Source organism: Dendropsophus ebraccatus, chromosome 13 (genome assembly GCF_027789765.1).
Source record: "Dendropsophus ebraccatus isolate aDenEbr1 chromosome 13, aDenEbr1.pat, whole genome shotgun sequence".
Taxonomy (NCBI): domain Eukaryota; kingdom Metazoa; phylum Chordata; class Amphibia; order Anura; family Hylidae; genus Dendropsophus; species Dendropsophus ebraccatus.
In genome coordinates this window covers 55,106,369-55,178,457 of record NC_091466.1, presented here as the reverse complement: position 1 = coordinate 55,178,457, position 72,089 = coordinate 55,106,369, and the positions used below count along the sequence as shown (strand labels likewise).

The window sequence follows — 72,089 nt, the reverse complement described above, 5'->3', positions numbered from 1 at the left end:
ACTATCCTCTTAGTACCCCCTCAGTATGCCCTTTAGTTCCCCCCTTTTTACCTTCTTAGTAACCCCTTAGTACCCCTTTTGTCAGGAACTTACCTTGTCCGGCTCCAGCGGCGTCTTCTTCCAGCTCGGCTCCGGCTGACGGCTCAGGAGTGCGCCGCTGCTCCGCCCGCCGGAGCCGAGTGACGTCACGGAGACCCGACGGCGTCCCTAGCAACCGGGGACGCCGTGGTGTCACGTGATCGTCAGCCGGCCGGCCGGTACGCAGCTGAGGTGTCTTGCACTCAGGCTGAGTGACAGGTCGCCCGGCCACTCAGCCTGCAGTGCACCAGCTGCAGTGAAACTGGACTCAGGAGGCTGGACCAATCAGCCTTTGGTCCGGGCTCCTGGTCCAGTATAAAGTGTCAGTATTGCCAGCAGGTTATCGCTGGCTATTAGTTCTTCTAGTCCCAGCTCCCCTGCTCCGTCCCAGCGTTCCCTGCCCTATATCCCATTCTGCTTGTCTTCTCGTGTTCTTGACCCTCCGCCTGACCTGTGACTATTCTTTGCTTGCCGATTCTGTACTGCGTTGCCCGTGTGGTTTGACCTGACTTGTTGACTACTCTTTATTGTGTTTTGTCCGTCTGTCGTGTTTTGTGTTCCACGTATTCAGTACAGGGAACGTCTTCGTGGTTGTCCGCGACCGCCTAGGGTCGACTGAGGCAATTAGGCAGGGACAGTGGGTGGGATTAGATCAGGGCCCACTGTCTGGTTGTGTTTGCCGTTGCTGACAGAATAGCCAGCCCTATACTGCCCATTGCCCCATGGACGACAGGACCGCCATGTCCAATATCGTGGACCAAATGCAGCAACTTAATACCATGGTCCAAGAACTTGCTATGAGAGTCCAGGATCAGGAGACGACATCACGACAGCTCACTGTAACCTCCCCATTACCTCCCGAACCACCCGTCCAGCTCCCTGATAAGTTTTCGGGGGACCGTAGTAAATTCCGTACTTTTCGGGAGGGGTGCAAATTGTTTTTTAGGTTACGGCCACGCTCCTCAGGAGATGAGACCCAGAGAGTGGGTATTATCATGTCCCTCCTCCAAGGACCCCCGCAAGAATGGGCTTTTTCTCTACCCCCTGACTCTCCTAACCTAAGGACCACCGACCAGTTCTTTTGTTCACTGGGATTGCTGTATGATGACCCGGACTGTGCAGCCAATGCCGAACGTCAGCTAACTGGGTTAAGACAGGGTCGCCGTCCAGTGGAAGAGTACTGCTCTGAGTTCAGGCAGTGGAGCTGTCTCTCCACGTGGAACGACCCAGCCCTCCGGTTTCAGTTTCGGGAGGGTCTTAGTGACCGACTGAAGGACATGCTAGTAGCATACCCCACTCCCGACTCGCTCGAAGAGAGCATGACACTAGCGATCAGAGTTGACCGTAGATTAAGGGATCGACAAAGGGAGAAGGGTACTCCTGACCATCACAAAACCCCTATCTCTCCTGTTCCGTTCTCCAAACCTCCCCTTCCTGTCTCACCCCCTTTCGAGGAGCCGATGCAGGTAGACTCCACCGATGCCAAGGCCCGACGAGCCCATCGCCTGCAGAATAAGCTGTGCTTTTACTGTGGAAAGACAGGACACCAGGTTCGGCAGTGTCCCAACAAGCCGAGATCTTCGACGGAAAACTTCAACGCCTGAGAGATTATCGAGGGGGTCTCTCAGGCGCTCAGGTATCCTTCAAAAAGAAACTGTTGTTGCCCATTTCCTTGGTGTTGGGAGGTAAATGTATTAGTGGGTATGCCCAGATCGATTCTGGATCCTCAGCAAATTTCATTAACAATGAGGGAAGTGCGAGATCAACTGCAAAATAGTGTCTGACGAGGTGAACCTGAGAAAACTCCTATACCCTAGGAGAAGAAAAGATAATTGACAAAATGTGGGAGATCAGGTCCTCAAGAGAGACAGGAGTAGAAAATAAAAAGTATATAATATAATAAAATAATAAAAAAATATAATAATAAAGGTAATAGTCCAGAATATGGAAGGGTCTCAGGATGGCTAAATAAATATGGGTGAAGACATGCGATAGAAAATCAGGGTTATTAGAAACTAGATGGGAAATCACTGGTAGTGATGTAACTAGATGATGAATAATAAATGTGGATATAACAGATCACCTAGATCTAATCAAGATTAAATAAAACAGAAAATGTGCATAGGTATAAAAACAACAATAAAATGGTATAAAGCACAAATAAAATATTGCAAAGTAGATAAATTTATTTTACAGATATAAAAAGTAGATCTGGTACCAAATCTCAAAAATGTGTTAGAATGCTAAAAATAACAATGAAACATGAGAAATAAAAAATAAATAATAAAAATGAAAAAATGAAGTAAAATATGAGTCCTATGTATTTTGATATAAAGGGAAAAGGAGATGGGAAAACACAGAGCAATTAGGTGGTGAATTGGGTATACCCAGTCAATAGAAACTCTGCAGAGAGGAGTTAATTGATTTATTTTGAAGTAATATAATGGAGTTGTAAACAAGCAATTAAGTTGTAATTGGTCATCTGTGGCTGGTGATAAGTTGATGATTGGATCTTGTTAAGTATCCATAATATTTGTACAGTCATTAAGTGATTACTCAGCAAGAGTTACGGTGTTTGCAGTTCAGGTAACTGTCAGAGAAAGCCGGCAGCGATGTGTTCTTACTAATTTAACACTTTGTGAGCTGCTTTTGCAGTATAATGTAATAAAATGCTCACTGAATTAGTGGTTATCAGTGAAAGAAGCAGTATTTGGATTTACTGCAGTGCTTCAACTGTCAGAGAAAAGCTGGCAGCGATGTGCTCTCTCTTATTTAACACTTTGTCAGCCGCTTTTCTGCAGTGTAATAAAAAGATCCTCACTGAATTAGTGCTTGTCAGTGGGAGATGCAGTATTTAGATGAGATGCAGCACTTCTACTGTGATAGACAAACGCCGTTTGTAAAATGCAAGATAACAGTTGCTTGATAGGGAAATAGCTTGTGGTGCGATATGCACCTCTCACCCTTCTGCCGGTTGCTGGTTTCAGGCCAGGTCGGGTTCGGTGTGGAGCTATTCTTTTTCCTTTTCGGCGTGGTCTGGTGCTGTTCCAAGTGTTGTAGCAGGCGCCTGCGGCTGGGTTTGCCTTCAGATTTATGGAGTGGATGACTTGCGCATGCTCAGTGGAGTTTGGGGCCCGCGGGACCTCGTGGATTTTTGGCGGCAATTACAAATTCTGCCGTTGGTGAGAAACAATTTTTACGTGGATGTAGTCTTATGGTATAAATTGCAGTGGGACTAGGAATTAGCTGGACGCGTTTCAGAGCCTTCTTGGCTCTTTCCTCAGCAGCGGATATATCCGCTGCTGAGGAAAGAGCCAAGAAGGCTCTGAAACGCGTCCAGCTAATTCCTAGTCCCACTGCAATTTATACCATAAGACTACATCCACGTAAAAATTGTTTCTCACCAACGGCAGAATTTGTAATTGCCGCCAAAAATCCACGAGGTCCCGCGGGCCCCAAACTCCACTGAGCATGCGCAAGTCATCCACTCCATAAATCTGAAGGCAAACCCAGCCGCAGGCGCCTGCTACAACACTTGGAACAGCACCAGACCACGCCGAAAAGGAAAAAGAATAGCTCCACACCGAACCCGACCTGGCCTGAAACCAGCAACCGGCAGAAGGGTGAGAGGTGCATATCGCACCACAAGCTATTTCCCTATCAAGCAACTGTTATCTTGCATTTTACAAACGGCGTTTGTCTATCACAGTAGAAGTGCTGCATCTCATCTAAATACTGCATCTCCCACTGACAAGCACTAATTCAGTGAGGATCTTTTTATTACACTGCAGAAAAGCGGCTGACAAAGTGTTAAATAAGAGAGAGCACATCGCTGCCAGCTTTTCTCTGACAGTTGAAGCACTGCAGTAAATCCAAATACTGCTTCTTTCACTGATAACCACTAATTCAGTGAGCATTTTATTACATTATACTGCAAAAGCAGCTCACAAAGTGTTAAATTAGTAAGAACACATCGCTGCCGGCTTTCTCTGACAGTTACCTGAACTGCAAACACTGTAACTCTTGCTGAGTAATCACTTAATGACTGTACAAATATTATGGATACTTAACAAGATCCAATCATCAACTTATCACCAGCCACAGATGACCAATTACAACTTAATTGCTTGTTTACAACTCCATTATATTACTTCAAAATAAATCAATTAACTCCTCTCTGCAGAGTTTCTATTGACTGGGTATACCCAGTTCACCACCTAATTGCTCTGTGTTTTCCCATCTACTTTTCCCTTTATATCAAAATACATAGGACTCATATTTTACTTCATTTTTTCATTTTTATTATTTATTTTTTATTTCTCATGTTTCATTGTTATTTTTAGCATTCTAACACATTTTTGAGATTTGGTACCAGATCTACTTTTTATATCTGTAAAATAAATTTATCTACTTTGCAATATTTTATTTGTGCTTTATACCATTTTATTGTTGTTTTTATACCTATGCACATTTTCTGTTTTATTTAATCTTGATTAGATCTAGGTGATCTGTTATATCCACATTTATTATTCATCATCTAGTTACATCACTACCAGTGATTTCCCATCTAGTTTCTAATAACCCTGATTTTCTATCGCATGTCTTCACCCATATTTATTTAGCCATCCTGAGACCCTTCCATATTCTGGACTATTACCTTTATTTTTATATTTTTTTATTATTTTATTATATTATATACTTTTTATTTTCTACTCCTGTCTCTCTTGAGGACCTGATCTCCCGCATTTTGTAAATTTCATTAACCCCATGTTTTTTTCAGGCTTAGGGGTATGTCCCTTGCTGCTCCAGCGTCCAGTTGGTGTCACTGGAGCAGACTCTGCTCCCTTTTCACAGGGGGATGTACGGTATAGGACCCCTTCCATGGAGGTTAAAGTAGGGTCTGTCCATGTTGAAAATCTGGATTTTCTTGTTATGCATAATCTGTCGTCTGATGTTATCCTGGGGTTACCCTGGCTGGATGCTCATAACCCGGTCTTCGATTGGTCCAATAGGGAACTTGAGCGGTGGGGGCCTGGGTGTGCATCACATTGTATCGCGGTTTCCCTTGCTGGGTGTTCCCCGGCGGAGGGAGAGATTCCCGAATTCTTGTTGGATTATTCCGATGTATTTGATGAAAAAGCAGTGGACGGGTTGCCACCCCATAGACGGTATGATTGCGCCATTGATTTAGTTCCCGGTTCCAGATACCCCCGAGGTCGAATATTCAATTTGTCCTGCCCTGAAAGAGAAGCCATGCGAGAATACATAAAGGACAGTTTACGCAAAGGCCACATACGTCCTTCTTCTTCTCCCATGGGTGCTGGCTTCTTTTTTGTAGGCAAAAAGGATGGGGGTCTCCGGCCTTGTATCGATTACCGGGAACTAAACAAGATCACTGTTAAAAACCAACACCCCCTACCGTTGATCCCAGACTTGTTTAATCAAATTGTGGGCGCTAAATGGTTTTCCAAGGTTGATTTACGGGGGGCTTATAATTTAATCAGAATCAGGGAAGGTGACGAGTGGAAGACCGCATTCAATACCCCAGAGGGCCATTTCGAATATCTCGTTATGCCCTTTGGGTTATGCAATGCCCCGGCGGTCTTCCAACACTTTGTTAATGATATCTTCCGTGAGCACCTTGGACGTTTTCTTGTTGTCTACCTTGATGACATTTTGATCTTCTCCTCAGATTGGTCTTCCCACGTAAAGCAGGTCCGCACGGTAATGGAGCTTCTGAGACAAAATAATCTTTACGCCAAGGTGTCAAAGTGCCAATTCGGTATCCAGGAGGTCTCGTTTTTGGGTTATAGCATCACCCCCAATTCTTTTGGTATGGACCCCCTTAAAGTAGCGGCTATTGTAAAATGGGAACGACCTAGTAACCTGAAGGCCTTACAAAGGTTTTTAGGTTTCGCTAATTATTACCGGAAATTTATTAAGGGGTTCTCAGTTATAGCTAAACCCCTCACAGATCTTACTAAGAAAGGGGCGGATCTGGTACACTGGTCCACAGAGGCAATCCAGGCATTTGACATCCTTCGGCAATGTTTTTCAGAAGCTCCAGTACTAGCCCAGCCCGACTTCGAGCGCCCTTTTATTGTTGAGGTGGACGCATCCGAGGTGGGTGTGGGAGCAGTTTTATCCCAGGGAACTGACACTCTTACTCATCTTCGGCCAGTTGCGTACTTCTCGAGGAAGTTCTCCCAGGCGGAACGCAACTACGATATTGGAAATAGAGAATTATTGGCTATTAAGATGGCATTTGATGAGTGGAGGCATTTCTTGGAAGGGGCCAAACATAGAGTCACAGTGTTGACGGATCATAAGAATCTCATTTATCTGGATACCGCCAAACGACTCTCTCCACGTCAGGCCCGATGGGCCCTGTTCTTTACTAGGTTTGACTTTGAGATCACATATCGACCTGGCTCTCGTAATATTAAAGCTGATGCCCTCTCTCGCAGTTTTGATTCCGGGAACATTCCTGAGAAACTGGTCGATACGATCTTGAAACCAGGGGTTGTGGTGTCTGTCCTACAACCGGACTTGGTTACTCTTGTTGCTGAATCTCAGGATTTAGCCCCCCATAACACTCCTGACTCCCTCCTATTTGTGCCACCGAACCTTCGCCTCCGGGTCCTGGAGGAAATCCATAGTTCCGTTTTGGCAGGACATCCAGGGATAGCAGGCACTAAATACTTGCTCTCGCACCATTTCTGGTGGCCAACTTGGGCCCGAGATGTCAAATCATTTGTTGAAGCATGTGAGGTCTGTGCTAGGTCCAAGGTTCCCCGTAGGCCACCGGAGGGATTGTTACATCCCTTGCCGGTTCCTACGAGACCTTGGACACATATATCAATGGACTTTATTACCGACTTACCAGTATCTAGGGGTAAGACTGTCATTTGGGTAGTGGTAGATCGATTTTCCAAAATGTGTCACCTTGTTCCACTGCGTAAACTCCCTAGTGCTCGTTTATTGGCCACGTTGTTTATCGGTCATATTCTGCGGTTACATGGTGTCCCGGAGAATATTGTTTCCGACAGAGGTGTCCAGTTTGTGGCCAAATTCTGGAGGGAGTTTTGTGGGGGGCTGGGAATCTCTTTGTCCTTCTCGTCGGCTTTCCATCCTCAGACGAATGGACAAACTGAGAGAACCAACCAGTCTTTGGAACAATTCCTGAGATGTTTCATAGCTGATACGCAGGATAAATGGCGGGATTTCATTCCTCTAGCTGAATTTGCTATCAACAACCATGAACAACGTTCTACTTATATGTCACCTTTTTTTTGTAATTATGGTTTCAATCCCAGGTATTCGTCCGTTCACTCTGCAGAGTCTGTCAATCCCTCAGCTGAGACAATCTTTTCTAAACTGTGCACAGTTTGGGCCCAAGCTCATCAGAGCTTGGTTAAAGCCCAAGAGTCCTACCAAAAATTCGCTAACAAAAGACGCATATCTGGCCATCTATATGCAGTGGGTGATAAGGTCTGGCTCTCTACTCGGAATCTTAAATTAAGGGTACAATCGGGAAAACTGGCGCCCAAATACATTGGGCCGTATACTATAGTGGAAATCATTAATCCAGTTACTTTCAGACTTAAATTACCTGCATCTCTTAGAATTCATTCTGTGTTTCACAAAGCTCTGTTAAAAAAATATGTACCGCCGGTGTTTCCATCACCTCCTCCTGCCCCCGTGGTCGTTCAGGGTGAATTGGAGTATGAGGTGGAGAAAATTCTAGATTCCCGTTGGGTACAGGGATCATTACAGTATTTGGTCCACTGGAGGGGCTATGGACCAGAGGAGCGTACATGGGTGGCACTTAGGAACGTGCACGCTCCTCGACTGATCCGACGATACCATACGCGAAACCCGTCTAAGCCCGGTCCAGTGGATAAGGGTCCTGAGGCCCCTCATAAGAAGGGGGGTAGTGTCAGGAACTTACCTTGTCCGGCTCCAGCCCGCTGCTCCGCCCGCCGGAGCCGAGTGACGTCACGGAGACCCGACGGCATCCCTAGCAACCGGGGACGCCGTGGTGTCACGTGATCGTCAGCCGGCCGGCCGGTACGCAGCTGAGTTGTCTTGCACTCAGGCTGAGTGACAGGTCGCCCGGCCACTCAGCCTGCAGTGCACCAGCTGCAGTGAAACTGGACTCAGGAGGCTGGACCAATCAGCCTTTGGTCCGGGCTCCTGGTCCAGTATAAAGTGTCAGTATTGCCAGCAGGTTATCGCTGGCTATTATTTCTTCTAGTCCCAGCTCCCCTGCTCCGTCCCAGCGTTCCCTGCCCTATATCCCATTCTGCTTGTCTTCTCGTGTTCTTGACCCTCCGCCTGACCTGTGACTATTCTTTGCTTGCCGATTCTGTACTGCGTTGCCCGTGTGGTTTGACCTGACTTGTTGACTACTCTTTATTGTGTTTTGTCCGTCTGTCGTGTTTTGTGTTCCACGTATTCAGTACAGGGAACGTCTTCGTGGTTGTCCGCGACCGCCTAGGGTCGACTGAGGCAATTAGGCAGGGACAGTGGGTGGGATTAGATCAGGGCCCACTGTCTGGTTGTGTTTGCCGTTGCTGACACCTTTAGTATGCCCCTTAGTATGCCCTTTAGTACCCCCTTAGTATGCCCTTTATTACCCCCTTAGTATGCCCCTTAATACCTTTTAAGTACCCCCTTAGTATGCCCCTTTGTACCTTCTTAGTACCCCCTTAGTATGCCCCTTAGAACCTTCTTAGTACCCCCCTTAGTACCTTCTTAGTATGCCCCTTAGTACCCCCTTAGTACCTTCTTAGTACCTCCTTAGTATGCCCCTTGGTACCTTCTCAGTATGCCCCTTAGTACCCCCTTAGTATGCTCCTTAGTATGCCCCTTAGTACCCCCTTAGTATGCCGCTAGCATGCCCCTTAGTACTTACTTAGTATGCCCCTTAGTATGCCCCTTAGTACCCAATCTCGTGGAGCTTCTGGTGCAGGCTTCCGTAGTTGCCAACAGTATGACCCGGTAAGCCCCACCCCCATCATGGTAAGCCCCACCCCCGGCCCCCACCGCAGGGTTAACTAAGCAGCAGAGTACACAGGGCCAAGAAGGAGAGACGCCATGGACAACAGGAAATATGGTAAGTATAATGGGTCAGTCTCTTACCATATTTCCTGTTGTCCATGGCGTCTCTCCTCCTCTGGCCAGCTGTACTCTGCTGGTTAGCGCTGCGGTGGGCGCGGGGGCGGGGCTTACCGGGTCATACTGTTTGCAACTATGGGCTTCCTTTTCCAGCTCCACGGCGCCTGTACTCTTCCCCATCATCTGTGCCAATCAGGAGAGGAGTGCGGGCGCCGCGGGGCTGGAAGAGGAAGCCTGAACCAGAAGCCTGTGCATCGGGAGCGGCGTCAGGAGGGACATACGCCCGGCCAGTAGGTGTCGCTGTGAAGGCTCATTAGGAGCGCTCACAGTGTAAGAGCTGCAGCTGCCGGCGTGAACGCCGGGGCCAGGGGGGGGGACAGCGGGACACATAGGGGCCATTCCGGGACAGCGGGACATCACCCCAAAACCGGGACTGTCCTGCTGGATCCGGGACGGTTGGGAGGTATGCCTTAGTGTATCCCTGCCATCATTCTCTCCAGCAGCCACAGTCGTAACATCACCATTTTATCCAGGAAGTGACATCACCATTTTATCCAGGAAGTGAAGCCTTGATGCAGTAGTAAGTGCAGGGAAAAAGCACTTTATAAGCATTTCCTGTAATACGTGTATATTGGTCATTTGTATAACTTTTGGGGGGCAATACAATACTTTAATAAAGATTTTCGCCAGACTTCTCGTTTAACACACCCAGGTAAAACTAGTTTGTTCAGGTGTCACAGCAAGTGATTTTTATCTGCATTCTCCGCTGCAGCCACTAGGTGTCTCACTCACCCTGTGCATAGCTGCAGTATGTGAAAAAAGTTATGGTATGGGTTTGTATATTGTTTTATTTAGCAGACTTTCTGTACATTTCTTCTCTTTCGCATATACACTTTCTGTCCCCCACCCTATATAAGATAGAGATTTCCTGTCAGGTGGGCAGTTGAAGGCAGTGTGGTGCTCTGTGAGGCTCGACTGGTCACTTGCTAGGTGGTACTGTATGACGCCACTACTGTGGTGGTTGGTTGGAGTATAGCTCAGCCAGATGTTGTGCTTTTGTGATGCCACTGCCAGGTGGGAACACAGGTATGGAGGCACACATGCTTTTATTTTAGAGTGGAGTGCTATACCCTTTCCCCTGTGGTCGGTGACCTGCCGGGCTGTGAGAGGGCCCCTTGGGTGCTTATCACGGTGGTCCGGAGTGGAGTTGTGACCCACCCGGACTATCGGTACCGCCACCCACAGAAAGGGGAGATGACCCAAGAAAGGAGTCCTGTTACCATGAATAAACTTCTCTTTACTTTAGAAAGACTTGATACAGCAGTATACAGTAGACTGGTGACTTGACAATATGCTTTGGACTTGACTTACAAGACTTGTGCTGAGAGCTTAAGAGGTACTGTAGTAGGTTGCACGTGGTTGCGTGCAGAGGAGTAGAGAGGGGAATGTCGTGAGAGTCCTAACTCAAGTAGTAATGTGCTCTGTGTCATGGCCGCGGCGGCGTCCCGTGCTCCGGGCCGCCGCCGCGACCGCCCTCTATCTCACGCAGCTGCCGGGGTCCCGGTGCAGGGACCCGGCGCTGCGGTCTGTTCGGCCCCGGGGGGCGCCTCACCTCGTCCCGCTCCGCTCTCAGTCTGTGCCGGCTGGCGCGCGCGTCCCCGCCTCCTAGGGCGCGCGCGCGCCGGCTGTCTCGGATTTAAAGGGCCAGTCCGTCCCTAATTGGTAGTTGCACCCTATCACTCCCTATAAATCCCAGCATGCCCTGTCCCTTGTGTTGGAGCCTCTACATGCTTCCCATAGCGTTTGGCCCAGCTCCCTGTTGTTCCTGACCATAGTCCTTGTTCCTGTCCTTAGTCCTTGTCCCTATCCTTGCCCGCTGCCTTCCCATTGTTCCTGAGTCCTGTCCGCCACCTGCGTGCTCGTCTGCTGTCCTCTGCCTGCTCGATCTCCTGCCTCCTTCTGCCACGCCTCGCCTGCCGTCACCAGCAACCAAGCCAGGGGTTGCGACCTGGGGGTCGCCTGCCGCAGCAAGTCCATCCCGCCTTGCGGCGGGCTCTGGTGAAAACCAGCGGCCCCTTAGACTCCGCTCCCTGGTGAGGTTAGTGCCATCGCTGGTGACGGTCCAGTGGATTCACTACTCCAGGCGTTACAGTAGGCTCCAACCATGGATCCCGGCGAGGTGCCTGATCTCCGTGACGTCGCCAGAGTGGTCGCTCAACAGGCTCAACAGATCCAGCAGCAGTCGCAGCAAATCCAGCAATTGACTGCCGCCCTACAGCAGCATACTACAGGTCAGCGCCCACCACCACCTGCAGCCACCTCGGGACTTCGATTGGCCCTCCCGAGTAAATATGGAGGCGATCCCAAGTTGTGCAGGGGATTCCTGACTCAATGCACAATGCATATTGAACTGTTAAGTAGTCAGTTTCCCACCGAGCGCTCTAAAGTGGCCTTTATCATCAGCCTATTGGAGGGTAGAGCTCTGGCCTGGGCCACGCCACTGTGGGACCGTGATGATCCTGTTGCTGCCAATCTCCGGGCCTTCCTGGCCGAGTTCCGCTCCGTCTTTGAGGAACCTGCCCGTGCTACCTCAGCTGAGACTGCTCTTCTCAACCTCTCTCAAGGGAGCTCCTCTGTCGGTGACTACGCCATCCAGTTCCGCACCCTGGCAGCTGAATTGGACTGGAACGAGGCCGCCCTATTAGCCACCTTCAAGAAGGGCCTATCCAGCCGAGTGAAAGACGTACTCTCCGCCCGAGACCTCCCTACATCTCTAAACGATCTTATCTTACTGGCTACCAGAGTCGACAACCGGTTTTCCGAGAGAGAGGAGGAGGTCCGGCAGGAACGACGACTGAGCCTGCCCCGTCGCCATCCTCGGCTGGCACCGGTGTTCCAGAGTCCCGTTGCTCCTATACCCCAGTCGTCTCCAGAAGTCCCTATGCAGGTGGAACGAGCTCGCCTGTCGACTGATGAGAGAGCCCGTCGGATGGAGCTGAATCTCTGTCTCTATTGCGGTGGCGCAGATCACTACCGGCAGAGATGTCCCCAACGTCCTCAGCGTCCGGGAAACGCTCGCACCTAGGTCCGGTAGGAGAGGCCTCCCTAGGTGTGAATGCCACCTCTCCAAGGTTGACTATACCCGTCTCCATTCAGACACCCTCAGGGCAAGTTTTCCAGACTACTGCCCTCATCGACTCTGGCTCTGCTGGCAGTTTCATCTCTGCTTCATTGGCCCAAAGATGGCGGCTACCCGTGATCCAGCTAGCCCAACCCCGATCTATCTCTTCGGTTACGGGGGAGATTCTTACCGAAACTGTGCACTGCCAGACGGCACCCCTAGCCCTCCAGGTGGGCGCCTTACATCAGGAGAGGATCTCCTTCTATGTCTTGAGCCATTCCTCTTCTAACATCCTGCTGGGTCTTCCTTGGCTGCAATTTCATGCCCCTAAGCTGGACTGGAGAACTGGGGAGGTTCTCAGCTGGGGCCAGGACTGTCATAACCGGTGTCTGAGATCTCCTCAACCCAAGTGCTCTACGAGGTCACCTGCTTATGTCAAGTCTCTAGCCGGACTACCGGAGGACTAGCAAGATTTTGTTGATGTTTTCTCGGCCAAGGAGGCGGACTCTCTACCACCTCATCGGGCCTATGATTGCCCTATAGACCTTCTTCCCGGGGCATCTCCTCCACGTGGTCGGGTATACCCTCTCTATGTGCCCGAGACTGAAGCCATGTCCTCCTACATCCGGGAGAACTTACAAAAGAGCTTCTTCCGTAAATCCACGTCTCCCGCTGGCGCTGGATTTTTCTTTGTCCAGAAGAAGGACGGTTCCCTTCGCCCATGCATAGACTACCGGGGCTTGAATAAGGTGACTGTTAAGAACCGCTATCCTCTTCCGCTTATTCCTGAACTATTCGACCGTCTCCGTGGAGCTAGGATCTTCTCCAAGCTGGATCTCAGGGGAGCGTATAACTTGATCCGTATTCGTAAAGGAGACGAATGGAAGACCGCTTTCAACACCAGAGATGGGCACTACGAATATCTGGTCATGCCATTCGGCCTATGCAATGCCCCAGCGGTCTTCCAGGAATTCGTGAACGATATCTTCCGAGACCTCCTCTATGTCTGCGTCATTGTCTATTTGGACGACATTTTGGTCTTCTCCCCGGATCAGCAGACTCATGTGGCACAAGTGCGTCAGGTCCTCCGAAGACTACGGGCCAATCATCTATACGCCAAGCTTGAGAAGTGTGTTTTCCATCAGCGCAGTCTTCCATTTCTTGGCTATATCGTCTCCGATCAAGGTCTACAAATGGATCCGGCCAAGCTCTCAGCTGTCCTCCAATGGCCACGCCCTGTGGGACTTAGAGCTATCCAACGTTTCCTTGGATTCGCCAACTATTATCGGCAATTCATGCCTCACTTCTCTACCCTGGTCGCACCCATCGTGGCTCTCACTAAAAAGAAGGCGGACCCCAGACGTTGGCCTCCAGAGGCCGAACAAGCCTTCAATAGCCTCAAGTCTGCCTTTGCCTCTGCTCCTGCCCTAGTCCGCCCGGATGTCTCCAGGCCGTTTTCTCTCGAGGTCGATGCTTCTTCTGTGGGCGCAGGAGCCGTTCTCTCGCAAAGGGACACATCAGGCAAGACCAGAACCTGCGGGTTCTTTTCTAAGACTTTCTCCCCTGCCGAGAGGAACTATACTATTGGGGACCGTGAACTCCTGACCATTAAGTTGGCACTGGAGGAGTGGCGTCATCTACTAGAGGGGGCTAAACACCCCGTTAACATCTACACGGACCACAAGAACCTCCTCTACCTTCAATCGGCTCAACGCCTCAATCCCCGGCAGGCCAGGTGGTCCCTCTTCTTCTCCCGGTTCGACTTTACCATCCATTTCCGTCCAGCCGAGAGGAATTTAAAGGCCGATGCATTATCCCGAGCATCCGATGTCATGGGGCAAGAGGAATCTCCTCGTCACATAATACCTCCCGACCGCCTAGTACCAGTTGCCACTTCTGCTCTGCAGAGACTCCCCCCCGGGAAGACTTATGTGCGCCCCGCGCTCCGTAAACGCATCTTGAAGTGGGGGCATTCCTCTTTGGTGGCCGGGCATCCAGGAGCTCAAAAGACTGGGCAATTGATCTCCCGTCACTACTGGTGGCCCAATCTCCTCCAGGATGTCAAGGATTTTGTGGCTTCCTGTGCAGTCTGTGCCAGGAATAAGTCTCCCCGTCAAAGACCTGCCGGCCTGCTTTTGCCCTTGCCAGTCCCGGACCATCCCTGGCACCACATTGGGATGGATTTCATCACAGACCTACCTCCATCTGCGGGCAATACAGTTATTTGGGTGGTGGCGGACCGCTTCTCTAAAATGGCTCACTTCGTGGCTCTTCCTGGCCTACCCTCTGCTCCTCGTCTGGCTCAGTTGTTCTTCCGACACATCTTCCGCCTGCATGGACTTCCTCTTCACATTGTGTCCGACCGAGGCTCTCAATTTGTCTCTAAGTTTTGGCGTGCCCTCTGCTCGCAGCTCCAAGTAAAGCTGGACTTCTCATCGGCCTACCATCCCCAGACCAACGGGCAAGTGGAGAGAGTCAATCAGATCCTGGGTAACTACCTACGGCATTTTGTGTCCAGCCGCCAAGACAACTGGTCCGATCTCCTTCCATGGGCGGAATTCTCCTATAACCATCTGGACTCGAGTTCCACAGGCAAGTCTCCTTTCTATGTGGTCTACGGGCATCATCCTCGTCCTCCTCTGCCTCTCTCTCCTTCCTCTGGGGTCCCAGCCGTGGAGGAGTTGTTATCTGACCTGCAGTCGATCTGGGAACAAACTCGACAGTCCTTACTCAAAGCCTCTGAACGCATGAAGGACCAGGCTGATAAGAAGAGGAGACCTGCCACGAATTTTCTTCCAGGTGACAAAGTCTGGCTCTCGGCCAAATATGTTCGACTCAAGATTCCCAGCTACAAGTTGGGTCCTCGATTCCTTGGTCCTTTGTCGGTGCTAAAACGCATCAACCCTGTCACCTACAAACTCCGCCTGCCCCCTACTATGCGGATTCCGAACGCCTTCCATGTCTCCCTCTTGAAGCCAGTGGTCCTCAACCGGTTCTCCGATAAGTCTCCGTTCTCTGTTCCACAAGCCGTCTCAGACGACGTCTACGTTGTTAAAGATATTCTGGCCATGAAAACTGTCAGAGGGAGACGATTCTTCCTGGTGGACTGGAGAGGATTTGGTCCTGAGGAGAGGTCCTGGGAACCCGAGGCTAACATCCTGGATAAAGATCTCATCAAGGGGTTCCTGCAGGCAAGAAAGAGGGGGAGGCCAAAGGGGGGGGGTACTGTCATGGCCGCGGCGGCGTCCCGTGCTCCGGGCCGCCGCCGCGACCGCCCTCTATCTCACGCAGCTGCCGGGGTCCCGGTGCAGGGACCCGGCGCTGCGGTCTGTTCGGCCCCGGGGGGCGCCTCACCTCGTCCCGCTCCGCTCTCAGTCTGTGCCGGCCGGCGCACGCGTCCCCGCCTCCTAGGGCGCGCGCGCGCCGGCTGTCTCAGATTTAAAGGGCCAGTCCGTCCCTAATTGGTAGTTGCACCCTATCACTCCCTATAAATCCCAGCATGCCCTGTCCCTTGTGTTGGAGCCTCTACATGCGTCCCATAGCGTTTGGCCCAGCTCCCTGTTGTTCCTGACCATAGTCCTTGTCCCTTGTTCCTGTCCTTAGTCCTTGTCCCTATCCTTGCCCGCTGCCTTCCCATTGTTCCTGAGTCCTGTCCGCCACCTGCGTGCTCGTCTGCTGTCCTCTGCCTGCTCGATCTCCTGCCTCCTTCTGCCACGCCTCGCCTGCCGTCACCAGCAACCAAGCCAGGGGTTGCGACCTGGGGGTCGCCTGCCGCAGCAAGTCCATCCCGCCTTGCGGCGGGCTCTGGTGAAAACCAGCGGCCCCTTAGACTCCGCTCCCTGGTGAGGTTAGTGCCATCGCTGGTGACGGTCCAGTGGATTCACTACTCCAGGCGTTACACTCTGCCACAACTTTATAAGTAGAATAAGTAAAATACTAGAGAGTGGAGAGAATACTTGCGCCCGTGTTTTGACTTCTTGTCTTTGCACCACCTATTTCCCCCCAGTGTTGAGTGACCCATCCTATGAGGGTAAGACAAGCCCCAGACTTTTTTTACCTGAGTTGAGCATAGTGGTCAGAGTTTTCTGGTTACACCCACGCTGCAAGACAGAGTACGTACGCTTTTAGCAACTTTGCTCTATCCAGATCAGTTCCTCTTGCTTCAGAATACTGTCCTGCACCTTTAGACTTGTTCTCTGTGTGGGCTGGGATGATCTCTAACTTTGTCCTCTTGAAGAGTGTTTAGCAATGCATAGTGTGTAGAAGTGCTGCTTTCAAGAAAAGAGTGTCCTTACTTCCCATGTGTGTCTGTAAACTAGACTACACTGGACTTGTCCTCTCTGTATGGGAACCAGGCTAAGACTCACTAAGTGTTAAGTGTGTGACTACACATCCTCTCCCCATGTGACAACCTCCTACAGGGTATGTAATACCTGCTGTGAGTGGTGGAGAACAGAGTGCAGAAGAAGAATAGAGATAGGTGGAGAAGAGAAAAGAGCTCTCATTGGTGCACAAATCACAAAACAATAACCCCTTGAGTACTACAGCTGTGCAATACATAGGTACAATACATACATATTAGCGACATCAAGTGGCAAAAATTAGATACTACTTCATTACCACTTTTACTTAGAGTACAGGCTTTTGCGAGGGGTGTATAAACTAGCAACACCCGTGGTGAGACATCGCTGCAGTAGAGGTTAGTCTATAGAGTGTGAGGGACAAGCCACAGATTCCTGCTGCAGTGATTAAAGCAGGCCCGGCTTAGGTCAGTGCCTTGACAGGGACTACACCTCTTCTTTTGCACAGAAATTAAAGGGTATACAAAAATCTTTATTATGTTCACATGATAGTTATAAAAAAGCAATTAAAATAATGTATGGGATAGAACACAGAGGTCAAAACCAGAGGGGGAGGAAAAAAATCACCATGGCATAATAATAATAAGAAGAAATAGATAAAGATGGAGTAACTATAATTGAAATGTAATGAAATACTACCATCTAGTGGTCAATAGGTGTATGGTACAGAGGAAGACTACTAATACAAAGAAGTCATACTTAAGTATAATACCTCCGAAAACTTATATACATCAAAAATATCGGAGAAACTGTATGTGACCCCAAAGAAATGATAAATAAGTATAACTTAAGCAGGTGGATGAAATAATCAACCCACTAAGCCAGAGGAAAGGAAAAATAGATTGACCAAACAGGGAATTACCTATACCACAGGACCAATGCTGATGTCTTACCCCCCGTCTAGCACAAAAGCCCGACGTACGTTTCGCTCACTTCATCAGAAGATAATGGACTCAATACATCTAGCACAGCTATATATACACACATAGACACAAATGCACACCTGTAATATATTAATTCACTTACACTACAAGCATGTAGATACCAGGCTCAAGTGTTGTAAAATGGCCGAGACGCCGGAAGAGGAGGAGTCAACCGGACCCATACCCAATGATTTATATGAGGGGAAGAAAGAAGGCATGCCAATACTAATCTCATACCTTCTTTCTTCCCCTCATATAAATCATTGGGTATGGGTCCGGTTGACTCCTCCTCTTCCGGCGTCTCGGCCATTTTACAACACTTGAGCCTGGTATCTACATGCTTGTAGTGTAAGTGAATTAATATATTACAGGTGTGCATTTGTGTCTATGTGTGTATATATAGCTGTGCTAGATGTATTGAGTCCATTATCTCCTGATGAAGTGAGCGAAACGTACGTCGGGCTTTTGTGCTAGACGGGGGGTAAGACATCAGCATTGGTCCTGTGGTATAGGTAATTCCCTGTTTGGTCAATCTATTTTTCCTTTCCTCTGGCTTAGTGGGTTGATTATTTCATCCACCTGCTTAAGTTATACTTATTTATCATTTCTTTGGGGTCACATACAGTTTCCCTGATATTTTTGATGTATATAAGTTTTCGGAGGTATTATACTTAAGTATGACTTCTTTGTATTAGTAGTCTTCCTCTGTACCATACACCTATTGACCACTAGATGGTAGTATTTCATTACATTTCAATTATAGTTACTCCATCTTTATCTATTTCTTCTTCTTATTATTATTATGCCATGCTGATGTTTTCCTCCCCCTCTGGTTTTGACCTCTGTGTTCTATCCCATACATTATTTTAATTGCTTTTTTATAACTATCATGTGAACATAATAAAGATTTTTGTATACCCTTTAATTTCTGTGCAATTTCTTTGGTTTTTGTTTGGTACTTCGTTGCACTTAGTATTTATTAGGCAGGACTTTGTAGGTTGTCTAAGCTAGGATCAAGTAACTAGCAAGATGCAGATACTGTTCTTATATTTTTTATATTGCACTAAGTATTTTCACTAAAGTTAACCACTGTTTAAGTCTGGACCAGAGCCCACCAGCTGCACACAACACCTGCATTAGCACCCCAGGCCAAGGCACTTTTGCTGACCAGCGCTGAAACTCCCTTGCCCCCCACTTACAAAATGGGGAGGCCTAAGTCGCAATCATCGTATTTGGGAGACAATGTGCAGCTGTTTGACATTGGGTGCGCATGTAGTTTTTCCCACATGCAATGATCGCGTCTTAGCCTGCCCCTACCGACGTGGAATCTCAGAAAGTGAGTGCTTGGTAGTAGAAGGCTTCAGCAGGTAGCAGGCCAGCTGGTGACATTAGCAGGTGCCAGTTTAAAGTGACACTGTCACCTCCTTTTTGCATTCTGACATCTCTACACAGGTGTAAAGGGTAAATTTAGCGGTTTTCATACCTTATTTTAGAGCATACGTCATGGTGCTTGTTTAAGTAAAAAGTAATCTTTTATCAACTGCAGATTGTGTTAAGTGGGCACAGTTGGCCCCGCCCCCTCGTTGGCCATTGGAACAGGCTGGCCAAAAGGGCTAGACCCCACCCCCTTTACATCGGCCATCTAATGGGCGTCAAGGTGGCGGGGCCAACTGTGCAGTTGTGGGCAGGGCTAAGTGGCGCTAATACCGTGAGGCCACGCCCATTTAATACAATCTGCAGTTGATAAAAGGACACTTTTTAATTGAACAAGCACTATGACGTATGATATTAAATAAGGTATGAACACCTTTAAATTTACCCTTTACACCTGTGTAGAGATGTCAGAATGCACAAAGGGGGTGACAGTGTCACTTTAAGCCTGATATATTGTATATGCAGTTTTATCGTTCAGTTTCGCTTGGATAAAAGTTTTGTAGGCTAGCAGGTGGCATTAGAAGATGACAATTGAAGCCTGCTAAATACAAAAGCCTAAACAGTTGTATCAGCTTTGCTCGGGTAACATCTTTTTGGCCAGTAGGTGGCAGATAAAGCCAGCTAGATAAGAAAGCCTATGCTGTTGTATTGGTAATTGTTTAGTTTAGCTTAGGTCATATCTTTGTAGGCCAATAGGTAGCAGTAAAAACCTGCTAAATTCAAAATCCTAGGCAGAGGACTGCCAGACGCCCTGTTAACTTTCTTTCTTCTGTACTTTTTTTGTTTTTGTAATTTTTGTATATTTTGTTCCATCGGGGCATGTTTCAACGAAATATATAAGAATTTGAACGAAAGAATTTGACAGCTTTATTCAAGACACATTAAAAGTCAGGCGGTGAGGAGTATTTTTTCGTTCTAAGCCTACAATAATTCATTTAAACTTTTATACTGCCACCTACAGGCCAATACTGGATTTACACTTAATGACTTTTGTTAGCAGCATCCTGACGTGTTAAATCAGGACATTGATGCGTCAGGGATCATGTTGAAAGTGGATACATCTGTAGTTTAGTTTTGCTAGGGTAATATCTTGTAGGCCAGTAGTAGCAGTCTGCTAAGTAGGAAAGCCTAAGCAATTGTATAGCTCAGTCTGCTATATTGGAGATTTTAGTATTTTAGAGAAAATAGTTCCCGATATAGGTATATAAGAAACAATTATTGTCAAGCCTTGATCTCTCCTATAACCACCAAATAGTGACCGACTGTGCCAATATCATATTAATAAAATCCAGTATAACAAGATCAATATTACCAGAAAGACCCGCTCTGTGCCCTTATATATTAGATAGCCCCCTCTGTGTCCCCATATAGTAGTTACACCCTCTGTGTGTCCCCGTATAGTAGATAGGCCCCCTCTGTGTCCTCACATAATATAAGTGTCCTTTGTGCCCCCATATAGTAGTTAGGTCTATCTGTGCATGTAGGCCCCCATTGTAGATTTCCCCATAGGTTGTCTCTCATTACAGGTAATCCCACCCCAACAGGGAACATCTCCCTGTAAGTAATCACCTGCTGCTAGTTGGCCATCCAGTAGGTAGTATCCCCCATGTAGGCATACTCTTGAAGGTATTCCCCCTTGTAGTTACCCTTACCCAATAGGTAGTATCCTGCATGTAGTAGGCATCCCTCTGTTAGTAATCCTTCCATGGTAGTTAGCCCCACCCAATAGATGGCAGTTAGTCCCCACCCAATAGGTAGTATCCTCCATGTGACCTAGTTTAGTAACTGCCAGATGACTGAATCTATGCAATGTGCTAAGACTGACTGTGCTAAGACTCAAAAGACTTTAAAACACAAAATATTGCCACTTCACCAAAGTAATTACTTACTTCACCAAAGTACTTACAAATATGTTAGGAATCACATAGGCCAATGATGATGAAACCCAAAATCTACTAATTTATTGTGAAGTGCCAACATGGCAATCCCGAGGACTACGTCAAATTCAATGGACTACATTTGTAATCTGTGGATTTTTTTTTATAAACTGGTCAATAAGGGGTGTTCTTATTTCAATAATAAATTATGACTCCTTACTTATTACTCACTTTACACTTAGCAGTGGAAACTGCCTGAAGGACGGCATCCCTTAATAAGCTTAGGCTTAGGGTTGGCCTGTAAAATGGCTATCACTAACTTCAGAATAAAGTAAGAGCCGGGTAACAGCAGACCCATAGCATTAAAAAAAATGTCTGAGGTGGTAGCAGGCTGGTATTAAATGTCTCTTTCCCTCCCGGTACTACTAGGCTGATGCTGGTTTTTTTTCCTGGCTGGTTATTTTATTAAAAAAGTGGGGGGTCCTACACACTTTTTTTAAAATTATGATTTTAAAAAAGTGTGTAGGACTCAATTATGTTTTATAACAGGCCAGTTAGAAAACCAAACAGCAGCAGCCTAGTAGTACCAGGATGGCAAGGGCCATTTGCTTTGTCCCCTCCTAGCTTAATACCAGCTTGCTACTGCACTATTTATTTTTTACGCTCAGGGTCTGCTGGAACATGGCTCATCCTGGTTTTCCTGTGGCGGTGGGTACTGGGGTAATAATTCAGGGGTTATTTTACAGGCTAATACTAAGCCCTCAGATGGTTTCCACTACTAACCCTGTAAAGTGCATAAGCCCCCCTCCCAAAAAAAAACAAAAAACACTGCATTGATACATTTTTAATAAAATGAGAAAACCCCCACACCCCTCTTTAACCATTTTATTGATAGAAGCTATCCATCATTCATCTATGTAGTCCACAGAATCGGACATAGTCCATAGGATATCAGTATCAGTGAATGAGTTTACTCTTCCCTGCTGCACTAATGGCTGTGAATAGTGTCTGGGTTTGTGAACTCCAGGAGAGTGCGGAGCTTTAACTGTTCGGGAGCTTACAGCTTCATAACGAATTATGATGCAGCGAGTTCCGTCCATTTAGTCTCTGACATACAGTGTACTTAGGGAACGTATAACTCAAACATGTGAATGCGGCCTAACACTCCTGGCCCCTGGGCTAAGCCTTCGGCACCCCTCCTCGCTCATGGGCTAAGCCTTCTGCTTAGCCCAGCTGGGCTTTATAGCTCAGGAGCACAAGTTTTCTACTCTTTAATGGGAAACCCTGTACAGAGCAGGGACTCCCATCATTATGCACCACTGTGTATTGCAGGGCCCTAGACATCATTACTTACCTGAGGTTCCAGTTGCTGGGTGACCTCCTGCCTCCTCAATGCAGTGCCTGCATAAGGGAGCAGAGGTGGCAACTTGTAAGTGTACGCTAACAGTTTTCAGGTATATGTGCAAATTAGGGATGAGCGAACTTTTCAAAAGTTCGGTTCGGTTCGATCCGGCGAACTTTCGTGAAGTTCGGATTGGTCTGAACCGAACCCAAAACGAACCTTGCTCTAACGGCTGAATAATTGCAGCTACAATAGTGGGAGTGTGATAGGGTATAGTTTCGTTTAGTTGCAGTTGATATTACAATGAAAAAAGTGGGGGGAAAAAAGTGCAAAAATAATTAGAAAAAAAATAAAAATAATAATAATACTAATAGCAATAATATTAATAAAATATAGTGAATAAAAGTGCCAAAATAGTGACAAAAAATATTGAAAAAAAAAGTTTACAAGGAGGATGCGGCAGCACTTAATTGCACCCAGGCCAGTATTGTTGAGAAGAGACAAGTCGAGGAACAGGAGGAGGCAGCAGTTGATCAACAATACTGTTGTTCTCAACAATACTGGCCTGAGAAGCGAGCAATCTACTGCTGCCTCCTCCTGTTCCTCGACTTGTCTCTTCTCAACAATACTGTCCTGAGAGGCGAGCAATCAACTGCTACCTCCTCCTGCTGCTCAACTTGTCTCTTCTCAACAATACTGGCCTGAGAAACGAGCAGAGACAAGTTGAGCAGCAGGAGGAGGCAGCAGTTGATTGCTCGCCTCTCAGGTCAGTATTGTTGAGAAGAGACAAGTTGAGCAGCAGGAGGAGGCAGCAGTTGATTGATTCCAGTCCAGTAATATTGAGGAGAGGCTACATGAGGAGGAGGCAGCAGTTGATCGATTCAAGGCCAGTTTTATAGAGGAGAGGCTAATTAAGGAGGAGACAGCAGTTGATTGATTCAAGGCCAGTATTATCGAGGAGAGGCTACTTGAGGAGGAGGCAGCAGTTGATCGATTCAAGGCCAGTATTATGGAGGAGAGGCTAATTGAGGAGGATGAGGCAGCAGTTTATTGATTTACGGCCAGTATTATCGAGGATAGGCTACTTGAGGATGAGGCAGCAGTTGATTGATTCCAGGCCAGTGTTATCAAGGAGAGGCTAATTGAGGATGAGGCAGCAGTTGATCGATTCAAGGCCAGTATTATCGAGGAGAGGCTACTTGAGGAGGAGGCAGCAGTTGATTGATTCAAGGCCAGTATTATCGAGGAGAGGCTACTTGAGAAGGAGGAGGCAGCAGTTGATTGATTCAAGGCCAGTATTATCGAGGAGAGGCAACTTGAGGAGGAGGAGGCAGCAGTTGATTCAAGGCCAGTATTATCGAGGAGAGGCTACTTGAGGAGGAGGCAGCAGTTGATCGATTCAAGGCCAGTATTATCGAGGAGAGGCTACTTGAGGATGAGGCAGCAGCAGTTGATTGATTCAAGGCCAGTATTATCGAGGAGAGGCTACTTGAGGAGGAGGCAGCAGTTGATTGATTCCAGGCCAGTATTATCGAGGAGAGGCTACTTGAGGAGGAGGCAGCAGTTGATTGATTCCAGGCCAGTATTATCGAGGAGAGGCTAATTAAGGAGGAGACAGCAGTTGATTGATTCAAGGCCAGTATTATCGAGGAGAGGCTACTTGAGGAGGAGGCAGCAGTTGATCGATTCAAGGCCAGTATTATGGAGGAGAGGCTAATTGAGGAGGATGAGGCAGCAGTTTATTGATTTACGGCCAGTATTATCGAGGATAGGCTACTTGAGGATGAGGCAGCAGTTGATTGATTCCAGGCCAGTATTATCAAGGAGAGGCTAATTGAGGATGAGGCAGCACTTGATCGATTCAAGGCCAGTATTATCGAGGAGAAGCTACTTGAGGAGGAGGAGGCAGCAGTTGATTGATTCAAGGCCAGTATTATCGAGGAGAGGCTACTTGAGAAGGAGGAGGCAGCAGTTGATTGATTCAAGGCCAGTATTATCGAGGAGAGGCTACTTGAGGAGGAGGAGGCAGCAGTTGATTGATTCAAGGCCAGTATTATCGAGGAGAGGCTACTTGAGGAGGAGGCAGCAGTTGATCGATTCAAGGCCAGTATTATCGAGGAGAGGGTACTTGAGGAGGATGAGGCAGCAGCAGTTGATTGATTCAAGGCCAGTATTATCGAGGAGAGGCTACTTGAGGAGGAGGCAGCAGTTGATTGATTCCAGGCCAGTATTATCGAGGAGAGGCTACTTGAGGAGGATGAGGCAGCAGTTGATTGATTCAAGGCCAGTATTATTGAGGAGACGCTACTTGAGGAGAAGGAGGAGGCAGCAGTTGATTGATTCAATGTCAGTATTATTAAAAACAGACCAGTTGAGGAGCAGAAGAAGGCAGCAGTTGATGGCTCTCAGGCCAGTATTGTTAAAAACAGACAAGTTGAGATGGCAGCTTCCGCAGCTCTTAATTCCACCCAGTATGTTTCCAAATAGACAATTGACGGTGGGGGCATTAGTAGGAGTAGTATTCTTTTGGACCCAGAAGGACCTAGTACAGACAACTGAAGTTTGAAGCTAAGGATATGCACGTTTGTAAAAATCATTCTTTATACATGACAACATGTTGATGTAGAGTTCAGCACAGGACAGTCAACGTTAAGAAAAAAACCCTCTAACATTACACCTAGTCAAGCAGGATACGGATATGGTAAAATAGAAAGAGAACCTCACCCACAGAATCCATGAGGTGAAGAAAGGACATTTAAAAAGGCACAGATTCAAGAAGGCTTTACCCCAGTTCCATTATGCAAAAAGACGTGTCCAATTTTCATTAAATTGACACCTCACTGGCACTTGCTTTACAAATTGACGCAACTACTCTGCTGTCAAACCTGTTTAATCTGGGCCTATGGCTGTTGGCGATACACATATATATTTTTTTTTTCATGACACATGCTTGAGAAAAGTCTTGATTGAAAGACTGAAATGTCGCATACCCTGTTCATGGATTGAATAAACCTCTGTTCACTTTTTTCATCACATTTGAGTGCTGCAGCAGTATTTGATTTATACATTGAACACCGGGTGATCTCCGGCGTGCAGTTGGCACCCACCAACCTCTATGAGTGCCGCGTCAATATTATGTTTTGACTTTTTATCTACTTGTTTGCCTATCTATCTATGTGCTTTCCCCCCCTAACTAGCACGGAGCTCCTCTCCCTCTGCAGTCTAGACACACAATGAGAAAGAGCATGGACGCTCCGGCACTTCCTGTTCCTGTAGTGACGTTACACACCTTGATATTCACATAATAACAGGATAAAAGGGATTATAGGAGTAATAATTCCTTATATCCTCTTCCATTCTGTGAAAACAATACATTTTTGCGACGCCGTTGCGGTTTTAACGAACTTCGTAACAAACTTTTTGAAAGTTCGGTTCGGTACCGAACCAAACTTTTTGCAAAGTTCGTAATAAATCTGGTTTGTAATGGTTCGGTTCGCTCATCCCTAGTGCAAATGCATATACACCTGAAAGGAGCAAACTATGGTGTGCGCACCAGCACGGAGGGCTCTGCATGCTACCTGTGTCTGAACATAGCAGTTGCACTTTTTACATGTTTCTGTTCTGTTTCGAAGATTTAAAGGAAAAATAACCAGATGTCTAATATGGATAAAGCAAGTCCTTAAATAAAACAGTCAGAAAAAGCGTGTGTAATGAGTGTCTGATCTAGTAAAATATAACAATATTATTCTAGCAGGGTGAACAGGGTAAATGAGAAGAGGGAAAAAAAAACAAGGATTGCATATTTTGTGTCACATTAGCTGTAAGAAAATAAAATAAAAAAAAATCATCAACACAAATATTATACTAATAAAAAATAGAATCCGCATAAGGGGACTAATATGAGGGTATAGAGTTGGGGGGAAATAAAGATATAGGGTTTGTAAAATAGATTAGTAGCTGGGAAAAGTTCTCATGTTGACCCAGGCCAGATGGAGAAAAAAAGGAAAAGTGAGCAACTCCCATAAGAGAAGATGCTCCCCATGTCTCATTTAGCAAGGATGTCCCCTGTAAGTCACTGGATGTAACTCCACTGTAATAACTCATATAGTCTGCAGAGCCTTTGTAGAGCTGGTATCTGCCTCTTGTATACTAGTATTATCAGTAATGTTGGTGTTGGTATACTGAATAGGGTCAGTAAGAATATGGTGGTAATATGCATTGTGATAATATTTCTTTCTTGTATACTGGTACTATTGGTCTCGTTATACTGAACGTAGTCAGTAACAATGTAGTGACAATATGTTTGGTAATAATATTCACTCCTTACACACTGGCTTTATTTGACAGCTGTATTCCTATTGTATTTGAGTATACAGTAGTATAATGCATGGAAAATAGTCTTATCTGTGTTAAAATAGATACAGTAAGTGTTATGGCTGAAGGGTGGGCCCCAAGGAATGATTTTCTGTGGTGGGCCCAGGGTACTCCAGGCCAACACTGAACCCCCTTTTTTTTTTTTACCTTCGGCCACAAGAACTATTGATATACTGCCACAAATGGAGTTTTAATTAGTATGACACCCTTTTTTTGCCCCATTTACTGTTTACCTGAATGTGTTCTATAGTCTAGGGTGTCAGTTGCTTGTTTTTTTGTTTTATTATATTTGCCACTATACATTTCTTAACATCCTTATTTCGGATACTGTAGATGATGGGATTCAACATTGGAGTGACCACTGTATAGAGAATGGATATGGTCTTGTCTATCTCCAGAGAGTGAGAAGATCGAGGCTGAAGATAGATAGACATGAGGGTTCCATAATAGAGAGTAACAACAGTGAGGTGGGAAGTGCACGTTGAAAACACTACATATCTTGCTTGTGAAGATCGGATCCTCAAAATGTTGGAGATTATATAAATATAGGAAATCAAGGTCAAGAGAAATGAACATAAAACAAGTATCCCAGCGGCTACATACATTGCTACTTCATTAAGCCAAGGATCTTTGCAGGACAGTCTTAAGAATGGAGGCACTTCACAAAAGAAATTGTTGATGTGATGAGTCTTGCAAAAGGGAAGTCTCCAGGTGAGCGACACTTGTATACAGGAGTTTATTAAACCACCAATCCATGGTACTAGAGCTAAGGTAATGCAAAACCTCATGTTCATAATACTGCTATAGTGCAACGGTCTACAAATGGCTACAAACCTATCGTAAGCCATGACAGCAAGTAAGATACATTCTGCTACTCCAAGTTCTAAAGAGAAGAACATCTGGAAAATGCAGCCACCTACTGAAATACTCTTGTCTGTGGATAGAGTGTTAGTAAGTAGTACCGGAACTATGGTGGAGGAAAAACAAATGTCGATGAAAGCAAGATTACTCAGAAAGAAGTACATAGGAGTGTGTAGTACTGAACTCATCCTCACTGTGATAAGAAGAAGACTATTCCCTGCCAATGTAATAATATACATTAACAGAAACACAAGGAACCCTATAACCTGGAGGTGAGGGACAATGGATAACCCAAGCAGGGTAAACCAACCTTGAAGAGTTTGATTGGAATTCATCATTGAATTATCCAGAACCTTCAACAAAGAACAAGGTTGTAATTACTTTAACTGAATTTAGGAATACAAAAAAAAATATATATATTTTTTTTATAACTGGACTAGTAGTAACAATCAATAATATTACCGCATTCACATTGTAAGTAACATCAGAAAAATTTTATCAGCATTTTGTACCATTTCCTACAGTTCCTAAGATCCTATTTGAGCCCAGAGATCCAGTTCCAGTTCCTAGTAATATTGCTGGTTTCTAGACTTCTTCAATTTTTTGAGCAGGGTGTAGGGCAATAATGAACATTCTTAGCAGATATATATATATATACACTCACCGGCCACTTTATTAGGTACACCATGCTAGTAACGGGTTGGACCCCCTTTTGCCTTCAGAACTGCCTCAATTCTTCGTGGCATAGATACAACAAGGTGCTGGAAGCATTCCTCAGAGATTTTGGTCCATATTGACATGATGGCATCACACAGTTGCTGCAGATTTGTCGGCTGCACATCCATGATGCAAATCTCCCGTTCCACCACATCCCAAAGATGCTCTATTGGATTGAGATCTGGTGACTGTGGAGGCCATTTGAGTACAGTGAACTCATTGTCATGTTCAAGAAACTAGTCTGAGATGATTCTAGCTTTATGACATGGCGCATTATCCTGCTGAAAGTAGCCATCAGATGTTGGGTACATTGTGGTCATAAAGGGATGGACATGGTCAGCAACAATACTCAGGTAGGCTGTGGCGTTGCAACGATGCTCAATTGGTACCAAGGGGCCCAAAGAGTGCCAAGAAAATATTCCCCACACCATGACACCACCACCACCAGCCTGAACCGTTGATACAAGGCAGGATGGATCCATGCTTTCATGTTGTTGACGCCAAATTCTGACCCTACCATCCGAATGTCGCAGCAGAAATCGAGACTCATCAGACCAGGCAACGTTTTTCCAATCTTCTACTGTCCAATTTCGATGAGCTTGTGCAAATTGTAGCCTCAGTTTCCTGTTCTTAGCTGAAAGGAGTGGCACCTGGTGTGGTCTTCTGCTGCTGTAGCCCATCTGCCTCAAAGTTGGACGTACTGTGCGTTCAGAGATGCTCTTCTGCCTACCTTGGTTGTAACGGTTGGCTATTTGAGTCACTGTTGCCTTTCTATCAGCTCGAACCAGTCTGCCCATTCTCCTCTGACCTCTGGCATCAACAAGGCATTTCCGCCCACAGAACTGCCGCTCACTGGATGTTTTTTCTTTTTCGGACCATTCTCTGTAAATCCTAGAGATGGTTGTGCGTGAAAATCCCAGTAGATCAGCAGTTTCTGAAATACTCAGACCAGCCCTTCTGGCACCAACAACCATGCCACGTTCAAAGGCACTCAAATCACCTTTCTTCCCCATACTGATGCTCGGTTTGAACTGCAGGAGATTGTCTTGACCATGTCTACATGCCTAAATGCACTGAGTTGCCGCCATGTGATTGGCTGATTAGAAATTAAGTGGTAACGTGCAGTTGGACAGGTGTACCTAATAAAGTGGGCGGTGAGTGTGTATATATATATATATATATATATATATGGGATGGTCCGAACCGAGTTCGGTTCGTGTTCGTACGAACCCGAACCCTCGGTAATGATTCCCGCTGTCAGCCCGTGGTAATCTGTTGATCATCGTTTTCTGTCGTTTGCACAATAAAGAACCAAAAAGAAGTCGTTTGGTGAGTGCCACTTTTTCTATAATATGTGTGAACACTTATTTTATTATTTACCTATCTGAATGTGAAGTCTGTGCAGTTGTATTGGACTCATTTATTTATTATTTCCCAAAAATGTAAAAATTGTTCAAAAATTGTGTGCACCAATTGACCCCGTGGAAAATTTACTCCTGTTTAAAGGCCCTATTACACGAAACTAAATAAGATTCAGGAGAAAAGTGAGCTCAAGACCAAGAGGACACAGTGAGAGATTAGTAAGAAATCTGAATCAATGTGAGAAAATATTACTGTACTAAAAGAGTAGTAAATGCTTGGAACAAACTTTCAGCGGATGTGGTAGGTAAATCTACAATAAATGAATGTAAACCTGCCTGAGATAAATATATATCTATCCTAAGATAATAAGAAGAGAAATACTAAAAGGGCAAACAAGATGGACCCAGTGATATTTTTCTGCCAACAATCTTCTGTTTCTAATAAAAAACAATATAAGGGAGTTCTTTTACACCACATGGGGTGGCTATAGTAATTTATTACATACTCGTATTTTAACTGATCTGGTTATTATTCTTCAAAGTGACAATTTTATCTCAAAAAATAAAAAAAGAGATATAATTGTCAGGTAATTTTTTTCCATAGAAAATTAGTAGTGGTGCTGACTGTACCTTTATGTCTTTGTTCTTTCATGCTTGCATGCTTTCTTCTTCTTCATTGATGGTGTGGCTTTCTCTCTGTAAAGACACAGAAAAGAAACAGTAACACATCAGTGGTATTTATTAGGTCTTTCAATTTTTTTTCTTCTCTATGTAAATGAGTCTTTGGAGAATTTATACATTATTACTGAATGCTAAGTTCTGAAAGTTATTAATACAAATTATATATCTCCTATCATCCAATTATCTTCTTTTATACTCATAAGAGTTTGAAAACTTTTTAGTATTTCTATATGTCAATATATTTTTTAATCATTTTGTATTAATAGGGTAATACAAATTTGAGGACATTATAGAGGAGGGGCCACCACTCCTAGTAGTTTTCTTTCATGGCTTGTAAGAACTAAATGGGGGGGGGGCATTTGCCAATCCGACAGATTAGTATTCATTTGGTTGATTTGATTATAAATAAGGGCAGGAAAATGAATGGCCCATCTGGCCACCTTCATCTGATATTACTGCAGTTACAAGATCTTGACCTGTGGTAATACAGTATGTATCTCTGCTGGGTCCTAATACTTATTGCCCATGTTGTCCAGGTCATGCTCCTGTTCCCCAATGCTGCCCTTTCCTCTCCTTTGCTGTATTTTGTATTGGTCCCAGGGCTGCCCATCTCAGCTGGCATCCTCGTGTCTCTTGGCATCTGCTTCTTCCTTTTGATTTCTGTTGCAGTGACACCTCTGGCCATTAGGATGCATGGTGTTTCCTTCCATTGGGGGCAGGCCTCCAATGCTTCAGCCCAGGCCGGTGCCCAGTACATTCGATAGACCGGTGCAGTGTGCGGGAATCGGGCCGTAGTTAAATAAAAAGAACCGCGGCACCTGCTTCCTCGCGCAGGCGCCATTCTAGTGATATGCTGCACTTAAAGCAAATATACCTGCTAGTACATTCGCTTTAAGGGGGTAAAGTTGTAGGTAGCTTTACAAAAACCTTTGATGAAAACAGACTTCTTAAATAGCAATTTTTGTTCTATTATTGTTTGTTATACTCCCTGTGTACCAGTCATAATATTATTTTTTTCGTTAAAAAAACTTACAAGCAGTGTCTTACAAGCAATAACTTACAAGCAGTGAGGTCAGCCTCGCTAGTGAGGTGGCCCCTAGTTGATGTTATAGCATAGTGATTAGCTAACTTCCTGACTTTTTATTTTTTTGGAAGCTTTTGCTTGAATTAGCCATGGGATTAAATCAACTACGGATCAATCATTGATAGGTGGTTTCTCTATCTGTAGAACCGTTATCCCAGGCATAGACAAGGTTTTCCCAGGTGACAGTTACGCTTCTCCCTCCAACTCCAACTATTGGAAGACTAGAATACCCCTTAGAAGGGCCCTGGCCTTGGGCCAGGCCCAGGTGTAGGCCATAGCAGGGACTCTGGGTCTTCTTTCTGTCTCTCTCCACCATCCACTAAAGAAGACTCTTCCACCAGAAACTAACTATCCTATATAGGGGTGACTGGGACTTGCCTCCTATTGGTGGGAAATAGTGCTAGAAGGGGTAAAATGTGAGAGTGTGATTGGTAAGTGTGGGGCACTTAAGCCACTGAATTGACAACAGATAAACAGTGAACAAAGTTAACCCTTTAGACCTTTAGCTGTGCAGTAAGAAAAGGGGAGAGTGAGACACCAAGTGGTGATAGTGCGGAAAGGCAACTATTATCCCAGAGCGTGACACCTGACAGAGATACCTTTTGACAGGTGGAATAAGGGCATAATGGCACACCTGTACTGGGACACTACTGCGGCTGCGGCTGCTGGTGTGTTTTTTTTTCCCTTTGAGAACCTCAGTTGTGGCCAGTACAGGGTCTGGAATGAGAGTCAGCTGGTCTACTGCCTAGGTCTACTGTTTCGGGACATTTATTTATTGCAAAAAAGTCATTAGATTTAACCTTTTCACTGCCCTCCTGCATGTACCAGTAATCTCTGCAGGATGGTAGTGTAAGGGTTAAATATAGTGACTTTTTATACTGCACTAAATATATGTCACTGATAAGGAAACCTGGGAAGCCAGAGAGGGGAGAGTGTAGGAAAGGCCCACTATGTGCCCTGTATTAGGGCTGTTCACATCAAATGTCAGCATTGGAAGAGCTGACACTCAAACATACCTCCTCCGGTATCTAGAAACACTTCTCTGTTTATTCAGCTTGGGTCCCCCTTAGTCAGATGCCATCTCACAGGTGACGTTGGTTTATAGTTGTTCATATTTGCTTTATCCTCCATCCCGCCAAGGCGCCACTGTCCCCTAATGTACTATGCAACCATGCCCAAATGATCTACACCACTTTCCCTTAATGATGTACCCCCATGCCCAAATTAACTATACCACTGCACCCTCTAATGTACTATGCTACTGTCTGCAAATTATTGTTTCCCAATCTGTGCCCTCCAGATTTTGCAAAAACTACAACCCCCATCATGAACAGTCAGCACAACTTGATGGGGTTGTAGTTCTGCAAGCTAAAGAGTCCACTGTTGCAAAACTACAAACCCCATCATGATTTAACAGCATGACATGATGGGGGCTGTTGTTCAGCAACCTAAAGAGCCACAGATTGCCCTCCCCTGTGTCCAGTGTACCCAATGTATGCCAGCAGTTGCAAAAGACAAGCCAGTAAATAAACAAGGGAGTTCAGAGCTGTGCGGCTGTGTCATTACAGCGCCGTGGCGATTCAAACTGTTTCCCCGCTTCCGGCGTGATACATGATAAAGTGCAGGGAAACAGTCCAGGACAGACATTCACCGCCTGAGTCGTCCGTGATTTACGAAGCAAAAACGAAATGCAACCTAAAAGAACACAGTTTTTCGCTCAGTATTTTGGTCAGCATTTTTTTCAACCAAAACCAGGAGTGGTTTGAAAACACAGAAACTATGCTGATCTTACCATTATAATTTTGCCCTGTCAGCTCCAATCCTGATTTTGGCTACAAATACTAATCAAAATACCATGTGTGAACAAAGCCTTAGAGTGGGGTTTGGATCCACTATAAGGCTTTGTTTACACAATGTCTTTTCTTTGATGTATTTTGTCAACTTTTTTGGACAGCCGCCATTGTGAAGCAAAAAGACATGCGAAACATGGCCAGAAAAAGATGTTGTGTAAACATTGTCTCAAACATTGTTTTAGGCTCTGTCAGTGCAGTTGGGGGGCACCAAGCTAGCTACACCTCTGGTGAAGGCACCCTAAAATTGGATGTGTTCTGTTGTCTACTGCATGTTGGAATATCTACCGACTACAATTTTAGGACTTTATTTATAATAGTAAGGCATAAATAAGGTAGGATGCCAGTTAGAAGATGACCTGTGGCATCTGCGTATCTGCTTTATTATAGTTTAAACATATTTATTTACACTAAATCATATCTAAATATTTTTAGTCCGATTTGCTTGTTTTTCTGATGATTATTGTTATACATTTCATAACATCCTTATTCCGGATGCTGTAAATGATGGGATTTAACATTGGAGTCACCACTGTATAAAGAAGAGATACAATCTTTTCTGTCTCCAGAGAGTGAGAAGAAGGAGGCTTAAGATAGATGGACATAATGGTTCCATAATAGAAAGCAATGACAGTAAGGTGGGAGGTGCATGTAGAAAAAACTGCATGTCTTCCTTTTGAGGAACTGATCCTCAAAATGGCGGAGATTATAAAAATATAGGAAATCAAAGTCAAGAGAAAAGAACAAAGAACAATGAGCCCAGCTGCTACATACATTGCAACCTCATTAAGCCAAGGATCTCTGCAGGACAATCTTAAGAAGGGAGGCATTTCACAGATAAAATGGTTAATGTGATGAGTCTTGCAAAAAGGAAGTCTCCAGGTTAGCGGCACTTGTATGCAGGCGTCTATGAAGCCAACAATCCAGGGTATTAGGACCAAAATAATGCAAAACCTCATGTTCATAATACTGTTGTAGTGCAGTGGTCTACAAACCGCTACGAATCTATCATAAGCCATGACGGCAAGTAGGATACATTCTGCTGCCCCAAGTACTAATGAGATGAACATCTGGAAAACACAGCCACTTACTGAAATACTCTTGTCTGCGGATAGAGTGTTTATTAGTAGTATAGGAACTACGGTGGAAGAGAAACAGATGTCAATAAAAGAGAGATTGCTCAGAAAGAAGTACATAGGGGTGTGTAAAGCAAAGCTAATCCTTACAGTAATGAGAAGAAGACCGTTTCCTGCCAACGTGATAATGTACATCACCAAAAATATCAGAAACCCTATAACCTGGAGATGAGGGACAGTTGATAATCCAAGAAGAATGAACCAATTTGGAAGTGTTTGATTTGTGTTCTCCAACCTTAGAAAAAGTTGTATATAGTTAATGACTTGGACTGAACAAAGGATTGTTTTATAGAAGGATCTACATGGACCTTACGTATAAACTTAGTGCAGAAAAACAGATCACACCACCATGTTTATATTCTAAGCAACATCAGAAATTGAAAACTTTAAATGCTTGTTATGGACAACTATTTAGCTTTTCCTGATAAAGCAAATTTTAACTATCAAACATTCTCCTCAAATCGCCAGTACTATTCTGTGGTCCTCAATGCGTGCCTGATCCTGGTTTCTGTCTGTCTCCCGAGGCCGGTATTCAGGCTAAAAACAACTTTTACTCTGCCTTTGCGGTGTCAATGAGGCAGGGCCTAGGTAATAGGCTGTATCCCAGTTTTCCAGATGGTACTCGGGCTGTCTCCACCTTCCCTACGGAACGGGAAGGCAGCGGGAGTCAAATGCAGATGGTTCGGGTTCATAGGAACTTAAACATCGGCCCTGTTCAATCATCTCTAACCTTGACCTGTTGATCTAGCCTAGTGGTGTGACGACAGAAGAAAGGCGGACAAAGATGTTACAGGCCTAGGGCATGGATACCCTAGGCCTTGCCTAACTGACACTGTGCGAACAGAATAAAAATTATTTTTAGCCTGAATACCAGCCCCATGAGACAGACCGACCCCCGGACCAGGTATACCTTGAAGGCCAGAACAGTACTGGTGGTTTGGGGGAGGGATATGTTCGACGGTACAGGTTTGCTTAAAAAAAAAAAAAACAATATAAGCCCCTGTATATTTTTTACACTTTTTACATTTTTTTCTGTTGAGCAGGAATGCATTATGGGGGTAAACTGCTATAGCAGGAGTTTTCTCTGGCAGCTGATGGCAGGAGTAGCTGGCAACCACAGTGTAGCTGCAGATCGCTTACAAATTCTATAGCGGATTTCATGCACATTTTGTCGCAGATTCACTATGGATCTCGCTCCTATACATAGAAAGTGGTTATATCAATCACAAATCCACAACATAATGAGTAGCTGTGGCTGCATGTAAATTTTGCAGCAATTCCATGGGGAATTTTTTTTATATATTGGCAATATACACTCACCGGCCACTTTATTAGGTACACCTGTCCAACTGCACGTTACCACTTAATTTCTAATCAGCCAATCACATGGCGGCAACTCAGTGCATTTAGGCATGTAGACATGGTCAAGACAATCTCCTGCAGTTCAAACCGAGCATCAGTATGGGGAAGAAAGGTGATTTGAGTGCCTTTGAACGTGGCATGGTTGTTGGTGCCAGAACGGCTGGTCTGAGTATTTCAGAAACTGCTGATCTACTGGGATTTTCACGCACAACCATCTCTAGGGTTTACAGAGAATGGTCCGAAAAAGAAAAAACATCTAGTGAGCGGCAGTTCTGTGGGCGGAAATGCCTTGTTGATGCCAGAGGTCAGAGGAGAATGGGCAGACTGGTTCGAGCTGATAGAAAGGCAACAGTGACTCAAATAGCCAACCGTTACAACCAAGGTAGGCAGAAGAGCATCTCTGAACTCACAGTACGTCGAACTTTGAGGCAGATGGGCTACAGTAGCAGAAGACCACACCGGGTGCCACTCCTTTCAGCTAAGAACAGGAAACTGAGGCTACAATTTGCACAAGCTCATCGAAATTGGACAGTAGAAGAATGGAAAAACGTTGCCTGGTCTGATGAGTCTCGATTTCTGCTTGAACATGACAATGAGTTCACTGTACTCAAATGGCCTCTACAGTCACCAGATCTCAATCCAATAGAGCATCTTTGGGATGTGGTGGAACGGGAGATTCGCATCATGGATGTGCAGCCGACAAATCTGCGGCAACTGTGTGATGCCATCATGTCAATATGGACCAAAATCTCTGAGGAATGCTTCCAGCACCTTGTTGTATCTATGCCACGAAGAATTGAGGCAGTTCTGAAGGCAAAAGGGGGTCCAACCCGTTACTAGCATGGTGTACCTAATGAAGTGGCCGTTGAGTGTATATTTTATTTATTGGCAAATTTCTAAGCATACGAAGAGTGGATATTTTCTTTCACAGAGGTGCTGCACAGGTGTCCAGTTAGTCAAGTGAAGTACTTTATTGCAGACAATGCTACAGTGCAATAACAAATGATCCTGGGTTTTCATGAAATTTGTTGTGTCCAATAAAGTACTGTCAACTGACTGGCCTGCTATAAAAAGAAATAAGTACTTTTTGTATGCATGTTGTTTACTTCCTTTGCTGGATCGTATCAGGAAGCAGCCACTTTGCGAACAGTCTGTTCTTGGACCTTTGAGAGCGCTATACTGATGTGCCTTGCATTTGCACAGCCTAACCAGGGGAGAGGGTCACCTACCATCCTCTGCTGTTACAAAACTACATTTCCCATCATGTCTGGACAGCCAATGGCAAGCTGGAGGACTGCACTATAAATACCCCCTACTGTGGTCAATCTATGATAGTAAAGTGACAAGCTCGTTTTTAGGTTTAGCGTTTGTAGATTTAGGCTGGGTTTACATATATAAGTTGGCATCAGTTGCGTTTTTTGCCTAAAAACTGACCACAACTGATGTCACAACTGATGCCAAAAATGCATCAGTTGTCATCAGTTTTTCTATCCGTCTTTTCATTAAAAACCATCAGTTGCCATCAGTTTCCATCAGTTCCCATCAGTTGTCACAAGTTGCGCTCATCAGTTGACATTTTTTTCCCCAGTATGTTTTCCTGTCATTTTCAATGGGATTTGCGGGGGAGCGCACGGGGCTATATACTAAATTGGGGGAGCTCACAGGGGGGCTATATGGGAGGGGGAGAGCTCACAGGGGGGCTATATGGGAGGGGGAGAGCGCACAGGGGGGCTATATGGGAGGGGGAGAGCGCACAGGGGGGCTATATGGGAGGGGGAGAGCGCACAGGGGGGCTATATGGGAGGGGGAGAGCGCACAGTGGGGCTATATGGGAGGGGGAGAGCGCACATGGGGGGATATATACTATTGGGGGAGAGCGCACAGCAATGCTGTATACTAATTGGGGGAGAGCACACAGGGAAGCTAAATATTACTGGGGGGGCAACAGGGGGGCTATATACTACTGGAGGAGAAACAGGGGGGGGGTGATATACTACTGGGGGACCAAGGGGGGACTATAGGGGAGGGGGAGAGCACACAGGGGGAGATATATGTTTATTTTGTGTACTATTTGACTGAACGCCGGATGCCAGAGCCGAACGGCATGCGTCCTACCCGGCGAGGCATCCGGCGCTCTATTCCATTGTATTGGTGCGGCGCCGCATTACCGGAGCGGCGGTCCGCCAGGACGCTGCAAAATGCGTCCTAACGCACCGACGGTCCGGCGATGCGGCGGCCACTATTTCCCGCCGCACATTTTGAACGATCCCATTGAAAACAATGGGATCAGTTCAAAGATGCGTTTCCCTCCGGTGCTTTTCTCCTGCGCCGGAGGGAAACGCCGCCGCACCGCCGGACATATGTAAACCCGGCCTTAATACAGCCAATGTTCTGTGCTCAGGAGCTGGGGCTGAACATCCATGATTTAGGAGTTGGGGGGCAAGAATGTCTGTAGGACAGGAAAGGGGCAGCTCGTCTGTGAATTAGCACCAGAACCTGACCTTTTTTTAATTGGGGCTTGAGGAGACAGAACAACCATGGCTTAGGAGGGGGGCAACATCCTTGAATAAGGATATGGAGCCAGAACTTCAGTGACTTAGGAGCTGGGAAGCCTGAACATCCGTGACTTAGCTGGGGGGCACCAGTACACTAGTACACCTGTGAGTTAGCTACTAACTGTTGTAGCTCAGTGTGTGGCCTATATATTCAAGTCTTGGGCCAGTTAGGCCATCAGTGCATGTTAAAAAAAAAAGGAGGGCTGCCGTAGTTAGGCCATCGGTGTCTGTCTAAATTATACAAGTCTTGGATCAGATAGGCCATTAGTGTGTGGCTAATATATTAAATTCTTGGGCCAGTTAGGAATTCAGTGCATGGCTAATAAATTCAATTCTTAAATTGAATACAATATTTTCAACATACAGTGTTCCTTTTTGGACCATCGTAACTTGAGACCAGACGCAACATACATTGGCTCCAGACAGTCCAGATCTGCGGAACATGTCTTTTTACTGGTTAAATCACAGTATTAGTGAAATGCATGCACTGGTTGGCTGTCTAGTATCTGCTCTCTACAGGACAGTGTGATACTACATGTCCTGTACTGCTGTGTGTGTCTAGTATCTCCTCTTTACAGTATAGTGTGATACTACATTTCGTGTACTGCTTTTTACCTGTGCTAGGATGAGTTGCGCCTTTGGGCACCAGTTGAAGGCAGCTTCATTTTATTTTCTTGGGACCCCGTAAGATCTTTTCAAAACCGTGAAAATGCTCCTGTTCTCTTCATAGAAAGAAATTTACAGTCTCTTGTAGCTCTTTCTGGCTGTTATATGTAAGGACTTGCTGCATTCAAATTAAATAGCTGCTTATTTTTCTTTACATTTTCATTTTTTTTTCTTATTTTGGGGATTTAGAACCAATTACCAGTTTTCCCATAGAGTTTTGGTCTCAACATACAATGGTTGTCCTGAAACCAGTTAATATCGTATGTTGAGGGACCACTGTAAATTCAATTCTTGGTGAAGTGTTGCTGGAGTTAGGCGATTGTTGTAAGAAAAATATGAAGAAAGCTACAAAAAAGGGATGTGGTTGTGGTGCTGCTGTTGGTGGTGATGATAAGGCTGCTACTACTGTAGGAAGCGGACGTGGGAGATCTGTGCCTGGTATACTAGAAGATATAATACTTTCCCTTTAGTGTAAGCAGGCAACAGGGATTTAAAAGTCATTAACTAGGTCCCAACACCGCTTGCCAAATAGTCATTCAAGATGGTCATTTGGTCCAGTCTTCAGGTGATTAAAAATTCCATAGATTCATTTGTGCCATTGCAAATTATGGTTAGGTAATCTATATAACGTTTCTAATAGACAACCTGTTCAAGATACTAGGGGGACTACTCGATATAGAGGGACTAAAACCACCCCATAAATTTGCATAACTGGGTGCGTCTCAAACCCCCCATCACGGCCCCCCTGGTCTAATAATACAACGATCCTCAAATGTAAAAATTTTGTGTAAGCATACTCAAGTTTCCCACTCACTTTTAACAACAAAATGGATTGCTTCTAAACCACGTTCATGAACTATGTTAGAATATAGAAAGGTGACATCAAGTTAAAAATATAAAACTGTTGTCCCACCTAATCTTATTGATCCCTAATCAATCCACTGGAATCCTTTAAATAAGAAGGTAAGCAGGCCACCAGATCCTGAAGGTACAGATCAGTATAGTGGGATACATTTCCGCAATAATTGGTTTTCCTGAGGGTGAGCTAAACTTATGGTAGGTAGGTGATAAAAAAGTAAACTTAGAATGACTGACACTAAGAAATTTTTTTACTTGTTTATTAGAGGGGTAAAAGCAGAACAACAATTGTAAATTGAAATTGCCCATTTTAAAAGTTGATATATTTTTGTATGTTCTCCTACAAACTATATATCGAAAAATACAAAGGACTTACCTCAACAAAATGTGGCTTTCAGAAACTTGGTGGCTAACCCAAAATATTGTGTTAACGTATTTCTTCATGGCATTACTTTTTTTTTTTTTTTTTAAATATAATCAAATTTTTTAGCAAACTCTGCACAAAGGAATTGGCACATTTTGCATAGAAAATTTTAAGTTAAATGGTGAGGTTTATATAGATTATGAACATTTCTAACATTCCCTAATGAATGTAAGTTAGTAGTTGGAAACAAGTCACAAGGTTGGTGAGTCACTAGAGATTACTGCAACTCTCTTTTTAAGAAAAACTTTTATTAATAGTCGAGAAAGAGAAGAAGTGTAATTTATTCCCTGTAGAAGTAAACTTATAAGTTTAGACTATATTAGTTTATTTTCCAATAATCGCTGCCAGGAAGAGAAGAGAAGATGTTTAAAAAAAAGTTCAAACAAGATGATGATGAGCTCACCTCTTAATGTTTAGGATGTCCATAGTTCATCCAAGAGGGTGCATGAGTCCAACAGTAGCTAGTCATTTATCAATAAGAGATAAATGAAGTTGACAGTCCCAGCACAAACCACCTACGCATTTCCATTATCCATGTTCTAATGACAGTGTGAACCAACACATGTTAAAAACAAATAACATCATGAGACAATTAGGAGGACTTAAAGATGTATAAAGTTTAAAGTATCTTTGTTAAGGGTATCATCTTGAGAGCCTTTAAAGGGAATATACCAGGACAATTATTTTGACTGCATTTTATTCATAAAGTTATATAACTGTGTAATATAACTTTAATAAAGAAATTTTAATTATTTTTTTTATGTTTTCATTGACTGGCTGCAGAAAGGGGGTGACACAGCCCCTCTGCTGCCACCCGTGGCTGTGTTGGGAACTACAGGGCTTTGGAAGTGCTGGTGCCAGCACAGTTAGATATCCTCATCTACTGTAGCATATTGAAGCTGTTTACGTGCTGTATTACATTAAAACAGGTACCTTTTTTCTTCTTAAACAATGGGTGCTAGATTGTTGGCCTGGAATGCTTGAGGCATGGCAGACAGAATGTAAAGAGGTTTGAGATTACTCATGTAGTGAAGAAACCTCTCTTTGACTACTGTGTTATTAAAACAATTTTTTTTCAACAAAAGTTATTAACGCTAAGGGCCAGTTCACACTGAGTAAATTCGGTGGAGAGCTCCACCAATGAATCCTGCCTGCCTCAGTGTCAAATGGAGACTCTATGGGAGGGCTTGCGTGCCTCCGCTCTCTGCTCAAAGAATAGACATGAAAATTGTTTGAGCCGAGAGCGGCGGAAGCAGAGGTGTGTGAGCCCTCCCATAGACACACTGTTTGACAGTGAGGCAAACGGGATTTGGTGGCGGAGAGTTCCACCACCAAATTCTGCCAAATTTACTCAAATTTACTGAAGCCAGGAATGGAGAAATCTCAGTCTTTTCTTTATGACCTGGTCTCTGTTTATAGTCTGTTCCTGACTTTGGCTTCAAATATCTGTCAGATAAATCTCTGTGTAAAGGTACTCTTAGGGCCAGTTCACACTGAGTAAATTCGGCGGAAGAGAAGATGGTGAAACTATGAGATTCACTCTTTTCTCTCTGCACGTTCCTCAAGTGTTTTAGTTTGTATCCATAATATAATTGATTTTGTTTTTATAACTGCTTGTGTTTATAGTGTGTTTTTACATGGGATTTTGGATGGGGTCACCACAGTGTGGGCTATATTATACCCCATGTAAGCCAGAAGAAACTCTTAGTTTTCCTCAAGGAAAGAGAATATAGTTTATTGTCTATTTGAGTTTTAAACTGTGTTTTAGATCCAGTGAAAGATAAGAAGCATACAAGACTGAGTTAGGCTATGTTCCCTCACAGTATTTTTCAACTTAAACCAGGAATGGATTTAAAACACAGAAAGGCTATATTCACACACTGTTGAAAGTTAGAGGCTGACCGTTATTTAATGGCAAATAACAACTGTTATATCAAAACAACCGCCATTAAATGGCAGCCATCCACTAAATTTCAACAGTGTGTGAACTGTGTCTATTCGTGTTTTCAATCCACTTCTGGTTTTGGTTGAAAAATACTTACCAAAATAATGAGCAAAAATGTGTGAACATAGCCTTAAAGTAAAATTAGTTACATATAGAGTTGAGCAAACTTAAAAAAACAAAAAAGGTGGCCACTTTTTCTATTTAATGTAATAGAAAGTGACTGGCTGGGTTAAGGATTTAGGTCCAGAGGATCCACTGCCATCATACTGGAAAGCTTTCCTGAGCCCCCTGGGCTAGGAAGAGGATAGTCACCCTCTGCTGCACCAGCACCTTCTACTTCACCCCTGTCCTTTCACATATGATATGGAGAGAAGAAGGAACAGGAGTGGGACATCAGAAGAGCATCCGGATCCAGGTGAAGTCCATCCTGAGCGGAGTGAAGGAGTTTGACAGGTACAAGGGATCTCCATCATTGTCATACCCTATTTGTTGGCAGGAGGTACATAAAAATGGGACTACCTGAGGATTATAGTCCTATGCGGGGGCCTTGTGGATGATGACCTGCCTACATTGGGCCATGTGTTTTGCCACTAGTAGTTGGAGGAGTGGAAAGAAGATCCCAGCAGCCAATCTTAAGCCCTGTTTGACATGCCTGAGGGCTTGCGCCTGAGACATTTATCAGAAAGCCAACTCCCAGGATCAGAAACTAACCCTGCAGTGGCATTTCAGGGGCCACAGGTTGAGGATCCTTTTGCAACAGAGGAGAAAGCAGCAATTTCAGCAGCTACGTTCTTAATATTGCTATCTGTGAGCAAGTTTTGGAGCATGCAAGTTTTTGATCTGAAGTGGGTTTTTGTGTCAAATGTGGGACTTTAATATTCAGGGACTTAAGATTCTGGGAGTTTAGAGGAGAATAAATTGTTTATTTGTTTGCTTTTGTTCTTTTTTATATATATCTTGTGTCCCCATTGAAATGCACTCCATGTTTGACAATGCGGCCCAATGTACATCTTGTGCGATATATGCAATCCTTGATCAACCAATCATGGGTGCATACCATTGTGAAAGATGTGTGCATGTCGCTGGTTTGAAAGCCCAGATTCTGGATCTAAATTTCCAAAAACTAAGAGAGGACCTTGGGGATATAGACTGGGACAATGACCTCAGCAATAAAAGTACACAAGAGAAATTGGACATATTTAAGAGCATCCTGGGTAGATCTTGGTAGACAACTCATACCATATGGAAATGGGAGAAAACCAATGTAGTTAAGTACAGCAGTTAAGGGTGCAATAAATGATAAGAAACAAGCATTCAGACTACTAAAACAAGAAGGTAGTGGGGAAGCATTAAGCAATTATAGGCAGAAAAATAGATTGTGTAAAAAACAAATAAAAGAAGCAAAAATTGCAACAGAAAGAAGGGTTGCTACAGAAAGTAAAAAGAATCCAAAATGTTCTTTACCTATATAAATAATAAGAGACTTAAAACTAAAAATGTTGTTCCCCTCAAAAATAATCTAGTTGTAATGGTGGAGGGAAGTGAGGAAAATGCCAATCTACTAAATACATTCTTCTCCACTGTATTCACAGAGGAGAATCCTATAACAAATGACATAACTAGGAATAATGTAAATCCTCTTATAAATCTCACTTGCCTAACACAACAAGAAGTGGGTGACACATTAAAAACATTAAAATCCATAAATCACCGGGCCCAGAAGGTCTCCATCCTGGAGTTGTGTACTGTGTTAGATAGATCCTTATTCCTAATATTTAAAGATTCTATAATGACAGGGATTGTTCCACATTACTGGTGCATTGCTAATTTGGTACCAATATTCAAGAAAGGATCAAAAAATATAAGTCTAACATCTATAGTGCATTAAGTGAGGGGTTTGTAAAAGGGAGTATCCTAATTAAAATAATCTTATAACGCAGCACCAGCATGAGTTTATGAGGGATCAGTCCTGTCAGACTAATCTGATCAGCTTCCATGAGGAGTTCAGTGACACACTGGACCTGGGGGAGGCTGTGGACGTTGTGTATCTGGACTTTTCAAAGGCATTTGATACTGTGCCACATGAAAGGTTGGTCTAAAAAATGATGCTGGGACTAGGGGACACATATGCAAATGGATAAGTAACTGGTTGAGTGATACAAAACAGAGGGTGGTGATTAATGGAACATGCTTTGATTGGGTAACAGTTGCTAGTGGGGTACCGCAGTGGTCAGTGTGGGGTCCACTTCTTTTTAATATGTTTATTAATGACCTTGTAGAAGGGCTACAGAGTAAAATCTCCATTTTTACAGACGATACTAAACTAAGTAAAGTAATCACCACAGAGGAGGATAACATATTACAGAGGGATTTGGAGAAGCTGTAGGCTTGGGCAGATACATGGCAAATGAAGTTTAATGTGGATAAATGTAAGGGTATGCATTTGGGCAGTACAGATATTAGTAATAAAACACTGTGTAAAACTGCTTCTGAAAATGACCTGGGAATATTGATGGACAGTCAACTTAACTTTAGTGATCATTGCCATGCAGCAGCTGCCAAGGCTAATAACATAAAGGGATGCATCAAAAGAGGCATAGATACTAGAGATGAGCGAATACGATTCGATTGAGACGGTATTCGATCGAATATTGCGGTATTTGAAGGTTTCAAATTCAATCGAGGAGTGTGACGAACACGCGGGAAACATTCAAAAGCCCTCCCATCGCAGTTGCCGCTTTTTTTAATCCAATCACCATGCAGGGAGGCCGTGAGGGACCCTAGGAGTACGCACGCAGCGCGATAACGGCATCTACCCTCATTGGATGGCTGAACCACATGACCTTGAATATTTAATAATTGACTTCCGCCTCTCGACCGCAGATGCGCTTTCAACCTAGCCAGGGAAAGATCTTGAAGCAGGGAGAGATAGGTTTTAGTAGCGTTTTGGTTAGGCAGGCTTACTACTGAACCCAAAAGTCCTTTTCAGGGCTAATATCCAGCAAAAAAGTCATCTTTGAATCCAAAGCACTTCTCAGTGCTAGGACATAGATGATATAACAGCAGCAGCAGCAGCTGTATTCATTCCAGTACCCTGTGTGTACAAGTGACTTATAGTGTCCCTAGTTTAGCCCACTAAGGGCACGTAAACAATATACCTATTGTGCCAGTTGCCCAGTTAAAGGCATGTGATACCTATTGTGCCAGTTGCCCAGTAAAAAGACATGTGATACCTATTGTTCTAGTAGGCCAGTAAAAGGCACGTGTAGCTATTGTTCCAGTAGCCTAGTAAAAGGCACGTGTAGCTATTGTTCCAGTAGCCTGTTACTGTTCCAGTAACGTTCGTACAGCATGATGCGTGATATGCGCGAATAACGTGACACTCTACGGACGCACATTGGAATCATGTATGTAATGCTGGGCAAGAAAAACGAAGGAAATGTGTGAACATTGCCGTAAACATTCGTAAAGCGTTCACAAATATTTTTCATTTGCAACTGCAGAGAGTGGCATTATGCTGCGATTTTGGGCATGCTCCCCCTGATGTCACAGTGTCCTTCCGGAGGTGTTGGCATCATTTACGGAGGTTTCATGGGGGACTTGGTGACCTCTAAGTGGCCGAATTTGGATTTCCAAGTGCCGAGAATTTTTTTCCCATAGACTATAATGGGATCGAATATTCGTTCGAATAGTCAAATCTCGGTGCCTATTCGATATGAATTCTCGAAAGTCGAAAGTTTCACTACTCGCTCATCTCTTATAGATACTAAAGATGAGAACATAGTTTTGCCTCTTTTTAAATCACTGGTCAGACCACACATGGAATACTGTGTATACTTTTGGGCACCGGTATATAAGAAGGACACAGCTGAACTGGAGCAGGTGCAGAGGAGGGCGGCCAAGGTATCAAGACAGGTTATCAAGCTTGGGGTTATTTACCCTAGAAAAAAGACGTCTTAGGGGTGATCTGATCACAATGTACAAATATATGAATGGACAGTATAGGGATCTTTGTAGGGATCTTTTCACTCCTAGGTCTGTAACAATGACAAGGGCGCATCCTCTACGTCTAGAGGAAAGAAAGTTTCACCATCAGCACCGATGCGGATTCTTTACTGTAAGAGCAGTAAAACTATGGAATTCTCTGCCACATGATGCTGTCATGGCTGATTCATTAAATAAGTTCAAGGGAGGCCTGGATGCTTTTCTTTAAAAATATAAGTTATGGGCATTAGATTTCGGGTGATACGTTGATCCAAGGATTTATTCTGATTGCCATTGGAGTCGGGAAGGAATTTTCTCCCTGTGATGGGGCAATTGTCATCTGCCTCATAGAGGTTTTGGCCTTCCCCTGGATCTACAAAATAGGATTTTTGTAGGTTTAACCGATGGACTCTTGTCTTCTTTCAATCTTACTAACTACTGTTTGTTACTATCGCTATTTATCTATAAAGTATTTTATCTATAAGAATTTTAAGTTCCCAGATTCATCCTCATTCCAGACGGTCTCATGGAATGGGTTACTTCAAGATCCCAACAGACCATCGCTGCACTAATTGTGATTGTGAAAGACCACGATCAGCTGACATTGTGCATTTCGGTTGATTTTGTCCTAATACACCAAATGATTATTGGCCTAAATGTCTGGTTTTCGGCCAAGTTAACTTTTTCTTGTTGGTCATTTAATCGTCTGCTATTACACTAAATGATTATTGTTCAAATCCGAACAATCTAACGATTTTTTGAACAATAATCGTCCTTACCACCACCCTTAGGAGTCTCAACCCCATTTAGTCTTATGTCTTTTGCTAATGGTTCCCTTTGCAGATGGATTATATTTAGGGATAGTCCGAACCGAGTTCGTACGAACCCGAACCATCCGCAATGATTACCGCTGTCTGCCCGCTCCGTGCAGTGGGCGGATCCAGCGGGAGGAACGCCTGGAAAACTGGGATACAGCCATAGCCATAGGCTGTATCTCAGTTTTCTAGGCGGTCCTCCCGCTGTATCCGCCCGCTGCACGGAGCGGGCAGACAGCGGTAATCCAAAGCCGAGCGTTCGGGTTCAGCCGAACCCGAACCTTGGCGGGTTCGGACCATCCATAACTATATTGTTACCAAGCATGGGAAAATCATGAAAATGGCATAAAGCATAATTCCCCTCCAAAATCCCTGCAATACAGCTTCACAGATAGATCCCCTCCCCCACTTTTCTATGTACACCATTGAACTCAGGTCATCATGTTTTATAGAGGTTTGTTATTCTTTTCACATCCTTAATTACAGAGTTCTTAACATCCTTATTTCTGATGCTGTAGATAATAGGATTCAACATTGGAGTTACCACAGTATAAAGAACAGATATAGTCCTGTCTGTCTCCGGAGAGTAAGATGATCGAGGCTGAAGATACATGGACATAATAGTCCCATAATAAAGGGTGACAACAGTGAGGTGGGAAGCACATGTGGAAAATGCTTTCTGTCTTCCTTGTGAAGAGCGAATCTTTAAAATGGTAAAAATGATATGTCCATATGAAACTAAAGTCAAGAAAAAAGCACATAAAGCAATGATCCCCGCTGCTATATACATTGCTAATTCATTGAGCCAAGGATCTTTGCAGGACATTCTTAAGAAAGGAGGCACTTCACAAAAGAAATGGTTGACATGGTGAGACCTGCAAAAGGGTAATTGGAAAGTGAGTGGCACGTGTATAAGGGCGTTTATAAAGGCCACACTCCATGATGCTAGAGCTAAACAAACACAAACCTTCTTACTCATAATAACGTTATAATGTAACGGCCTACAGATGGCTGCAAACCTATCATAGGCCATGACTGAAAGGATAAGACACTCGGTTGCCCCAAGTACTAAAGAGAAAAACATTTGAAAGGCACAGCCCCATAGTGATATACTCTTGTCCTTGGATAGAGTATTAATAAGAAGTATGGGAACAATGGTGGAGGAGAAGCAGATGTCAATGAAGGAGAGATTACATAGAAAAAAGTACATGGGGTTGTGTAAAGCTTGGTTTATTCTCACCACAATTATTAGCAAAAGGTTTCCTGAGAATGTGATTATATACATAACTAAAAATATAAGGAAACATAAAATCTGAAAGTGAGGAACAGTAGATAAGCCATGTAGAATAAACCAGCTTGGACTTGTTTGGTTTAACTTCTCCATATACGCTACTCAGTTTCTGAAAGAGAATTGAGGAACACGCTATTGGTATAAATAGTAACTTTGAAGACAGTGGTCATACCTTCTAGAATGTTAAAAAGTAAGCCTCTGTTCACACGTCATTTGTATGTTGGTATGTCAGAAACATTCCCATTAAGTACACCATATGTATCTATAGGACCCAGTTGACCCAGTGCCCTTGTGTGGACTGTTGTGCATTAACATGTTTTTTTTTCCCCTGTGTGGAAGAGCCTATCCTCTGCTATCCCAAGCAGAGTTATAAAGTTTTTAAAAAAGTACACCGCCCCATACATTCATTTTTTACAATGGGGTCCTATAGGCAACTATGCAGCTAATGGGAGAGATATGTCAGAGCCTTCCTCTCAGAGGTGGAAATTTGAAGATACTCTCATTGTCAATGATTGTAAATCATGTTTGTGTCTTTTGAGCATTGTATATTCTGTTTATGCACTGCTGTTTTAGGCCTCATGAACACACCCAGTAAATTTATGTGGATTATCTATTAGGATCTTCTAGTATGAGTGAATAGAAATCTATCCAGGATTTGAAAAAACAGCAACCCATCCTTAGGTTGTTTGTGGTATTACAATTCATCTTTATTAAAGTCAATGAAACTGAGCTGCAATACCAGACCAAGCCGAGGACAAGAAGAAAGCAGCCATTTAAATTAGATTGCATTGACCATCTCTTTATATAAATAATGGCATGCTTACAAGGAGAAATTCAGTTGTAAATCCTTTTATTCTTACTAAGTTTATACTTTGTGCAGTGAATACGATATAATAAAGGTTAAGTTTAGAGATTAACGAACCTGGAGCATGCTCGAGTCCATCCGAATCCGAACCCGAACTTTCGGCATTTGATTAGCGGTGGCTGCTGAAGTTGGATAAAGCCCTAAGGCTATGTGGAAAACATGGATATAGTCATTGGCTGTATCGATGTTTTCCAGACAACGTTCGGATGGACTCGAACCCAAAGCAGGTTCGCTCATCTCTAGTTAAGTTGTAGTAAACAACTCTACCTGCAAGACTTTTTAAACTAACTACTGTATACGGCAACCAGGAAGCTGTCATGGTAGGAACGCCTGTTGGTCTCCAGATCTGTGAAGAGACATACCTTGACTTCTTACACCACAAAATCCTCCCTTTTTGCAACCATGGGAAAAGGAACTCTTATAGATGTAGAACGGAAGTCTGTGTTGAAACATTCTCACAGCTTTTCGAGATGCAACAAGATTCAGGAGAATCTCAGTCCCTTTTGGCGAGATGTTGAGACCAAAGCAAACGCAATTTGTGACTCCCAAATTAAGTTATTGCTTGAAATTGTGGCGCTATCCATACCTACACACTTGCTTACTGCTAAAAGCTTCTGTTTCCCAAATTATGGCTACAAACATTTCCATCTACACGTCACCAATGGAGGGATAAAATAAATGAAATATGCTGGCTGGAAGAGCTTACGACTTGGACCACTTACACACACTCCTCTTTTCACTTCTTATGGACACCCTGGCCTAATAATTCCTCCTCTATTCTTGAATTATATGTTAAAGAATATCACTTGTTCACCTGATCATACCCCATCTACCCCCCCCCCCCCCCCCCATTTACCTTTGTTGATGTTTTGTCTCAAATTTATTATTTTATTGCAATTTCATTACATTTTGCAGTCATAGCTTGGCTGTGACTGTAAAGGAAAGTACTAGGTTTTACAGATTTTTCATATGTACCTTGCCTATGTTTTCCGCTTCATACTTCTATCAGAATGTATGGCTAAGTTGTTGTACTTTCAGGTCTGTCTTTTAGAATTTTTTTTTGTATTCTGAAATTTTCTTAATAAAACATAAGATTTGAAAAAAATAACAAAAGTGAAAAGTTTTAAACGGTCGGGGTCTTAGTGACTTACCTCAACATACTGTAACTTGGTTTCTCGTGAATCACTGAAAAAACATAGCATTTTTTAAATATAGTTTTAAATGTGACCATTCTTAAAACTAGTGGATGGCCAAACCATAGAAACTGTGCATCTGAAATAGAAAAAGCAAGCTTGGGAAGCCATTCTTATACAAGCAATTTAGGATCCCAGTTGTATTGTAGAATACATGCACTGAAGTTAATTTCTGTAACTCCCTTGATATTTATTAGTCTCTGCAGCAAGTTATAGTTGTGTTTAGTTGGTGTCAGAAATAGAACGCCAGTAATTAATTCTCTGGAGATGTAAACGTTTACATAGCATGAAGTATATTATATTAAATATTTTTATTTTACTGTTGATGGGTTACTTGTCAGAATAGGGAACTGGATGACAAAAGACAGGTGCAGCCCTGACACTGGCACCCACTCCGCTGTCCCTGCCTATTTGCCTCAACTGCCCTAGGCAGCAACGAACAACCGGTCGACAGTCCCTAACTTGTATAAGTGAACACTGAATGAAGACAAGATAGATAAAAACACAATAAAACAGGGTCAGAAGTCTGGGTCAAACACAACCGGCAATGCAGTGCAAAAAGACGTATCTAAAAGTGAAGTCAGAAGTTAAAAGCCAGAAAGTCAAAATGACAGAGAATAAATGCAGGAACAAACGCTAGGTCAAGAGGGAACTCAGGGTCTGAGGTTCTATCACAGGCAAGGCATAGAGGCAAGTGGAGGATATTTATGAGGCCTAAGGTGTTCTGACAGCTGACTGGTGGTGCTGCCCGCAAGTCAGCTGATTAAAATGATTAACACCTAATGCTGATTGGCTGAGGGCGGTGAAACCCCAACCGTGGCTTCATCAGAGAAAAGTGCTGCTGCGCTGGACGGCTCCTGACATTACTGTTCTTAAAGAGATGTTATGCTGCCTCGTGAACTGCGCATTGTGGTCTTAAACTTTATTAGCTGGTTAACAGATGGGAAGACAGTGATGTTTCAATTGGTAGCCCCTGTGCCAAAACTGGAAATGCTGCTTTAGGCAGTTTAAAAAGTTTAAACCCCCAGAGTTTCTCGCAGGAACAATGGCTTCACTCTTTCACTAGTTGCTACACTGCATCTCACTGCATTAACCATGTAGAGACCTCTCGTAAAATCATGTACAGATGGTATCTGACGCCCTATCACCTTTCTAAAATGTTCCCTACGTGCTCTCCCACCTGCTGGAGATGTAATGCGAAGGTGGGCTCTCTCCTTCATGTGTGGTGGGGCTGTCCCTTGATCATGCAATTTTGGTCTCAGATCCATGCCATATTAGGCAGAATCCTGCAATTTCCTATTCCCTGGGGCCCAGAGGTGGCCCTCCTCCATATGCAACTTGACTCATTGGACAAGGCGGAAGCTACTATAGCGGTTCATATCCTTACAGCAGCTAAGAATAAGGTAGCCCAGAATTGGAAAAGTGTGGCCTTACCTTCCATACCTGAGATCCTGAATGTGGTCCATTATAACTACAATATGGAACACAAGATTAGCGCTAGGACGAACAACTTACGGTCCTTTCTCAAAATATGGGACAAGTGGAGATCATTTAAGTCTATTGATGATTAACACGCGATTATTGTATACTGTTTTGTACCAATATGCTATGCTATACTAAACCTCTGTTGAAGAGGATCATGCTCTGACCTTAATGTTAGTTACTTAACTCTCTTGTACCACCCTCCCCTATTTGTTTGTTCCCCTGCTTGTTCTTCTTTTCTTTTGTTGGTTTGGTTGACTGTTCATGTTCAACTTAACCGGTACACGGTTGATACTGGTCTTATATGTTACTTTCGAGTTGTCACTTTGGGTTTGCATAAAAAAATACATCCTCTCTAAGTAATGTGCTAAGGTCCTCCATACTGCTGTAAGACCCCCTCCGTTTCTTCCTTTTCTCCTTCTCCTCCCACCTTGCTTTTTTACCTTCCTTTTTCTTTCCCCTCTCACCTTCCCTTCCCGCTTAATTCCCCCCTCCCTCCCTCCTTCCTCCCCTCCCCTCCCTATTCCATCTTTACTCTACCCCTTCTCTTCTTCCGCTGATACCCTATCTTTCTCCTATTTCCCCTTCTATTTCCTCCCCCCCCCCTTTTTCTCCTCATGCTGAACGCTGCGGCCTACCTCATTTATCATCAACATTGTTAATGTAACTCAGGTAGCTTGCTCTATGGTTTATGTTAAGTTTTAGGCCTAATGTTGATCAGTTGTTTATGTATGACCTAGCACGTTTATTATGTATATGAACCAATGCTGTCCCATGTTTGCGTGCTTTTTATATATTATATATTCTGTGAAAATTTAATAAAAAATAAGTTATAGAAAAAAAAAAGTTTAAACCTACTATATGTACCCTTTAGATGAACAGAAAAACTATTACACCACCACTTAAAAATCACAATGCACTATCCCAGAACCCATGTGCCACTACTGGTTCTGTGTATGTTTAGGTCGAGGTTGAAGGTATATGCAGTGTACAGGAACACTATGTTTCAGATGGGGGGAGTGGCTGCCTCTACTTAGCCGTGCACTCCACCCATCCCACCTTGGAGGTTATTATTGCCAGTATTAGTTGAATTCTGTATGCCGAGAGTATAGGCATATTATTAGCCAAAGAAAGGCCACAGTTAGTGTCGGTTCCTTCCCAGGCATGCGGCCACCTTACCATGGTGGGATGGTACTGTTATGCCTTATAGTTTGAATTTTTATTTATGTGTGATAAACAACTTGTAATACTGTGATAACGATGGATCTCATGAATAACTGATATTATGTTTTGTTTGTTTGTTTGGAGATTAACTGCCCAATCAGGTAGAATTGGGCAGATATTGCCCCGTGTACTAAAGACAATGATCAGCCGATCATTGACTGATTATTGAATTATTATTTTCTGCATGTTAAAAAATCATCGACTGCTAACCACACATCGCTCCATGCAGTGCGTGCTTAGTCAGCGGCTGATTAACCCCTAGACGACCTAAGACGTACCGGTACGCCCTGGAAGTCTGTGCCCAGACGACCCTGGGCGTACCAGTACGTCCTGTGCTATGAAGCATGCTCTGGAGTAGAGTGCATTTCATCGGAGGTGGTGGCCGGCTGCAGTGAGCAGCCAGCACCTCACTGTTAATGACATCGCGCATGTGGAAAATAATAAAGATGTATTTACCTATCCAAGCTCCCTGGTGTCCTCCTGCCTGTTTTCCACTGACCAGAGCCACAGCTGAAGATTCTACTCCTGTCTCTGAAGTAACAGGCCATTCAGCCAATCAGTAACCGAGATGGGGGAACACAACAGCCAGTGATTAGCTGAGCTCAGAAAAAGGAGTAGAAGCTTCAGCTGCAGCTCTGGTCCATCAGAAATGGGCAGTAGGACATCGGGAAGCTTGGACAGGTAAGTACAACTTTAATATTTAATAAATATTTAATAAAAAGGTAAAGAGAGACTAGAGAAACATTGTTTTATGTTTTCAAAAAAGAATATCATTGTGGCTTTACTCCACCAGTATCCCTGGGACCCCTGGGACCACCCGACACATGTTTCGCACTTCCCTGCTTCCTCACATTTATATTTAACACTATGGCTGGCATACTGTATGCATTGGAAAAGATCTTGCCACAAATGCAGAATATATCTTTAGTGTCCCATCGACGCGGCATGTACTTGAGGTATACGTCAGTATATATTTTTTTTATTGATTGCGATAGTGTTGTCAACTTCAATATTCTATAGTGTATTCAGAATCAAGAAGAAAAATTGTATACCACAAGTAATCTTATTTTTTTTCAATGGGGCATATGCCAAGGCATGACTAAAAAATAGTATACATTGAAGCCTTCCAGCGGGGTGTACGTTGAGGTTATTATTTAAATGTGATGGTAATAGAAATTTTTTGGTTTTGTGATATTATTATTGAGTTTAATGTTATGTGGTTCTTTCTTAGCAGTAGGTAAAAATCCCTTTGGCAAACCAAACCCCCAACACCATTTACTTGTATTGTATGGTACCAGAAGCAGCAACTGGTGAAAAATGGTACTATATTCTCATGATTGGTGGGAGTTCCATTGTGTTGGTCCTCACTGGTGAGACTCTGATTGCATTAGTGCCAACCATGTTAGTCCATAAGATCAATATACAGTACAGAATTTAGATACAAATTGGTTAAGCTGCTATATTTTCTTGCTGCTTTTAACCAATGTAACTTTATTCCATGACATTACTATCTAGAAAATGTATTTTTTATTGTCTCTTTAACATCCTTATTCTTAATACTATAGATGATGGGGTTTAACATTGGGGTCACCGCTGTATACAGAATAGACATGGTTTTGCCTATTTCAGGAGAGTATGCTGAGCGAGGCTTCATGTACATGAAGATAATAGTCCCATAGTACACAGACACAACAGTGACATGGGATGCACATGTTGAGAAAGCCTTTTCTCTCCCTTTTGATGACCGGATCTTCAAGATTGTGTAGATGATGTGAACATATGAAATTAACGTCAAGATGAAAGCACACAGAATAATGATTAGTGCTGCAACGTACATGACTATCTCATTGGTGCGCGTATCTTTGCAGGAGAGTTGAAAGAAAGGAGGCATCTCACAGAAGAAATGGTTAACATGATGGGATTTGCAAAAGGGCAACTGGAAAGTTAGAGGTGTATGAATGATACCATTGGCGAAGCCCACTCCCCATGATATAGAGGCTAAAAAGACATACATCTTCTTGCTAATAATTGTTTGGTAGTGCAATGGTCTACAAATGGCTGCAAATCGATCATAGGCCATGACGGCAAGAATAACGCACTCCGTAGCTCCCAAGGACATATGGAAATACATTTGAAGTGCACATCCCACAAGAGAAATACTTCTGTCCTCGGAAAATGTGTTCGTTAGAATCTTAGGAACAATGGTGGAGGAGAAGCAGATGTCAATCATGGAGAGATTACTCAAGAAAAAGTACATGGGGGTGTGTAGCTTTGAGTTGATCCTTACCACAATGATGAGTAGAACATTTCCTGACAGTGTTATCATATACATTATCAAGAACATAATAAAGCAGATGACCTGGAGATAGAGGGCATTAGCTATGCCAAGGAGAATGAATCCTCCTTGAGATGTTTGATTTGAGGTTTCCATTACATAGACTGTACCTGGAGAAAGATAACCAAGCGATCAAACACTGAAAGTTACCCGTGGCTAATTTTCTGTGCATTCTTAGGATCCTATTACACAAGCCGACTAAGGCTCGATCATTTTAGTAAACGAGCACCGACCTGCCCGATGATCGGGCAGCAAGGGCTGCATGGACATCGTTAGCGATGTCTATGCCGCCCTTAGCCAAACACCTGATACCTTACTTGTCCCCGCTCCCGGTCTTCTCTTCTTTGCTCCGTAGCTTCCCGGTCCCGGGGGCGGGGAGCTGCAGGGCACAGGAGAGAAGACCGGGAGCGGGTACAGGTAAGGTATCAGGTGTTTGGACAATGGTTAGCCTCTGGCCACGCATTGCTATTACACCTAGCGATGCACGGTCGGTGACTGACGATTCTAGGTCCAAACCATAACCAACGATTATCCGATGATTGTTTTATTGGCTGATTATTGTCTCCATTACACGGAGCGATAATCGGCCAAATTGGCCTGGTTCGGCCGATTATTGCTCCATGTAATAGGGCCCTTACTGAACAGAAATTCTTTGGCATTGTTCTAAAACATCCACTTACCATTTACCAGGTCTTCAGCCCTAGTTGGAACAGTCCTGCTTTAGTAATATATTTAGCCTCATGTACTTTTGTAAAATAAAAACTTACATGAAAAGATCCAGTATTTATCCTATGAGCCCAACCTCTATTACAGGGTATCTACCATGAGACAACTGTAACAAGATCTCTGAGTTCTACCTTTAAATCGTATGTTATGATAGAAAATAAGAAGGTTGGTTGAGGAAGGTGACAGAACGTGTCAGTACAGTGGTGCAAACATTACTGCATCAATGTGGTGAATAAGCCTTGTGGCTGTCACTAAAAATTGGGCGGATGTATGAAAGCAGGCATGGATGTGGGCTGGCTGAAGGGCCATTCACAATATATGGTCTGTGCGTGGACAAGGCCTCGGAGCTTCCGTCATTATTATTCATTATGATGCCAAGAGTTCCGAGGTCTGGTTCATTCAGAGACCATATATTGTGGACATGTGAATGGTCCTTCAGCCAACCCATCTATTCTTATTCAGCACCTCCATGCCTGCTTTCATACACCCATTCAATTTAGATTAATAGCCACAAGGCTTCTTCCCCACATTAACACAGTGAATAAGAAAATACGGGCCAGCAAACCCTGGGCTCTAACCATAGAAGTCGACTTTGTCATGTGCTCATTTTATCATTGTGCTACTCCTGTTTAGCTGCTGTTCGTTGTGTAAATGCTGAGAGTGTACTGTTAGTCTAGGAGCTCCTCTCACTCAGAAACAAAGTCTGAGATTCCTTAAACAGCCAGGCACAGCTTAAATAAAAAGGGGACCCCTCATTTAAATTCAAACAATATAATGATTTTTCGCATGATAATTGTCCCTTGTAATAGGGCCCTTATGGTCCTTTTACACGGAGCGATTATCGTTCACATTTTCGGGATAATGGTTGCATTGAGCGATAATTGTCTCGTGTAAACACTGTATACGATCAAGCGATGAGCGAAAAATCGTTCATCATGATCTTTAAACATGTTCTCAAATCGTCGTTGGTTGTTCACTGAAAATAAGCAGATTGCTTTGTTTAAACAGTCTTTCAACACTTCACGCTTAAGCGATCTTAAAATGATCGCAATAAAAAAAATTTCTAACGATATATCGTTCCGTCTAAATGCTCATTGTTATATCGCTATTGAATTATCGCTCCATGTAAAAGGACCATTAGACTCTAATGGGATGTAAATTGGTCATTGATAATAATTAGCCTAGATGGTGGTGATGGTGGTGGTGGTGGTGATGATGATGATGGTGGTGGGGGTCCTTTATTAGGGGGTTTCACTGTATCTATAAAATGCATGTCAAAACCAGCAATAATATAAAGGGCCCATAGTAAAGGGTGACAACAATGAGGTTGGCAGCACAGGTGGAAAATGCTTTCTGTCTTTCTGTTATTGAACCAAGGATCTTTGCGGGACATTCTTAGGAAAGGAGAGACTTCACAAAAGAAATGGTTGACATGATGGGACCTGCAAAAGGGTAATTGGAAAGTGTCACATGCATAAGGGCATTTATAAAGCCCACACTCCATGATGCTAGAGCTAAACAAACACAAACCTTCTTTCTCAAAATAACGGTATAATATAACTGCCTACAGATGGCTGCAAACCTATCATATGCCATGACTGAAAGGATAAGACACTCTGGCACAGCCCAACAGTGATATGCTCTTGTCATTGCATAGAGCAGCGGTTACCAACTGGGGTGCCGGGAGAACCCACAAGGGGGTGCTGCGGGATCCCGGTGGGAAATGCGACACCGTCCCATTAATATCCCTAGAAGCTGCGGCCGCGCAGCTTCTAGGGATATACCGATCGGTTTGATGTTCTGCCAGCTCACACAGTAAGCGGGCGGAACATTCAATTGAGCAGAATGTAGGAGCAAGACCTGTCAGCGTCCTGCTCCGACATTCACTCCCATAGGCTGCTGGCACTTCATGCCAGCAGCCTTTGGGACTCCGGGGCATAGAGTATTAATAAGAAGTATGGGAAAAATGGTGGAGGAGAAGCAGATGTCAATGAAAGAGAGATTACATTGAAAGAAGTACATTGGGTTGTGTAAAGCAGGGTCGTAGGAAGGGGGGGGGGCAGGGGGGGCAGCTGCCCCGGGCGCAGAGACCGGGGGGGGGCGCCATCACAGGGAGCAGATAGAGAAGGATCACAGTGGATGAGGGAGCCTGGAAGCCTCCTGCCCGCTGTCAGTGTGGGGAGACAGGGGATGATTTTTACTTGATCAAAAGAGGTATTTCCCATACTGTATTGTCTCCTAGCTGCTGTTTAGCTATAATTTGCGCAAAATCAATGCGCAAATTGCGCAAATCAGGGCTAAACAGCAGCCAGGAAACAGTACAGTAAAAAGATGGTGAAGGACCTTGACATGTGACTATGATGTCACCGCAGGTCCTGTATGTACACTGCACTATGGAGGAGGAAGAAAGAAAATACAGGTGTGTGGGAGGAGTATGGGGAGGAGCGTGAAGGGTGCCCAGTCTGGAGTGGGGAGGGGGGCAGGGCGGTACATGGTGACACCAGTCTGGGATGGGGGGAGACACACAAAAGAGTGTGCAGTGTCTATTTAAGGGTCTAGTCTGGTTGTACATTATTCTATACTTAACCCCTTAATAACTGCTCCCTCTAAATATATATATCACATTTATATAAACCTTACCTGCTATCTGTAGAGGTAGGGAACCTTTTTCTTTTTTTCTCTTTTTAAAAAAAAATTAAAATCTTTATCAGATATAAAAAAAATATACAAAATTACATTAAGTTTACCTCAATACAACAAAGTTTTAAATCCCATCCCACCCATACCTACCCTAGAGAGCAGAAACAAAGAGAGAAAACAAAACATCACAAGAACCTCAATGAAACCAACACTAATCTCCTCCCTCCCACTTCCACCAAATGACTTTATATTTTTTCCTCCCCTTTGTCCCTCTATTATGGTATAGATATTCATATTGCTTCACTTTATTAACAAGATTCATCCACTCATTTATCACAAGAGCTTGAGTTTGTATCCAACCTCTAAGTATAACTAATCTTGCCAAGAAAAGGGCTTATATTTGGGTTCTATGTCAGTAGTGTCCCCTAGAATCGTGACCCTTGGGGCATATAAGAGCGAGAGATCTAACCTGTTGTTTATTTCCCCAACCACCACCCTCCAAAATTCCTGTATTTTATTGCATCCCCACAACATATGAATATAACTAACATTAGGCTCTGCGCATTTGGACAATCAATCCTCTCCACTTTTTTTATTCTGCGCAACAAATCTGGATAGAAGTGTAATCGTTGTATTATTTTGAATTGCGTGAAGTGATGGTTTTTGCTCAGGGAAACCTTGCTACAATTATGTATAACATTACTCCATTCTTCTTCCGAAAACGGACCTATTTCCTTCTCCCATTTGACTTTACTATCATATGTTATTCCCAATTCCTCGATTATTACCGTGTAAATTTGCTTAATCTCACCCTTTCTACCCCCCACTAACTTGTCCAATAATTGCGTGACCCTACATTTCTGGATACCTAATTTATCTTTATTCTGTATTTTCTGTGTCAAGTGTCCTTATTGTATATACTGTAACCAGTGCTCTTTTTTCAACTTATACTGTTCTCTCAAGTCCTGAAATGACCTGAGAGAGCCATTCTTATAAATGTGCTTTATCTTATTTATTCCTGCTTTTTCCCAGATTGGTTTACCCTGAAAGGAATCCAGTTCTTTTATGTGTTGATTGCTCCACAATGGTGCATACGGCAAACTACCATTAATCTTAAACCATATTTTCAGAGGTACGGAACCTTGGCTCTCCAGCTGTTGCAGAACTACAACTCCCAACATGTCTGGACAGCAAAAGTTTTTGCTTTGACTGTCCATGTATGATGGGAGTTGTAGTTTTGCAACAGCTGGAGAGCCAAGGTTCCCTACACCAATCTATAATGCACCTGCATCTGTATATACAGCGACCATGATACAAGAGTCATTTATCTAAATTATTTCTATTTTGAATTTGGTGATGGAAAACCTTACTGGAGGTGTTACTGCTGCTGTTGTCTCCGCTGCTAAGTGAAGTTGATCGAACCTCGGCAAATCCTTCCGGAATGTTTGAGTTCGATCGAACTTAGGATTTCCCGAGGTTCGATCAACTCTACTGAGCGTGCAACTGCTGAGCGTGCTTGTGCATTAGGAGACGGCACCATAGAATCACATTACACTGGGTGTCACACTGGAGATAAATCAGGAGGCTTCATCTTCTAATTCACAGGTACAGACAGCAGGGAGCGGAGACAACGGCGCCTCCACAGGTACAGACAGCAGGGAGCTGAGACAACGGCGCCTCCACAGGTACAGACAGCAGGGAGTGGAGACAACGGCGCCTCCTCAGGTACAGACAGCAGAGAGCGGAGACAATGGCGCCTCCACAGGTACAGACAGCAGGGAGCGGAGACGACGGCGCAACTGCGCACAGGGGGGGGGGGGGGGGGGGGGTGCAAATTGAATCTTTGCCCCGGGTGCAGGAGAGCCTAGCTACACCTTTGGAGTAAAGCTTGGTTTCTTCTCACCACGAGTATTAGCAAAATGTTTCCTGAGAATGTGATCATATACATAACCAAAAATATAAGGAAACATAAAATATGAAAGTGAGGAACAGTAGATAAGCCAAGTTAAATGAACTCGATTGGATTTAATTTATCCATATAACACATCTACACATTAGTTTTTCCGGAGGATCAGTAATTCTCCAGGATCAGTGATGTCCTGGAGAAACCATTATTGTGGCATCAGTGATGGATCTGTTTTTGCAGATCCACAAAGTGAAGCCTGTCTAGGGCCTGAGGAAGGAGTCACACATAGAATGGGGCTAGAGGTAATTATAATAGAGCTGTGTGTGTACAGTGTAGCAGAGCTGTGTATGCGTGCACTGTGTGTAGCAGAGCTGTGTGTGTATAGGTATGTTGCAAAGTCTGGTGTACAGTATGTGGTGTTCGTATTTGTGTGTAGTATAGCTGTATGCATCTGGGTGCTTGCGTGTATGTACATTAACCCTTAGACGACCCTGGACGTAGGGTTACGTCATAGAAGTCTGTCCCCAGACGACCCATGACGTAACCTTACGTCCTGGGTGTTTTTCCCGCTATGAAGCGCGCTCCGGAGCGGAGCGCGCTTCATAGCAGGTGGGGGCCGGCTGCAAACAGCAGCCGGGACCTCACTGGTAATGACACGATGCAGCGATCGCGCTGCCGCGTGTCATTAACCCCTTAAACGCCGCGATCACGGCGCGACCGCGGCGTTTAAGTGTAAGTGACAGGGGGAGTCCCCTGTCACTTACCGATCGGGACCCCCGCAGTGTGACTGCGGGGGTCCCGATCGTTGAAACGGACTGCCGGAGGTCTCTCACCTGCCTCCGTGCGGTCCGATCGGCGATCTGCTACACTGAGCCTGCACAGGCAGGCTCAATGAGCAGATCGCCGATAACACTGATCAATGCTATGCCTATGGCATAGCATTCATCAGTGTAGAAATCAAACTAATGAATGTACAAGTCCCCCAAAGGGACTTCAAAAGTGTAAAAAAAAAAAGTTCAAAACACTAACACACTACCCCAAAACCCCTCCCCCAATAAAAGTCTAAATCACCCCCCTTTCCCATTATATAAATAAAACATATAAAAATGAATAAATAGATAAACATATAATATACCGTAGCGTGCATAATTGTCCGATCTATTAAAATATAACAAGCGTCATTGTGATTGGTTAGCGGCGTACACGAAAAGAGGGGAAAAAGTGCGCAGATTACCGATTTTATGTTACATTATATATATTAAAAAAAATCAAAAAGTGATCAAAACGTCCGATCTTCACAAATATGGTATTAATAAAAACTAGAGATCATGGCGGAAAAAATGACACCCCATACAGCCCCGTAGGTGAAAAAATAAAACCGTTATAAGCGTCACAATAAGCCCATTTTATTAATATTTAATTGGCAAAAAAAAGGATTTCATAAAAAAAAATATATATAACATTAGAGAATCTGTGTAACCTGCATATGGTTGTGTTCGGGCTGACCTATAGAGTATTAGTATCATGTCGCTGTTACCATATAGTGCATTACGTAGACACAGGAACCCCCCAAACATTACCATATTGCATTCTTCTTTACGATTTCACCTATTTATATCTTCATAAATAATATATTTGGAATTCCATCATACATGTTATGGTAAAATGAATGACGCCATTACACAGTACAACTATTCCTGTAAAAAACAAGCACTTACATGGCTTGTAGATAGAAAACTGAGAGTGCTAGAGCTCTTAGAAGGGGAGGAGGGAAAAACGAAAACACTAAGATCAAAATTTGCGTGGTCCACTGGGTCATTTTGGGCCTGGTCCTCAAAGGGTTAAACAGAACTGTGTATCTGTTGTTGTCCAGGAGTAACTGTGGTGCTGGTGAAGTACGGCTTCAGAGATTTTAATCTTATATACTGTTTCTTACATCTGCTTTTCTCCTTAGTCTTACCCTGTGTCCATCTTATAGGCCTAATTTTTACCAAACAGATTACTTTACACAGGGATTTGAACTTGGTCTTGTTTTAACACCTACCAGTAGATGGGGCCAATGTAACATAAATCTATTCAGCCATGTCTTTTAAGCATATTGTTGATGTAAGTATTTTCATATACTCTTTTGGGCTTACTATTGTTGTCTTAATGCATACTAGCCTCCAGCCTACCAATATCCTGGACCGGTTTCTTGTCTGTGTGGTTGTATTTAATGTATTTTTATAGGCAATAGTTTTAACAGCAATAATTATAGGTTTATTATATGGATTTATATGGTTTATTATATGAATTATAATGATATTATATGGATTATGAGGCTGTCAGTTTGAACCATTACACCTGCAGTTACGCCAGGACCTTAGGCAGTATTAAAGACTCAGAAATACACTCACTGTGCTTGTGTGAAGGTGGCCTAACTTACCTAAACTTACATTAAGACACACAATGCAAGCAAGATCTAACTTCCTCTTCAACCTAGACCACCAAAGCTACTTACATTCACCCTTCCACTGCTTAAGGTCACCACTGAGATTTTTAACATAGGGCCAGACTACCCCTTTAAGCGCCTTACTGATAATGGCACCTAAATGACTGTATTTGATCTCTGATGTCATATATCACTGAATGCTTGTTAAATTGAATGAAAAGACCATCAAAACATATTGCAATGAGGTGGCATCTCAAGGTGTTACTGTCATATTAAAGTGTTACTATAAAAAAAAATTGACACAACAACAAACATGTCAAAAATATTGATCGGTCGGGGTCTCAGTGACTTACCTCAACAATACTTCCAGTGGTTTCCAGTGAATCACCTACAAAAATTCATTTGGTGTACAAAAGCTTTTGGTCAGGTTTTTTATTTGTGATTATTCTTAAAACTTGTCCATGACCAAACCATAGAAACTGTGCTTCTGAAATAGAAAAAGCAAGCTTGGGAAGCCATTCTTATATAAGCAATTTGTATTGTAGAATATATAAACTGAAATTAATTTCTGAAACTCCCCTGTTATTTATTAGTCTCTACAGAGAGTTATAGTTGTGTTTAGTCGGTGTCAGAAATAGAACGCCAGTAATTAATTCTCCGGAGATATAAATGTTTACATAGCATACAGTTTATTAGATTTTATAGTTTCTTTTTACTATTGAAGGGATACTTTTCTCAAAGGAATGTTTTGCTGCCCCTTGAACTGCACATGGTCATCTTAAAGGAGAAGTCCTGCGAAGTATAGTATTGCCCCCCAAAAGTTATACAAATAACCAGTATCCACTTATTACGGGAAATGCACATAAAGTGTTTTTTTCCCTGCACTTACTACTGCATCAAGGCTTCACTTCCTGGATAAAATAGTGATGTCCCGACCCAACTCCCAGAGCTGTGTGGGCTGTGACTGCTGGAGAGGATGATGGCAGAGGGATGCTTAGTGTCCCTCCAGTGCCCTGTGTCCCTCAGTGTCCCCCTGCCATCATCCTCTCCAGCAGCCACAGCCCACACAGCTCTGGGAGTCCGGTCGTGACATCACCATATTATCCAGGAAGTGACATCACCATGTTATCCAGGAAGTGAAGCCTTGATGCAGTAGTAAGTGCAGGAAAAAAAAACACTTTACGAGCATTTCCCGTAATGTATATTGGTGATTTGTATAACTTTTGGGGGGCAATACAATACTTAAATAGCATTTTTCACTGGACTTCTCCTTTAAAGGGGATTTATCAGCAGGTTAGTAATATCTTAACTGCTGATAGCGCCCTATTACCCACAAGGCGTAGAGCAGAAAGGTACCTTCCTTCTCGGCACAGTTCCTGTGCTGTTAGTAGTTGAATCCTCAGCATAGAGCATGGTTAGGAGCAATGCCTCACCACCTTAGTGCCGAGTTGGCTTGCTCGCTCGATTAATTGTTATTAGAAGGAGCAGGCCAGCTCGATGCTTTGTGGAGGGGCAGTGCTCCGGACCAAGGATTATCAGCAGGTTAGAATCGATTACCCCTTTAAACTTTAGTAGCTGGTTTACAGATGGGAAGACAGTGCTGTTCAATTGGTGGTCCCTGTGCCAAAACTGGAAGTGCTGCTTTAGGAAATTTAAAAAGTTTAAACCTACTGTATGTGCATGAAAAACTATTTAACCACAACACCACTTAAAAATCACACTGTGGAGTCCCAGAACCTATGTGCCACTACTGGAGGTATATGCAGTGTGCAGGAACAAGTGTGCAACTGCTAGATAACTATGTGTTAGTGTTGTAGCCCATTGCTATAACCCATTGTTGGCTATTGTGCCGTTAATACATATTCCCCAAGCAGTGTGTTTATGTGTACCCCTGTTCAGAGGATCTGTGGCCATTATCATTTTGGTGTATATAGGTAACTATGTTTTGTCAGTCGGCACTGAGGTATTTTCAAAATGTTCCTATGCTCCCTTGTATTCTATTGCTTATATTGTCCACAAGATGGCCACAAGATGCCACTAGAGAGTATTTCTATGTTAAAAATCTAACACATTGAAAGTCAATGGGGAATATTGTATGGTACGTTTGTTGTTTGTTGGTGCGAGAATATGATAGCCAACCATGTCCTACTTTCCCGGCCCCTTCAGAGGCCCCTTCTAGAAAGCCCCTCCACCAATTGGGGTTTAGTCTTAGCTTCAACTCTTATATATAGAGGGTACTGTTTAGTCCAGTAAGATTAGTCTCAAAAAGTGTTCCTGACCAGATTGCACCAGAAACTGTTTACCTCAGGGCCTGGCCCTTGTGGGGCCCTTCTGCAAGATAGTATTTTCTTCATAAGTATCCTCAACAGATTATGGTCTGCTAAAACCCTAAAGAGGGGTAACTACCATTAAGGGGTTACTACTGCCTGTCTACATCTAGAGTGACTGAAGTTCTCTTCAAATTTTCTCAGGAAATTCTTTATTATTATTATTAATAATAATAATAATACATTTATTTGTATAGTGCCAACAGATTCCGCAGTGCTTTAGCGACCAGAACTGTCCCCCGCATGCTTGTTAAGTGCACTTAAAGCCAAAGTACCCTGCTGATGCTGCTTGATCACCTTGGGTAATCTTAAGGAATTATCTCCACCCAGTTGTTCAATCCCAGGGCCTGTGTTTGTGGATCTGGCACTCCATGATCTCTCTGGCAATAGGTGGTATTCTCCAAACCGAGAGTATGGGTATTATTCTATCAAGCCTTAAAGCGATACTGTCACTCCCCCTTACTGTATGTGCGATTCTCTGCACTATCCACAAGCTTAGATGCTGCAGTAGTTAATTAGAATAGCATACATACTATGGTGTTGCAACATACTATGGTGTATACTACAATGTTGTAGTGCCGACAATGCCAAGGATAGTGCTGATACCCCAACACCCTAATTAATCACAATCCTGCTTATGTAATTTAGTGTAACAAGTATCGTCACCTAATGAGTGATAAGATGAATGGCAATACAATCCGGCAAGATACCTTGTATGTCTGATGTCCTTAGTTCAACTTATTGATTCATTCCCTGTCTGTTTGTTGTCCGAGGGAGGTCAGAGAAATGGTTGGCAGCGGGCCCCGGCCAGTAGCTCGGTTACTTGGCATTCTGCGTGTAGTCCACGGAATTCCAATGACATCACTGGATCAATGGTTATAGATGTTGGTAAGGGTTAGAGAGACATGTCAAATGTTTTGGGGTCTGGTTGTTCGTATCTGACTGATTGGAAGAATGAGCGAGGAGATGTCTCGCTCATCGTAGTCCTCTCCATAATGGAAGTCTATAGGACGTGTTTCTTCACAGCGACACAGAATAGGGAGAGAACCGTGCCATAACATAGTCATCTTCCTATTCATTGTACTGCTCGGTCAGGCACTGAACACTCAAAACCTGACCAATATAAACTTTTGACAGGTCTCTCTCTGTCAAAAAAATTTTTCATGACAGCTACACTTTCCCAAAGCACCTTGAATGTCCTTGTTACAGTACCAAGAGGTATATTGAAAGGTTTCTATAATTTGTTTTCTATTAGATATGGAGACATTCTAGAAAATGTCTCTACTTCCTAAAGAAACTGCAGTACCGGCCGGATGAACTTCATTTCTGCTGAATTGGGATGCAGGTGCAATTCTCAATTCTCCATAGCACATAGGAGCCACACTTTCCAGTGTGTGAGCTGTCAAGTGTTGTGTGGCCACTATTCAATGAATATCTGCCGCAAAAAACTGACATGTCAACATTTCACGTGGCCGCTAGGGATCCCGGACAATGTGTATACTATGTGTATACACTCTGGTCAGAATTCCACTGACTGCAATGAAACATAAATTTTCTATTAATCACACAAATCGGCAACAACGGCCGTGATTAATAGAAAATTTACGTTGTGTGAACATAGCCTAAGGGTATGTGCACACTATGGAATCGGGATAGAAAACCCGTTGCGTATTCCGCAGCTTGCACCGGCTCGCCAAAAACACTGATATGTGAGCAGGTGCAAGCTGCAGAATCCTCGACGCATTTTCTGTTGCGATTCCGTACGTGCACATACCCTTAGGGTGGAAGGCAGATTTGCAGCAGAAAATTCTGCTGTGTGAACAACCGAGTGGAAATCCCATTGAACACAATGGGACATTACTCTGTTCATATTTTACAGAAATTTCAAGTATTTCCACGGATTCTGCTTCAAATTCCTCTCCTATTCCTTAGTGTGCACATACCCTAAAGTAGGCCATCATGGCTCTTGGCTCTAAAATGTCATTTTTTTTATTTAAATTTTTTTTATTTAGTTTTTTTATAAGGGATAATGGTAGAGTATGCCACAATTTAAGCTCTTGCAGGATTTTTCATAAGGTTTCATGAGTGGGGTATTGTTCAGCTTAGTGCGCATGGTGTTCTCCCTAGTTTGATTTAGGAGAATGGTGTCTCTATTTCACATCTGAGGTGTGAAGGCACATCCAGAGGCCGTTGTGATTCTCGCCCAAATGTGTAAGGGTGCTGAATATCATCCACTCTTCCTTTCTGGTTAGTTAAACCTTTAGAGCTTTCCAACCCGAAAAGAGTCCTAAAAGAGTACAACTAATTCTGGGTTAGAAAAAGATTATGGTGTACCATCATTACAGAATACTTTGGGTGCCGAAGAGAGAACTGTATTTGCTGATTCACCATAGTTATGCAAAGCACGCTTTTTTATTGCCACAGCTACTGAAAGTCCCTAAACAGCAAGATTCTATGACCACAGCTCAATAGTGGAGTAGTGGCTTTCTTGTAGTCTTGCAGTGTGTTTTTTCTGCATAATTAAGGTATTTTTGCAATCACTTGCCTTGGTTTAGGTGTTTCTCCTCTCCTAGTGGATTGGCCTTATCCCTAAGGTAGTGGCCCAATCCAATGTGCTCTTTCCATAATAGTAGATTTAGTAATGCCCAAGGCTTGCAAGAATTCTGTAGAGCAAGTATGAACCAACTGCGAGGGTAGATTATTTTCCAGTAGACCTACTAGTTCAAATTAATATGGCAAGATGTATTTTCAAGATCTTCTACTTTTTCTGGTAGCTGTTTGTGAGAATGTAGTAGCTGTTTGCTAGGGATGGTCCGAACCTGCCAAGGTTCGGTTCGTATGAACCCCAACGCTCGGCATCAGCTTCCCGCTGTCTGCCCGCTCTGTGCAGCGGGTGGATACAGCGGGTTATGGCTGTATCCCAGCTTTCCAGGCGGTCCTCCTGCTGTATCCACCCTCTCCACGGAGCGGGCAGACAGCGGGAATAATTTCTGAGAGTTCGGGTTCGTACGAACTTGAACCGAACCAGGTTCGGACCATCCCTACTGTTTGCCTTTGGTTTGCGTGGTGAAAACTCAGTAACAAGGGTTTCCCTCTACTGTTCAGTAAAAAGGACATGTTAACTTTATTGTGTATGTTAAAACAATATTTATTTTTTTTATTTAGAAAAATGGGAAAGGGGTGATTTAGATTTTAATTAGAGTGTTTATAGGGTTAAATCATTTTTTTTATTTTTTTTTTACAAATTTTTGCTTCCTCTAATTGCTTATACAGTTAAGGCAATACTATTGTGTTACATTCAACAGTTAAATCTGCCATCTATTAGTATAGGCTTCATGTGGCAATTATAGCAAATATAATGCATGTTAGGGGTCTTAAAGTACAGTAAATGATGACCAACTGACCAAAAATAAGCAGTCAATACTCCAATCAACTTTAGTTGTTAGAGTCTTAGGATGCCTTTACATTGAGAGATTTTCGAATCCAAAGCCAAAGACTCTAAACAGGGGACAGGTCATAAAGGAAAGACTGAGATTTCTTCTCTTTTCTAATCTATTCCTGGTTTTGGCTTCAAAAATCTGTCAGATTAATCTTTCTGTGTAAAGGCACCATTAGGCTACCTTTGGGATTTTAATTAAGCCCTCCACAAGATTGGAGGGGCATGGTTGCCAGAGACCCAGGGCCGTTTTAATACATTGGTGGGCCCAGTGCACAGCCCTCAAGAGTGGGCCCCCCCTTACCTTTCTGCACATTGTATAATGTACTGAATTTGCCCCCACACTGTATCAAGAGCCCCAATACATACAGTAGTTACCTTATAACACTATTTCCACCATTCAGTGATTACATATTACATAAAAACTGCACTAAACAAAACAGAAAGATATCACCAATGATACCATTACATAATACCGCCATACCATGACCCCTATCAGTACAAGCCTATAACAGAGTGAAGTTACATCCAGTGACTCACCGGAGGCGTCTTCTCCGATCAGAGTCTGTCACCTTTTCTTTTTCTCTCCATCCAGCGTGGGCCACCTTGAAGTCTTCTCCTGGCTGTAAATCTTCTCTCCAGAATCTGCCAGACAAATATTTTAGGCTCCAACACATACAGTAGTTAGGTCCCTTGTACCCCTATACAGTAGTTACACCCCTCTGTACTCCTACATAGTTACACCCCTCTGTGCCTCCATAGTTTTAAGGTGTCCCTGTAGTATATAGACCCTCATGTGCTCCTCCAGTTATATACAGCCCTCCTGTGCGCTCCCCCATTAGTATATAGCCCCCCTGTGCACTCTCCCCAGTAGTATATAGCCCCCTGTGCTCACCCACAATAGTATATAGCCCCCCTGTGCTCTCCCCCAATAGTATATAGCCCCCCTATGCTCTCCCACAATAGTATATAGCCCCCCTGTGCTCTCCCACAATAGTATATAGCCCCCCTGTGCTCTCCCACAATAGTATATAGCCCCCTGTGCTCTCCCCCAATAGTATATAGCCCCCCTGTGCTCTCCCACAATAGTATATAGCCCCCCTGTGCTCTCCCCCAATAGTATATAGCCCCCCTGTGCTCCCCCTCAATAGTATATAGCCCCCCTGTGCTCTCCATAATATATAGCCCCCTGTGCTCTCCCCCATAGTATATAGACCCCTGTGCTCCCCAATAGTATATAGCTCCCCTGTGCTCCCCAATAGTATATAGCCCCTGTGCTCCCCAATAGTATATAGCTAACCTGTGCTCCCCAATAGTATATAACCCCCTGTGCTCCCCCATAGTATATAGCCCCCTGTGCTCCCCCATAGTATATAGCCCCCTGTGCTCCCCAGTAGTATATAGCCCCCTGTGCTCCCCATAGTATATAGCTCCCCTGTGCTCCCCCATAGTATATAGCTCCCCTGTGCTCCCCCATAGTATATAGCCCCCTGTGCTCCCCCAAAGTATATAGCTCCCCTGTGCTCCCCCATAGTATATAGCTCCCCTGTGCTCCCCAATAGTATATAGCCCCCTGTGCTTCCCAATAGTATATAGCTCCCCTGTGCTCCCCCATAGTATATAGCCCCCTGTGCTCCCCCAAAGTATATAGCTCCCCTGTGCTCCCCCATAGTATATAGCCCCCTGTGCTCCCCAATAGTATATAGCCCCCGTTCTTCCCCATAGTGTATAGCCCCCTGTGCTCCCCCATAGTATATAGCTCCCCTGTGCTCCCCCATAGTATATAGCCCCCTGTGCTCCCCCATAGTATATAGCCCCCTGTGCTCCCCCAAAGTATATAGCTCCCCTGTGCTCCCCCATAGTATATAACTCCCCTGTGCTCCCCAATAGTATATAGCCCCCTGTGCTTCCCAATAGTATATAGCTCCCCTGTGCTCCCCAATAGTATATAGCTCCCCTGTGCTCCCCCATAGTGTATAGCCCCCTGTGCTCCCCCATAGTATATAGCTCCCCTGTGCTCCCCCATAGTATATAGCCCCCTGTGCTCCCCCATAGTATATAGCCCCCTGTGCTCCCCCATAGTATATAGCCCCCTGTGCTCCACAATAGTATATAGCCCCCGTTCTCCCCCATAGTATATAGCCCCCTGTGCTCCCCAATAGTATATAGCCCCCGTTCTCCCCCATAGTATATAGCCCCCCTGTGCTCCCCAATAGTATATAGCCCCCGTTCTCCCCCATAGTATATAGCCCCCCTGTGCTCCCCAATAGTATATAGCCCCCGTTCTCCCCCATAGTATATAGCCCCCTGTTCTCCCCCATAGTATATAGCCCCCTGTGCTCCCCATAGTATATAGCTCCCCTGTGCTCCCCCATAGTATATAGCTCCCCTGTGCTCCCCCATAGTATATAGCCCCCTGTGCTCCCCAATAGTATATAGCCCCCGTTCTCCCCCATAGTATATAGCCCCCTGTGCTCCCCAATAGTATATAGCCCCCGTTCTCCCCCATAGTATATAGCCCCCTGTTCTCCCCCATAGTATATAGCCCCCTGTGCTCCCCATAGTATATAGCTCCCCTGTGCTCCCCCATAGTATATAGCTCCCCTGTGCTCCCCCATAGTATATAGCCCCCTGTGCTCCCCAATAGTATATAGCCCCCGTTCTCCCCCATAGTATATAGCCCCCCTGTGCTCCCCAATAGTATATAGCCCCCGTTCTCCCCCATAGTATATAGCCCCCGTTCTCCCCCATAGTATATAGCCCCCTGTTCTCCCCCATAGTATATAGCCCCCTGTGCTCCCCCAAAGTATATAGCTCCCCTGTGCTCCCCCATAGTATATAACTCCCCTGTGCTCCCCAATAGTATATAGCCCCCTGTGCTTCCCAATAGTATATAGCTCCCCTGTGCTCCCCAATAGTATATAGCTCCCCTGTGCTCCCCCATAGTGTATAGCCCCCTGTGCTCCCCCATAGTATATAGCTCCCCTGTGCTCCCCCATAGTATATAGCCCCCTGTGCTCCCCCATAGTATATAGCCCCCTGTGCTCCCCCATAGTATATAGCCCCCTGTGCTCCACAATAGTATATAGCCCCCGTTCTCCCCCATAGTATATAGCCCCTTGTGCTCCCCAATAGTATATAGCCCCCGTTCTCCCCCATAGTATATAGCCCCCCTGTGCTCCCCAATAGTATATAGCCCCCGTTCTCCCCCATAGTATATAGCCCCCCTGTGCTCCCCAATAGTATATAGCCCCCGTTCTCCCCCATAGTATATAGCCCCCTGTTCTCCCCCATAGTATATAGC

The 72,089-nt window shown here is 44.0% G+C and overlaps 4 protein-coding genes across 4 annotated transcripts; all 4 read right to left on the bottom strand.

Annotated features, from left to right (window-relative positions):
* Positions 1 to 26,881: 26,881 nt before the first annotated feature.
* LOC138770570 (olfactory receptor 5AR1-like) lies at positions 26,882 to 27,829 on the bottom strand. Its single transcript, XM_069949675.1, has one exon. The coding sequence runs from the start codon at positions 27,827 to 27,829 to the stop codon at positions 26,882 to 26,884; it is 948 nt and encodes a 315-aa protein (XP_069805776.1).
* A 5,786-nt stretch (positions 27,830 to 33,615) lies between these two features.
* LOC138770569 (olfactory receptor 5M11-like) lies at positions 33,616 to 35,043 on the bottom strand. The gene is made up of 2 exons (XM_069949674.1): positions 34,967 to 35,043; positions 33,616 to 34,555 (listed from the first exon to the last, which is right to left on the bottom strand). Exons 1-2 carry the CDS (start codon positions 35,041 to 35,043, stop codon positions 33,616 to 33,618), a joined length of 1,017 nt encoding a protein of 338 aa, XP_069805775.1.
* Positions 35,044 to 47,368: 12,325 nt separating this feature from the next.
* Positions 47,369 to 48,313, bottom strand: LOC138770568 (olfactory receptor 5AR1-like). Its single transcript, XM_069949673.1, has one exon. The coding sequence runs from the start codon at positions 48,311 to 48,313 to the stop codon at positions 47,369 to 47,371; it is 945 nt and encodes a 314-aa protein (XP_069805774.1).
* Positions 48,314 to 54,491: 6,178 nt separating this feature from the next.
* Positions 54,492 to 55,415, bottom strand: LOC138770567 (putative olfactory receptor 2W6). Its single transcript, XM_069949672.1, has one exon. It carries the CDS (start codon positions 55,413 to 55,415, stop codon positions 54,492 to 54,494), a length of 924 nt encoding a protein of 307 aa, XP_069805773.1.
* Positions 55,416 to 72,089: the final 16,674 nt, after the last annotated feature.

Coding starts and splice junctions, on each gene's coding strand:
- LOC138770567 (XM_069949672.1), bottom strand. CDS start 55,415: ATGGAAACCTCAAATCAAACATCTCAAGGAGGATTCATTCTCCTTGGC.
- LOC138770570 (XM_069949675.1), bottom strand. CDS start 27,829: ATGATGAATTCCAATCAAACTCTTCAAGGTTGGTTTACCCTGCTTGGG.
- LOC138770568 (XM_069949673.1), bottom strand. CDS start 48,313: ATGGAGAAGTTAAACCAAACAAGTCCAAGCTGGTTTATTCTACATGGC.
- LOC138770569 (XM_069949674.1), bottom strand. CDS start 35,043: ATGATTGAACAGGGCCGATGTTTAAGTTCCTATGAACCCGAACCATCT. Junction 34,556..34,966: donor TCCCGCTGCCTTCCCGTTCC/GTAGGGAAGGTG, acceptor ACTTTTTCTAAG/GTTGGAGAACACAAATCAAA.